We start from the raw sequence: 63428 nt of genomic DNA, 5'->3' as shown, positions 1-63428 counted from the left end.
CAGACAGTCTCTCATTATTACACTCGATAGAGACAGGAAATAGCCCTAGGCCCACAGAAATACACTCAATCATAAACACACTAGACATTTCACACGAACAAAAAATACCGATAAACTTAGAATACATACCTGCACATGTAGGCATACCTGGGAATTATATGGCAGATAAATTAGCAAAGAAATCTTTAGATAAAAACTTTGTAAAGCAGATCATTCAAAAGATGAAATGTTTATTCTATGAGAGTAGAAACAAAACCTACAAAAATCCTCAAACTTTTCGGATAAACACAAAAAGATGATAGAATTATAACAAGGCTCAGATTCATGCTAAATTAAATGCAAACGGAAAGACGTCTCACCAAAATGTTGTCACTGCAACAATTTAGGTACAATATACCATATCTCTCTCTGGTGAAACAAACATACAACAGCACGTCAAACATTTCTACAAGAGTTGGGGAAATTAAACGTATCCCCACACAACATTCATACAATACTACAAACCTAGCCCAAAAGAACATAAAATCCACAAATTAATACGAAAATACCTAACACTAACTAACTACATAGATCACATTTAAAGACAAGCATCACAAGGGAGATAACTCTAACAAACAAATAGACATCATATACCCACTACACAACTACAATCCCCAACGCCCAGTATAGGTTACACATTAACGGGAACCTCAGTATACAACTTTCATGGACTGATGATCAGTCGGATTCGGGTTTTGTACACTGGCTGGTAACTTCTGGAACCCGGATAGGTAGGGCAACGGGGATAAATTGCTCTCGATATGACTTTATACAAAGCAATTTATTCAACGCCGGACGAAGGGCAATATGACTAACCATAACCCAATAAACACACATACAAGCCAAAAACAAAACACACTACTCTATCCCCCATCCGCGCATTCACAGGACGAATAAGACAACAAACATGACAGTAATTAATGACACTGACATTGACGTAGAACCAACAAATAACACCAACCACAATCTAATGTATATGTCACACCATCAACTCGAATTCGTTGTGTGTTGAACGTTTTTTTTTATTAATACCCCTGATTTCGGATCTCAAGCACATCACTACACCGACCGTCGGGTCGTGTCAGTCACTTAACTGTACTATACGTGGCGCCTGGACTCCCGAGGACGTCCAGAGCGACGTGGCTAATATGTGATTCTGCCTCTGGATACCAAGCATCCCTCAAAAGACATCTGATCTCATACCGCCATACATTATAGCTAACATCACCCTTTAATTCCTGACCACTATGGCTAGAAATTTTGGGTATCCTCACCATACCACTGGTGCTTGTGTCCAACACATGCCCAGTCTGATTATTACCTCTAAAATTCCCCAGGTGACCAGAGTCATTAGCCAAGTTTGAGCAAACTTCATCTTTCACCCTCATCTTATCAGGCTTGAACCTCTCACTTCTAGTCTGATTTAGAAATCCGGCTTCACATCCCCTCCCCCTACCAAATAGGAACCTGGGTCTCGCCCCTGCAGTAGTACTAGCAAAGACCGGCTCCATAGGCAACCTCTGACTAGCTAGAGCTGTATATTCCGCCTCTGTAATAACCCTAAACTTGTGCTCTCTTAAAATATTTATCATTCTATTTACCTCCAACTGGGCCTCTGGTCCATCCATGGCTTTGGCCTGCTCCTCTGTCTCGGGTGCACTCATGCTTGCCCGATTCCTGTACAGCTGGTGATCTACTCTTAAGCTACAACGTAATGAAATTTTTATCTTCACAGCACTAACCAGAAACACGGCACATAACTGCAAATGACATCTAATTAACATATCTTGATTTCATAACATGAGGGTTAGTATCCAACAACATCTTATTTGCATATATTTAATATCTGTAGCTACTTAGTGCAATACAAATAGTATACGATGAACATATATATGGAAAACACAAAATCTACAACAGGATATATAACATGGAATATAGAACACAGAATATATAACACAGAATATATAACAAATATCTCACTGTCGCCCTCACAATCCTTTCACACAATTAACGCAATCCATGGACCCAACCCCTAGTTTCCTGTCCCGGCCCTACTTTTCCCATTCGTCGTATAACCGTAGTCAGTCAAGCAGTCAAATCAACCCTAACGATTATACATCAACGATACACAACTTACAACAATTATAGAAAGTGTCACGGGTCACTAAGCATTTAAATCACAATTCACATAATATAATTTTATGTCAGATTTATGTCCTTCACCACTTCCTCCCGTCAGGTCCCCGGTTTGTTTCGAAACAGAACAGTCTAGTCTTTCCACAGTCGTCCCACGCGTTTTGTCGTTTCCAGTTAACTCCAGGTTCCCAAGACGCTTGTTTCGGTCCTCGCCCGCGTTCGTTTCGCGACTACATGTAGTATCCAGCAACCGAAGATAGTCCTTAGAATGCGTTGTTATGGATATCCTTATACAAATCCAAATAGAATCATTTTTGTTTTGGCAAAAAACATGGCTCACACATAACACAATTAACACTGTGCGGACGATGAACAAGAAATATACATGTTGCGCGCAGTTCACCGTAAGATAAGGCTTCCCAGCCTCCTCAAGACGTTTCGTGACTGGTCCGTCGTTGAGATGCTTAGTAGGTCTTTCCGCTGTGATTCTCGTCGTTCATCTTGTTGGGGTCCCTACATGGGCGCCAAATGTCACACTATCAACTCTAATTCGTTGTGTGTTGAACGTTTTTTTTATTAATACCCCTGATTTCGGATCTCAATCACATCACTACACAAACCATGGGGTCGTGTCAGTCACTTAACTCTACTATATGTGGCGCCTGGACTCCCGAGGACGTCCAGAGCGACGTGGCTAGTCTGTGATTCTGCCCAGCACCCAGGGGTATCTCTAGTTTTATTACCCTACACACTCACTCTTGCACGACTTCCTCACCTGTCACACCTGGACATGTACACGTCTCAAGACAACACCATATAAGGACAGACACTGACACTACCTAACAGATAACACCAAATAAGGACATACACGTGAATGCACGGACAGTAACGAATACAGATTAAACAGGACGTTACAGACACTTACTCCAATTTACCTTGTGACATATAGAATGAACTACGACAGGAAATCATTTTAGAGCTGCCCCGTAATCCCCTTACCCCAAAAACCTAAATATAAGATAGTGTAGTTTCAAGTATAATTAGGACACCGTTTAAGGTATGGGGGTCCTAAAATGGCAGACATTAGTAATGTCGAGAGACTTAACCTCCCAGCTGATAGTACTACTTACGTAGTCCATCTTTTATCCCTCTAACATCTCTTTCTACATTAAATCTACAAAAAAATGTTACTAACATGTCACACCAGCTAAATGCATAAACTATCCTAATCCCCCACACACCCCACCCTGAGGAGAGAATCCTGCTATTCATACTGAATAACCTTACACTAACATACCACCTTTCACTCCAACCTAACATTTTCCGTCAAAAGGACTTCTAAATTTCCCGTAACTAAAATTAATAATCATAGTAAGACAGCCTGGATATTCGGCAGGAATTCCCGCCTAGATACTATTCTGATGACTGTCAGAAATGTATCCTCCTAAATATGTATCAGATAACTGTCCCCTAGATACTATCCAGATGACCTTCATAAATGTTTTCCCCCTGAATATTTATCAGATAATTGTCCCCTAGATACATTTCTGATGACTCTCAGAAATGTATCCCCATTACTATGTATAAGCTAATTGTTCAATAGACAATATTTACCTTGCTATCGCTGTAATTGTTATTACTGGTTTGTTTAGATGAATCAGACAATATTATTAGGTGTGCTCTAATTATTTACAAAAGCTGACTGAATTCATAATTAGTTCAGGTGGTAATGTTGTGTTTGACAAAGTTTATACAGCAATATATACCTTAGAATGTCAGTTTTTTAAAGACCTTGAATAAAGTTACATTTTTATAGTATACATATTCTTAAAGTTATTAAGAGATTGATACTAACAAGAACTCTCTCTCTGGCCATTTTCTTTCCATGGGATGACTTTGATAAAACTGGACATCTTCTGGCAGGTCCCTGCATATGACACCGAATGCTGATTGAAAATTTTTTCTATGTATATTTTCTGAATTCATTTCGTCAGTTTCTGCAACTCTTAATATATTCTGTCTGCCTCTCTGTCTTTATATTGTTAAAACAACATCATGTCATCTTACCTATTGTCAAGGATATGATGGCGAAGCAGGTTACACAAACTTACATGTAAATTATATAAGCTATTTATTACATTTAATCACAATAATTGTTTTGTATGGAACATATCAAATTCATATATAAAATTGATGAGAATTAAAGAAGAAATTTACAAAAATGTCATGTTAATTGGATTGGTTATCAAACATGGCATTGGAATTTACATTTAATTATATATATATAAGTGTACATATGTATATATATATGTAAAACATTGGGGAGTTTATACATGTATTTATCTGTAAAGTTGGTAACTCTGTGATATAAATAACATAAATTTAATTAATATGTACAGGGATATATAGTCATTGACAGTAAAGCAATATCGTAAAATAATAAAGTTCTTCTCCCTGTAATCACAAATATTATAACTTGCCTAGTTGATGATTTGAAGTCCTTTTCCACTTTTGAGTCAATTACACATTAGTATATAGTATATTTGATAACTTTAGTAATACATTCATTTCATATATATTCCACTCGTGAAAAGCATTTATTTTCAGCTCTTCTGTGAAATAGAATTTGAATTCAATAATATACACAGTGAATTGTAACTGCAAGTGCAGTCCATTTTCCAATATATACATTTATACATTTAACAGTGTGTGAACTAATCTGGAAATGACAAATATGCATCAAATAGTGAGGCTCAGTATGAATGGAGACAACTGTAATTAAATGTCTCCATATCTGGCCCGGATAGTCATCTAGGTGTGATCCCATTCTCCTGTTATGTAATATGCTGCTTGATCAGGTGTAATTAAATACTAAACAGTCACCTTAACACCTACATAGTGTATGGTCTATTTCCTGACCGTACTCCTTTATCTATCAATAGGAATTTGTGACTGAACAAAAGATATTGAGAGGGGATACATATACTATAGGGGATACTTTTATGATGTGAGATACAAATATCATATGACAACTGTTTTACCCATTATCTTATAATGTATTAATTAATCTGTGGTTACTGTTTGTAACACTCTCTATGTTTACTACTCAGTAGTTCAAAAGGTATTTATTGTCCTTTAATTAATTCACAAACACTCTATGTTAGTGACACGCTCGAACATTTAACGAAATTAAGTCAATATGTCCGACTTTTGAGATGCCTATATGTGTTACTATTGTATGTGGAATGCCCAAGGAAATTAACATCAAAAGTGACCTCCAGCTTTCATATATCGAAGATCCCACCTCGTTCGAACTGATTTCAAATCATGGGGTTAACGTTATATATGCCTACTCCTCAGTGACACACGTACGTATATGCACACGGATCTGCTGTCATAGATTCACATGTTTGTAAACACTCCCTATCCACTCGATGGCTTTTGCACACGGCCCCATCTTTTCATTCACGGTTATTTGGATTATTAGTTATTTTGCACACGGCCTCTAACTTTGCACACGAAATAAACATTACGCACGTGTCGTCGCACAAGACCTTAATATCACATGTTGTATTTATAGAGCATCACGATTTATATATTCATTTTCAAAACAAACATCGCCACCATTTCACGTCAATTTTTTGGAAGGGAGTGTGAAGTAATCTAGAAATGACAAATATGCATAAAATAATGGTGCTAAGTATGAATGGAAACAAATGTAATTAAATACATTCCGTCAAGGAAACACCAGGGTAAATTTGTCTCCATTTCTGGCCCGGATAGTCATCTAGGTGTGATCCCTTTCTCCTGTTATGTATTATGTTGCTTGATCAGGTGTAATTAAATACTAAGCAGTCACCTTAACACCTAAATAGTGTATGGTCCATTTTCTGACTGGATTCCTTTATCTATCATTAGAAATTTGTGAATAAACAAGAGATATTGAGGGGGATACAAATTATATAGGGGATACTTTTATGATGTGAGAGATACAAATATGATATGATGCCAGTTTTACCCATTATATAATAATGTATTAATTACTTTGATCTGTGGTTACTGTTTGTAACACTCTCTGTGTTTACTACTCAGTAGTTCAAAAGGTATTTATTGTCTATCAATTCACAAACACTCAATGTTAATGGCACGCTCTAACTGTTAACGAAATTAGGTCAATATGTCCGACTGCTCCAGTAGAATCCTACTAGATAATGTGAAAAGGTCATACGAGGATCCGTATTTTAATCGAAAAAGAGCGAGTTAATTTCGTGGAGTTCGATTTTGAGATGCGTATATATGTTACTATTGTATATGGAAAAACCAAGGAAATTAACATCTCAAGAGATCCCAAGCTTCCGTATAGCAAATATCCCACCTCGTTTGAACTGATTTCAAATCATGGGGTTAAAGTTATATATACCTATCCCTTGACACACGTACGTAGGGATCCAGGAATTATGTCCATTCCCTGTGAACGTTTCCGGGAGTATATATTTGCACACGGCTCTGCTGTCATAGATTCCCATTTTATGTAAACACGTCCTTTGCACTCGACGGCTTTGCACACGGCCCCATCTTTTCATTCACGGTTTATTGGAATGTGAGTTATTTTGCACACGGCCTCTAACTTTGCACACGTGTCGTCTGCACACGAATGTGATGTCCCATGTTGTATAAATAGAGCATCACGATTCAGATATCCATATTCAAAACAAACTTCGCCACCATTTTACGTCTATTTTTTGGAGGGGACTTTTATCTCGTGATTACAAGATGTCTGAAGGTAAGTTACGTCTTTAAAAAATAGAATACACCACATGCCTGACTGTGCCACACGATCTGGGTGTGTAGAGATTGTAAATATATTTCATTGCATCATTAATTTCCAAATCTATTTAATTTGAAGTAAACTTAAAACAAAACCTGACCAATAGTTTAATTTTTGCTATTATACAAGCTTTGACCGTCAATCAGAAATTTACGCATGTACGTGGGATCCCAGGTCTGGTAGGTCGTAGTAATGTGAGATAGATGGTAGTATTTTGTTAAGATCAAAAAGATGAAAAAAAAATCTGAAATCTCGGATACGATGATACCGGATATTCCAAATTAAACTGGTGTGTTCTGTCGAGGACCTGTTTGATTGATAAACATAAATATTGATATTAAATAAGACAATGTATGTTAATAACCGGATACTAGCTATCTGATGCTAGAGTGATAAAAGTTAAATGTATTAAAACGTCACACAAAATAATTATTGGACAGGCGGCATTAAAAAATCCCGTGTGGAAGATACAGATGATATGTAACTACTTAATGAAAATTGAGCGCGTTAATATAAAGTTCTATTGAAATGGACAGAGTAAGAAAGATTTGAAACGCCATTGAAGTTTTTCTTAGCCTGCTTCACTGAAAGAAATAATCAGACGTACTCTTAATTACACTTATTTACTATGTTCGTCCATGTTTATTTACTGTTAGGTGCCGCCATCTGTCAAATTGATGAATGCAGGATGTTGACTTGTTGCGATATTGGAGCAACTTGCAGTTGTGATGGTGAATGCCAGTGTCCCAAATGTGGAGTTCAATGCTCCTGCGTCGGTAAGTTTAATTCATTGTTGCATTTAGATGTTTTTTTGTTTTTTTTTGTTTCTTTTCCATGAATGACACGTTTATTTCCTAATGCCGCTCTTAACAATACCCTACTTTTAACTACTAAGTACATGTATCTGTCCACGTTATTACAGTTACTTTTGGTTCCGTATCTAAACAAAATCTATGATGCTTAATAACATAATATTATTGAATGCATATGGGATGAATAAGGAAAGGTTACTCCGTTGTCAGTATGTGACCAGGTTGTCGGAGTATTGTTATTAGATATGATATTTTAGTGGGATGACACTTAAAGATAATCCTTTAGTGACCTCCATTATCATTCTACACATCTTTATATGAAACTTAAACCTTAAATTTAACATTCGGAAATGCTTGGCATGGATTCCTTTCTTTAAAAGATCAGGGATAATTTTACCCCCGCCACACTTATTTCTACCCCAACCTGTATTTTGAACTTGTTACCTTTTGCATAACGTCTTTCAATATCTTATATCTTTTGCAATGTATTATTGTAGGTTCATGCAAATGTGGAGTAGGATGCAACGGACCATCATCGTGCAAATGTGACGTTGGCCCGTGCTCATGTAGACCGGCCAAATCTAACGAATAGTTGGAGAGCCGTCACCAATGGACGTTTTTTTGATTATCTTATTCCAGCGTTTGGGACTGAGTTCATTTCTTCATGTTATTGACTTTTGACATCACATTGATCACAATATAATACATCCATCTTTGAACCTCCAAAGCAAGAACTTGAAATCACGGACACACTCATCGAAATATGATGATTTTATATGATTCTCCAAAATCAAGAGCTGGTTTTCCCGAATACAGCAACTCGAATATCATATCAAGTCAATTTTTGAATGTTCAAAGCAAGAGCTTAGTCTCTCTGATAGCTGAAACTATGTTAATGAGAAAACACTGGAACAATTCCTAACACAATTGGTCATTTTGACGTTTTGTATACTTGTTGTAAATATGTGAAAAACATAGTTTTTATAAATATGTTATAAACATTGTTGTTGTTAATATGCAATAAACATTTTTTAATTGATGTGTTTTTGTGTGTTAGTAAGTCGGCCATAAGTTGGTCTGCTGGAGGAAGGATAGTGATCCTTGATCAGCGAACATATCATTAAAGGTTTTTTAAGGTTAACAACTGGTCCACAAGACTTCTCGTCTTCCATCCATTTACCAAACAATAGGAAATTAAATGTTAAACTGTTTTTATGGATTTTCTCTAGATTGGTCCTTTTAAATATAAATGAGGACAATATTATCCTTTTTTTGGTGACATCGAATACGTTTTTTGTTAGAAATTTTTTACAGACTTTGTTAGAAGTCGTTAATTCTTCAGAAAATATATATGAGAAATATTAAGCGTTTTTAAAAGTCATCTAAAACATGCATTTTTATAGAAATAGTTGAGAAAATTCGCCTAAGTTAGAAAACATGGTTTCGAAGTTTTGAATTAACTAACATACTTCATAATACTAGCGACAAACTAGTGGAAAAGGGGAACAAAACTGCGAAAGTTGGCGATAAAATGAGGAAGAAACCAACACTTCAGCATCAATTTTTTTATGTTAATAAAACAAATCGCCATCTTGAAAAAAGCGTCGTTTTTATTAAAAAAAAATGGTTTCGAAATTCGCTTTTAAGAAAATATAAGATTTTAAGCGATTGAAAAATAAACGTTAAGATGTATCGTAGAGAGTAGTTATTTCCGTTTTTTACGCTGAAATTGCTGACGTCAAGCCGACCACACCCACCTGGTGGTGAAGTATATGGGGTATGGTGACTTGTGAAAATTGAACCGACGTCTCCTTCAGCATCGTTTTAAAGACAAGGGCACGTGATATTGGATTACACAATTGATCAATAGGTAATAAGACTCAAATGAGACTATAATTTTGTCATTATTGTCAATCGAGACAACGTAAGTCACGCTTACTTTTCAGGCCTTGATCTGTTTATACATCAATTCGTTGTTCGTTTATATCGCATATCAGATCATTGTCCCTAGATACTATTCTTGTGACCATAAGAAATATATCCCTCCCCCACCTCCAGAAGATATTTCAGATAACTGTCCCCTAGATACTGTTCTGATCACCATCAGAAATATATACCCCCTCCAGATCTTTCAGATACTTGTCCCCTAGATACTATTATGATGAACATCAGACATCTATTCCCCCTAAATATGTATCAGATAACTGTCCCCTTTAAATGAATAAAGATGTATACCAAAGTGTTATTCTGAAAGAAATAATCAGACGTTCTCTTAATTACAATTATTTACTATATTCGTCCATGTTTATTTACTGTTAGGTGCCGCCATCTGTCAAATTGAAGAATGCAGGAACATGACTTGTTGCGATATTGGAACAACTTGCAGTTGATCATTGTCCCCTAGATACTATTCTTGTGACCATCAGAAATATATACCCCCTCCAGATATTTCAGATACTTGTGCCCTAGATACTTTTATGATGATCATCAGAAATTTATCCCCCCTAAATATGTATCAGATAACTGTCCCCTAGATAGCATTCTGATTACCCAATTAATTTTGTCTCCATATCTGGCCTAGACATTCATCCAGGTGTGATCCCATTCTCCTGTTATGTAATATGCTGCTTGACCAGGTGTAATTAAATACTAAACAGTCACCTTAACACCTATATGGTGTATTGTCCATTTCCTGACTGGACTCCTTTATCTATCATTAGAAATTTGTGACTCAACAAAAGATATTTAATATATATAATATATAATTAATTCAAAAACACTCAATGTTTGAACTGATTTCAAATAATGGGGTTAAAGTTATATATGCCTACCCCTTGACACACGTACGTACAGATCCTGGAATTATGTCAATTCCATGTGAACGTTTCCGGGAGTTTATATATGTACACGGATCTGCTGTCTTAGATTCACATGTTATGTAAACACGTCCTATGCACACGACGGCTTATGCACACGGTCCCATCTTTTCATTCACGGGTTATTGGGATGCGAGTTGTTTTGCACACGGCCTCTAAATTTGCACACGATGTGAACATTGCCTACGTATCGTCGCACATGACCTTAATATCACATGTTGTATTTATAGAGCATCACGATTTATATATTCATTTTCAAAACAAACTTCGCAACCATCTCACGATCAGGTGTAATTAAATACTAAACAGTCACCTTAACACCTACATAGTGTATGGTCCCTTCCCTGACTGGACTCATTTATTTATCATTAGAAAGTTGTGACTGAACAAAAGATGTTGAGGGGGGACACAGATACTATAGGGTGATACTTTTATGATGTGAGAGATACAAATATGATATGATGCCAGTTTTCCCCATTATCTTATAATGTATCAATTACTTTGATCTGTGGTTACTGTTTGTAACACTCTCTGTGTTTACTACTCAGTAGATCAAAAGGTATTTATTGTCTATCAATTCACAAACACTCAATGTTAATGGCACGCTCTAACTGTTAACGAAATTAGGTCAATATGTCCGACTGCTCCAGTAGAATCCTACTAGATAATGTGAAAAGGTCATACGAGGATCCGTATTTTAATCGAAAAAGAGCGAGTTAATTTCGTGGAGTTCGATTTTGAGATGCGTATATATGTTACTATTGTATATGGAAAAACCAAGGAAATTAACATCTCAAGAGATCCCAAGCTTCCGTATAGCAAATATCCCACCTCGTTTGAACTGATTTCAAATCATGGGGTTAAAGTTATATATACCTATCCCTTGACACACGTACGTAGGGATCCAGGAATTATGTCCATTCCCTGTGAACGTTTCCGGGAGTATATATTTGCACACGGCTCTGCTGTCATAGATTCCCATTTTATGTAAACACGTCCTTTGCACTCGACGGCTTTGCACACGGCCCCATCTTTTCATTCACGGTTTATTGGAATGTGAGTTATTTTGCACACGGCCTCTAACTTTGCACACGGCCTCTAACTTTGTACACGTGTCGTCTGCTCACGAATGTGATGTCCCATGTTGTATAAATAGAGCATCACGATTCAGATATCCATATTCAAAACAAACTTCGCCACCATTTTACGTCTATTTTTTGGAGGGGACTTTTATCTCGTGATTACAAGATGTCTGAAGGTAAGTTACGTCTTTAAAAAATAGAATACACCACATGCCTGACTGTGCCACACGATCTGGGTGTGTAGAGATTGTAAATATATTTCATTGCATCATTAATTTCCAAATCTATTTAATTTGAAGTAAACTTAAAACAAAACCTGACCAATAGTTTAATTTTTGCTATTATACAAGCTTTGACCGTCAATCAGAAATTTACGCATGTACGTGGGATCCCAGGTCTGGTAGGTCGTAGTAATGTGAGATAGATGGTAGTATTTTGTTAAGATCAAAAAGATGAAAAAAAAATCTGAAATCTCGGATACGATGATACCGGATATTCCAAATTAAACTGGTGTGTTCTGTCGAGGACCTGTTTGATTGATAAACATAAATATTGATATTAAATAAGACAATGTATGTTAATAACCGGATACTAGCTATCTGATGCTAGAGTGATAAAAGTTAAATGTATTAAAACGTCACACAAAATAATTATTGGACAGGCGGCATTAAAAAATCCCGTGTGGAAGATACAGATGATATGTAACTACTTAATGAAAATTGAGCGCGTTAATATAAAGTTCTATTGAAATGGACAGAGTAAGAAAGATTTGAAACGCCATTGAAGTTTTTCTTAGCCTGCTTCACTGAAAGAAATAATCAGACGTACTCTTAATTACACTTATTTACTATGTTCGTCCATGTTTATTTACTGTTAGGTGCCGCCATCTGTCAAATTGATGAATGCAGGATGTTGACTTGTTGCGATATTGGAGCAACTTGCAGTTGTGATGGTGAATGCCAGTGTCCCAAATGTGGAGTTCAATGCTCCTGCGTCGGTAAGTTTAATTCATTGTTGCATTTAGATGTTTTTTTTTTTTTTTTTTTGTTTCTTTTCCATGAATGACACGTTTATTTCCTAATGCCGCTCTTAACAATACCCTACTTTTAACTACTAAGTACATGTATCTGTCCACGTTATTACAGTTACTTTTGGTTCCGTATCTAAACAAAATCTATGATGCTTAATAACATAATATTATTGAATGCATATGGGATGAATAAGGAAAGGTTACTCCGTTGTCAGTATGTGACCAGGTTGTCGGAGTATTGTTATTAGATATGATATTTTAGTGGGATGACACTTAAAGATAATCCTTTAGTGACCTCCATTATCATTCTACACATCTTTATATGAAACTTAAACCTTAAATTTAACATTCGGAAATGCTTGGCATGGATTCCTTTCTTTAAAAGATCAGGGATAATTTTACCCCCGCCACACTCATTTCTACCCCAACCTGTATTTTGAACTTGTTACCTTTTGCATAACGTCTTTCAATATCTTATATCTTTTGCAATGTATTATTGTAGGTTCATGCAAATGTGGAGTAGGATGCAACGGACCATCATCGTGCAAATGTGACGTTGGCCCGTGCTCATGTAGACCAGCCAAATCTAACGAATAGTTGGAGAGCCGTCACCAATGGACGTTTTTTTGATTATCTTATTCCAGCGTTTGGGACTGAGTTCATTTCTTCATGTTATTGACTTTTGACATCACATTGATCACAATATAATACATCCATCTTTGAACCTCCAAAGCAAGAACTTGAAATCACGGACACACTCATCGAAATATGATGATTTTATATGATTCTCCAAAATCAAGAGCTGGTTTTCCCGAATACAGCAACTCGAATATCATATCAAGTCAATTTTTGAATGTTCAAAGCAAGAGCTTAGTCTCTCTGATAGCTGAAACTATGTTAATAAGAAAACACTGGAACAATCCCTAACACAATTGGTCATTTTGACGTTTTGTATACTTGTTGTAAATATGTGAAAAACATAGTTTTTATAAATATGTTATAAACATTGTTGTTGTTAATATGCAATAAACATTTTTTAATTGATGTGTTTTTGTGTGTTAGTAAGTCGGCCATAAGTTGGTCTGCTGGAGGAAGGATAGTGATCCTTGATCAGCGAACATATCATTAAAGGTTTTTTAAGGTTAACAACTGGTCCACAAGACTTCTCGTCTTCCATCCATTTACCAAACAATAGGAAATTAAATGTTAAACTGTTTTTATGGATTTTCTCTAGATTGGTCCTTTTAAATATAAATGAGGACAATATTATCCTTTTTTTGGTGACATCGAATACGTTTTTTGTTAGAAATTTTTTACAGACTTTGTTAGAAGTCGTTCATTCTTCAGAAAATATATATGAGAAATATTAAGCGTTTTTAAAAGTCATCTAAAACATGCATTTTTATAGAAATAGTTGAGAAAATTCGCCTAAGTTAGAAAACATGGTTTCGAAGTTTTGAATTAACTAACATACTTCATAATACTAGCGACAAACTAGTGGAAAAGGGGAACAAAACTGCGAAAGTTGGCGATAAAATGAGGAAGAAACCAACACTTCAGCATCAATTTTTTTATGTTAATAAAACAAATCGCCATCTTGAAAAAAGCGTCGTTTTTATTAAAAAAAAATGGTTTCGAAATTCGCTTTTAAGAAAATATAAGATTCTAAGCGATTGAAAAATAAACGTTAAGATGTATCGTAGAGAGTAGTTATTTCCGTTTTTTACGCTGAAATTGCTGACGTCAAGCCGACCACACCCACCTGGTGGTGAAGTATATGGGGTATGGTGACTTGTGAAAATTGAACCGACGTCTCCTTCAGCATCGTTTTAAAGACAAGGGCACGTGATATTGGATTACACAATTGATCAATAGGTAATAAGACTCAAATGAGACTATAATTTTGTCATTATTGTCAATCGAGACAACGTAAGTCACGCTTACTTTTCAGGCCTTGATCTGTTTATACATCAATTCGTTGTTCGTTTATATCGCATATCAGATCATTGTCCCTAGATACTATTCTTGTGATCATAAGAAATATATCCCTCCCCCACCTCCAGAAGATATTTCAGATAACTGTCCCCTAGATACTGTTCTGATCACCATCAGAAATATATACCCCCTCCAGATCTTTCAGATACTTGTCCCCTAGATACTATTATGATGAAAATCAGACATCTATTTCCCCTAAATATGTATCAGATAACTGTCCCCTTTAAATGAATAAAGATGTATACCAAAGTGTTATTCTGAAAGAAATAATCAGACGTTCTCTTAATTACATTTATTTACTATGTTCGTCCATGTTTATTTACTGTTAGGTTTCGCCATCTGTCAAATTGAAGAATGCAGGAACATGACTTGTTGCGATATTGGAACAACTTGCAGTTGATCATTGTCCCCTAGATACTATTCTTGTGACCATCAGAAATATATACCCCCTCCAGATATTTCAGATACTTGTGCCCTAGATACTATTATGATGATCATCAGAAATTTATCCCCCCTAAATATGTATCAGATAACTGTCCCCTAGATAGCATTCTGATTACCCAATTAATTTTGTCTCCATATCTGGCCTAGACATTCATCCAGGTGTGATCCCATTCTCCTGTTATGTAATATGCTGCTTGACCAGGTGTAATTAAATACTAAACAGTCACCTTAACACCTATATGGTGTATTGTCCATTTCCTGACTGGACTCCTTTATCTATCAATAGAAATTTGTGACTCAACAAAAGATATTTAATATATATAATATATAATTAATTCAAAAACACTCAATGTTTGAACTGATTTCAAATAATGGGGTTAAAGTTATATATGCCTACCCCTTGACACACGTACGTACAGATCCTGGAATTATGTCAATTCCATGTGAACGTTTCCGGGAGTTTATATATGTACACGGATCTGCTGTCTTAGATTCACATGTTATGTAAACACGTCCTATGCACACGACGGCTTATGCACACGGTCCCATCTTTTCATTCACGGGTTATTGGGATGCGAGTTGTTTTGCACACGGCCTCTAAATTTGCACACGATGTGAACATTGCCTACGTATCGTCGCACATGACCTTAATATCACATGTTGTATTTATAGAGCATCACGATTTATATATTCATTTTCAAAACAAACTTCGCAACCATCTCACGATCAGGTGTAATTAAATACTAAACAGTCACCTTAACACCTACATAGTGTATGGTCCCTTCCCTGACTGGACTCATTTATTTATCAATAGAAAGTTGTGACTGAACAAAAGATGTTGAGGGGGGATACAGATACTATAGGGTGATACTTTTATGATGAGAGATACAAATATGATATGACACCGGTTTTCCCCATTATCTTATAATGTATCAATTACTTTGATCTGTGGTTACTGTTTGTAACACTCTCTGTGTTTACTACTTAGTAGATCAAAAGGTATTTATTGTCTATCAATTCATAAACACTCAATGTTAATGGCACGCTCTAACTGTTGACGAAATTAGGTCAATATGTCCGACTACTCCAGTAGAATCCTACTAGATAATGTGAAAAGGTCATACGAGGATACGTATTTTAATCGAAAAAGAGCAAGTTATTTTCGGGGAGTTCGATTTTGAGATATCTGTATGTGTTACTATTGTATGTGGAATCACCTAGGAAATTAACATCACAAGTGATCTCCAGCTTCCCTATAGTAAAGATCCCACCTCGTTTGAACTTATTTCAAATCATGGGGTTAAAGTTATATATGCCTACCCCTTGACATACGTACGAACAAATCTTTAATTATGTCCATTCCCTGTGAATGTTTCCGTGAGTATATATTTGAACACGGGTCTGCTGTCATAGATTCACATTTTATGTAAACGCGTTCTATGCATTCAACGGCTTATGCGCACGGTCCCATCTTTTTGTATTCAGGGTTTTTTGGAATGTGAGTTATTTTGCACACGGCCTCTAACTTCCCACACGAAGTAAACATTGCGCACGCATCGTCTGCACACGAACTTACTATCCCATGTTGTATCAATAGAGCACGATTAAGATATTTATATTCAAAACAAACATAGTGTATGGTCCATTTCCTGGATTATTTTATCTATCACTAGAAAGTTGTGACTCAACAAAAGATATTGAGGGGTATACAAATACTATAGGGTGATACTTTTATGATCTGGATACAAATATGATATGACACCGGTTTTACCCATTATCTTATAATGTATTAATTACTTTTCATGTAGTTACTGTTTGTAAAACTCTCTGTGTTTACTACTCAGTATTTCAAAAGGTATTTATTGTCAAGTAATTAATTCACAAACACTCAACGTTAGTGACACGCTCTATCTCTTAACGAAATTAGGTCAATATGTCCGACTACTCCAATAGAATGCTACTAGATAATGTGTAAAGATCATACGAGGATCCGTATTTTGATCGAAAAAGAGCGAGTTAATTTCGGGGAGTTTGATTTCGAGATGCCTATATGTGTTTTTATTGTATGTGGAATAACCAAGGAAATTAACATCACAAGTGATCCCCAGCTTCCTTATTTCGAAGATCCCACCTCGTTTGAACTGATTTCAAATCATGGGGTTAAAGTTATATATGCCTACCCCTTGACACACGTACGTACAGATCCTGGAATTATGTCCATTCCCTGTGAACGTTTCCGGGAGTTTATATATGTACACGGATCTGGGGTTATAGATTCACATATGTAAACACGTCCTATACACACGACGGCTTTTGCACACGGCCCTATCTTTTCATTCACGGGTTATTGGGATGCGAGTTGTTTTGCACACGGCCTCTAAATTTGCACACGAAGTAAACATTACGCACGTGTCGTCGCACAAGACCTGAATATCACATGTTGTATTTATAGAGCATCACGATTTATATATTCATTTTCTAATCAAACTTCGTCACCATTTCACGTCAATTTTTTGGAAGGGAGTGTGAAGTAATTTGGAAATGACAAATATGCATAATAATGGTGCTAAGTATGAATGGAAACAAATGTAATTAAATGCCTTCCGTCAAGGAAACACCCAGGTAAATTTGTCTCCATATCTGGTCCGGATAGTCATCTAGGTGTGATCCCATTCTCCTGTTATGTAATATGCTGCTTAATCAGGTGTAATTAAATACTAAACAGTCACCTTAACACCTACATAGTGTATGACCCATTTCCTGACTGGACTCCTTTATCTATCATTAGAAATTTGTGACTCAACAAAAGATATTGAGGGGGGGGGGGTACAAATAATATAAGGGGGTACTTTTATGATAGTTGTATATGCCTACCCCCTTGACACATTTACGTACAGATCGTTGAATTTTGTCCATTCCCTGTGAACGTTTCCGGGAGTTTATATATGTACACGGATCTGCTGTCATAGATTCACATTTTATGTAAACATGTCCTATGGACACGACGGCTTTTGCACACGGCCCCATCTTTTCATTCACGGTTTATTGGGATGTGAGTTGTTTTGCACACGGCCTCTAAATTTGCACACGATGTAAACATTACCTACGTATCGTCTGCACACGAATTTAACATCCCATAATGTATAAATAGAGCATCACGATTTAAATATTTATTTTCAAAACAAACTTCGTCACCATTTCACGTCAGTTTTTCGGAGGGGACTTTTATCTCGTGTTTACAAAATGTCTGAAGGTAAGTTACGTCTTAGAAAATAGAATACACTACCTGCCTGTGTCACACGATAAGGGCCTGTACGAGAACAGGTGTATAGAGATTGTAAATATGTTTCATTGCACCATTAATTACTAAATCTATTTAATTTGAAGTAAACTTAAAAGAAACCCTGACCAGTAGTTTAATTTTCGCTATTATACAAGCTTTGACCGTCAATCAGAAATTTACGCATGTACGTGGGATCCGAGGTCTGGTAGGTCGTAGTAATGTGAGATAGATGGTAGTATTTTGTTAAGATAAAAAGACAAATGATACTGAATATTTCAAATTAAACTGATGTGTTCTGTCGAGGACCTGTCTGATTGATAAACATAAAAATTGATATTAAATAACACAGCGGACGTTAATAACCGGGTACTAGCTATCTGATGCTAGAGTGATAAAAGTTACAAGGATGTGTCAAACTTGCCTGCCGTCAGTGTCCGTCTAGTTTAGATGTTCGGTGACCGGCACATAATTAAAATGTCAATAATGAAGGGTTATAGGCTTCAAAGGTTGCGTATATTAAAACGTCACACAAAATAATTATTGGACAAACGGTATTAAAGACACTGAGGATATGTAACTACTTAATGAAAATTGAGCGCGTTAATATACAGTTCCATTGAAATGGACAGAGCAAGAAAGATTTGAAACGCCATTGAAGTTTTTCTTAGCCCATTTCACTGATTTTCACGATGGTGATAACGTGCTGGTTCCTGAAAAGATTACGGACTACATCATGAATAGTGTTGTCATGACATTTACGGTGGGAAATCGGTATGTGGTGACCGCAGTCCTTCAGTTGGTGTCGGTTTCAAAGCGATATCTTTGTGACAACTTAATACATTGTTTCGTTTAAATGAATAAAGATGGATACCAAAGTGTTATTCTGAAAGAAATACTCAGACGTACTCTTAACTACACTTATTTACTATGTTCGTCCATGTTTATTTACTGTTAGGTGCCGCCATCTGTCAAATTGAAGAATGTAGGAACATGACTTGTTGCGATAATGGAGCATGCAGTTGTGATGGTACATGCCAGTGCCCGAAATGTGGAATTCAATGCTCCTGCGTCGGTAAGTTTAATTCATTGTTGCATTTAGATGTGCTTTTTATGTTTCTTTTCCATGAATGACCCGTTTATTTCCTAATGCCACTCTTAACGATACCCCACTTTTAACTATTAAGTACATGTATCTGTCCACGTTATTACAGTTGCTTTTGGTTCCGTCTCTAAACATAATTTATGATGCTTTATAGCATACTGTTTTTGAATGCTGGTTATCCCGCTGTCAGTATGTGTCATGTGATATCTCATTGTGATGACATTTAAAGGTCATCCTTCAGTGACCTCCATTATCATTGGACGTGACCCCATTATCGTTAGACATATCTTTGTATGAAATTTGAAACAGTCTAGGATAAGATTAGACGGCATCATATCAAAAAGTTGTAATATTGTTATCAGCATTTGAAAGTTCCTATTCCAAAGTAGCATTGACGTTTTGTCATGGTATCGAACTATTACTTATAGGCTGAATTTTAAATTTAAAATTCGAAAATGCTTGGCATGGATTCCTTTCTTTACAAGATCATTGAATATTTACCACATTCTTTTTTACCTCGACATATATTTTGAACTTGTTACATTTTTCATTATGTCTTTCCATATCTAATATTTTTTGCAATGTAATATTGTAGGTTCATGCAAATGTGGAGTAGGATGCAACGGGCCATCATCATGTAAATGTGAGGTTGGCCCGTGCTCATGTAGACCGGCCAAATCTAACGAATAGTCGGAGAGCCGTCACCAATGGACGTTTTTGTGGTTATCTTATTCCAGCGTTTGGGACTGAGTTCATTTCTTCATGTTATTGATATTACATTGATCAGAATATAATACAAATATCCACCTTTAAACCTCCAAAGCAAGACCTTGATGTCGCGGACACACTCATCGAAATATAATGTCTTTATTTGATTCTTCAAAATCAAGAACTGGTTGTCCCGGATACAACGACTCAAATATCATATCAAGTCAATCTTTGAATGTCCAACGCAAGAGCTTAATCTCTCTGATAACTGAAATTAACTAAATAAGAAACACTGGAACAATCCCTGACAAAATTGGTTATTTTGACGTTTTGTATAGTTGTAAATATGTTATAAACATAGTTGTTGTAAATATGTTATAAACATAGTTGTTGAAAATATGTTATAAACATTGTTGTTGTTAATATGTAATAAACGTTTCTTAATTGATTTTTCTTTTTGTGTGTGTTAGTAAATCAATCATTAGTTGGTAAACTGGAAGAATGTCATTAAAGGGTTTTTTTAAGGTTAACAATTGGTCCACAAGAATTCTCGTGTTCCATCCATTTTCCAAACATTTGAAAATTAAGTGTTAAAGTTGAAGGATTTTCTCTAGATTGGTCCTTGTAAATATATCATCAGTTTTTAGTAACGTCGAAAAACGTTTTTCTGTTCGAAATTCGCCTTCGAAAGGAAAAAATAGTGTCTGAATGCGCCCCTTAAGAGACTTTGTTAAAAGTCGTTTATTCTTTCAGAAAATAAACATGAGGAATATCAAGGATTTTTAAAACAGTCGTCTAAAACATGCTTCTTTAGAAAACATGGTTCCAACATCCGGGTGTTTTTTTTTTTTTTTTTAAAGTGGTTAAACAAACGCCGTTGTAAGAATTAACCAAAATATATCATCATACTGGCGACAAACTAGCGAAAATGGGAACAAAATTGGCGATAAAATGAGGGAGAAACCAACACGTTGTATATGTCGATGTGAAAACGTCGTTAGGCAGTCTATCTGTTTTTTTACACCGGTATTTTATTTTTTCATGTTCGCCTGAACACGCTAATTTACTAATATTACTCTGGGAGTAGAGATACTACCAGGCAATTACAAACTGACTAATATTATAGGAGAGTTGATCCGTATTGATGTTTGGACGTTACAGGGTATGTTTACTTAAAAGAAATATCAAAACGTGTATAGAGGTTTGGAATGTATCCATTTAAAGGGGACTACCAAGGATGATATGCTTTTATGAAAAAGTTTTAGAAAGAACTTAAATAACAAAAACACCTTGTTAAATATAGCCATTATATCGCAAGTACATCGGCTTCAATCAGTTGCCATATTCAAGATAAAGTTAGCAAATGAAAACATTTATCGAGTTTGAACAGTTAAAGTAGTTTCAAACGACAATACCAGCAACACGGTATGTCTGCCTGAGATACAATGAAATGATTTTTCGTTCCTTTATATTCATTAATGAATGTCATTGTTAACCTTGCAACGTCCACAAGAAGTTTGATGCGCCAATCTGCATGAGCAATTCAAATAACACAGTAATATACTGGAATCGATGCGTTATAAGTTCTATATTGAATATCAGATACCATTATATACTGCTATTTACATATTCTTTTGTGGGGCGGTTAAAGTTTGAATGATAGTGAGAAAATTAAAACAAATTCATATCAGAAAAGATTTCAAAAATATATTAACGTAATCTATTTAGTATTCTTTGTTCTGCACAAAGATATTAATTAAGCTATATTTGTTTCGCTATTCTGTCCATCTTTTTAATTTCCAAATACCCCAATCAAGTTACCGCAATGGAGAGGAATTCATTAGAGGAAAGTATAACAACTTTCAATATAAATTAGAATTAGATACAGGATAGTCAAACTATATAGTAAACTGTATCATACAGCTGTGGGGCTTAGCTGTAATATAGTTGATTAAAACCATTAAGGAGGCGACAAAGGAAAACTGACCAAAATCAATGTCAAAAGATAATATAATCAAATCATTGTCAATGCTGGGTGAATTTAAAATTAATGGCCAAACATACCATGGCAAAAAAGAGTGCATCTTACTTTCCGATCCTAATTAGCTTTGAAACAAAACCTGATATGAGTTCATACCTGAAATAAAATACAATAAACATGCACTTATTCAGATTTCAAACTGCCCGAATAATTCTCGTCGCCTGCTGTACATTTTGATCAGTTTTTGAGAATGTGCGAATGTGGATCAATATTCTATCCGTATATGTTAATACAATAAATAAATATGCATATTTATAGATGAATGTTTCATTTTAGTCATGTGACCTCAATAGGTCTGTAAGCACTGCTTCAATTAGAGTGATGCGATTTGGAATACAAATAAAGTCAAGCAGAAATTAACTTTTACCTATCATTTTGGTAAATGACCAGATATTCAAACATAATCTTAAACACGTTTTCTAAAAATTACAAATTGTATAAAATGAAGTAATGAAATAAAGTTTTATAAAATGATTTTATCATTGTTTTGTAATATATTCATTATAAATGTCTAATACAAGAAATTATAATAAAAGGAATGTTTACACATCACATAAATCGTTCTATATAAATACACTTGTTTGAAAGTACAGAGAAATTAGACTATGACCCTCGGTTATATTAGTCTTTTTCAGTTTTAAGATCTTATGATGTATAGTGTGTACTTCAATTCCCACTTGAAAAGTAAACCGTGTGGTACAATAAACTTCATTAGTCTTGTGTAGGAATATTGCTACCAAGTGTGCTATTTACATTTGTATATAGAAGTCTTACTGGTGTATCAAATTAACTTGAACACAAGGTTAATATTTAGTGGAACACATTTGTCTGAACAGTGTGGGAACTGACCCATGTAGAACAATTGGCGTTACGGCTGTCTACCCTTTTTGTGTTAGTACACTACTCGGCGACATTAAGGACACACGATCAATGACTGACTTCAGAGACATAATTTCCTGTGAGTAATTCAACCTACCTTAGGATTTTTATATTAGGACATTAACGATTGGAAATTGTTTCTTGATTTCGTTATTCATACTTATGTATATATTTGTTGTTGAGTTACGTAATTTCAATGCCAATTATTCTTGTGTTACTTAAAAGCCCTGGCATGTTTGTTTACATTATGACTTCGCTTACAATATAGGTAAGTTAACAAATCGGCATATTAAATGTCAACAAAAGATATTTTAAAAACACACATACCATTTGGGCAAAACATTCTGGAGACGTTCTGTAAGACCGATTACGAAAAAGCTTTTGGATATTTCTAAATTCGTCTTTGAAATCCTAAAATAGAGTCTGCTTAAAACGTTACGATGGATATCAGCCTATTGGTTGTTTCACTTACTTTAGTTTTTCCAGTATTGCATTTTTTTTCTTTTTCCAGGGTAGCTTTTAAAGAAGAAAATAAAATGAAACTTTTGAAAGTGATGACAAGCTTATGCCTATTAACGGCATTAGTAATCATCTTTTGGATGAAGTTAGAGAACAATAATGCCGCGCATGCACGTCAGAACGAAGACTCCAACCGACACGATCATCACCAAAGTGTATCCAAAAATTGGCAGCAAACACAGCAAACATCGCATCTTGGTTTACAAACTCCGAAAAAGCATCAACAGCGCAGAGGCGATTTCTTCCATTCTTACACTCGAATGAATGTTACAGTGTACACTAAACAGTCACTCAATGGCAGTTGGACACTCGACCAGCCAATCTGCTGTAGCGTACCTGTATTCAGATCTGCCAAGTTAAGAACTAAAGCCGGTCCAGTTGATATCTATATTCATGATCCTAGGAAGGATACTTGGGTAAGTGCCGCTCTGACAAGGGTTGAAACATGGGAACAGAACACCACGGAACTGATCAGCAAAATTTTACAGGCAGAAGCAGATGCTGCTCTTCTGGATATTGGCGCCAACATCGGAGTGTATACACTAACTGCAGCAAAGCTTGGGTTCAAGGTCATAGCTGTCGAGCCTCTTAAAATAAACGTACAGAGGATATGTTCTTCTATTCATGCCGGGAACTTCACGAAAAATGTAACAATAGTACGAGGTGCACTATCAAATATTTTGCAGAAAGTCAATCTTGGAATCGTTGTTAACAATGTCGGCGGATCCTTTGTCCTACAGGGTAAAAACGCCAAGAAAGCCAAGTCAACTTTGGTGACGGGAAAATATCAAGATATCGTTTGGACTTCCAGGCTTGACGATATCTTACAACTTCCTGGAATCGATTTCAAAAAGATCATTATAAAAATGGATGTTGAAGGTTATGAGAACAAAGTTTTGAATGGCGGACAATGCTTTTTCGATCGAGTTAAGGTACCGGCAGTATTGATGGAATGGAATTATCATAAAAATTCTTTGAGTGGGAAAGACATATTAGACTTTTTCAAAAAAAGGAATTATACTGCGTATGATCCTATGAAAACTATGAAGTTAGACGTTACCTATTCGAACCAATGGCCAGCTGATATTATATGGATAAAAAATTGTAAAACATTCATGAGAGACGTTCGTGATCCAGTATCAGTGTAGTACTGAAGTTTGTTAACGTAGTACGATTTGAATACGTGCTTAGCTTGTCGATATAAATTTTGTTTACTGATTTGTTTATTTATATAAGTAGTTAAAATATATTGTTTTAAAATGAACGGACAACATTATGTCCAAATGTTACTGTGAAACGGTTTCTTCGGCTTGGTAGGTATATATTGAGAAGACAGTCATACATCACAACCAGGTAGAATATTAATGATAGATATTATACAATCACTTTTCTGATCGGAGTACCAGTCAAGAAAAGGTCACACATACACTTTCTAACTGATTTTGACACACAAACATCCTACAACGAAATCAACATGGACAGCTCTTCATCAAGCTGTATGAAAAACGTGATAATACCCTTGCATCTTCAACCTGTCGATTCCAAATTCAAGGTCCTATTTCCATTATCATATTGCAAGAAGTCGTCATCTGACTGACAAACTCGTAACACAAAGGTTCAAAAGATGCAGGTTGATGAATATTATTAGGATGTTTATTTGGTCGACAAAGTGATCCCGTTAATCATCATTTTAACAGTATTGCCAAATGTTAATTCTTAATGAGGCAATCATGCAGTTCTATTATTTCCCTTAAACTAATTACATCAGCAATTTCTCGATGTCATCATAGTCACTCTCTTGACCAAATATTACGAATGGGAAGCAACAGCCTGGCCATATCTTTTCTCTTTCATATCGATTTAACAGAAGTCGCCTGTCCTTAAACCTGATAATCTCTGCCTGTTTTCGGCCCTTCTTTGCTGTGGGAAGGAGATTAGCCCTGTCTGTGTCAGGAACCAAACTATATTCTAAAAATGTTTTGAGAATGGAAAACCTCCCAAGAAAGGCAGCAATGTCCCAAGTCATTGGTAAATTAGTGCAATTTCTTTGCAAAAATAGGACACGCCTTTTGCTCAAAAGAAGTGAAACTACAGAACAAGCGTCATCTATGCATGCATAATGGGCTACGTTGTAGGAATGGGTCGTGTTAATAATAACGTCAAGGTCATTCGGATCTGCAGCATCCATTTCCAGAATGCATTCTAGAGTTTTATAGTAATCATTGTTCCATAGAACACTGTTCTCGGCTGATATAGCCTTCATTATGTCCTGTGGTAATGGAGGTACAATGTTGCATCGTTCGTCATAGTCCAATGACTTCAACAACACCTGAAGGACAGAATCGTTATCTTTAGTCCTTTCTGTAATACAAAGGCCGTACTTGATAAGCTCGTGGAAAATTTGGTACTGACCGCCATGAGCAGCATAGTGTAATGCAGACAGATTCCGGGCATCCTTTGCCAACACAAACTCCACACCATGTGCCTTTATTTCACGAATTTTGTCGATATAGCCTCGCATTGCACAGTAGTGGATACATCGTCTTCCGGACGTGTCATTGAACGAAGAAGTACATATAATTTCGTTGCCGTATTCATTCCATAAGACGTCACATACTGGTCGGATACCTGTCCATATCGCAGTGTGTATCGGTAAAAGACCACATTTCGACCGATAGAGAACTTTTCTCTCTTTCTTAACAATACTTGATATTGTTTTGACGTGACCTTTCCTGATTGCTGTTGAGAGTATTTCCTCCCTGTAATACGTCATTGAAATATTTACCTTGTTGGTCGTGTTCGTGTTTGAACCGCAATAATCATCATCGAAGACATCACACAGCTGAAGAAGTTCGGACAGCAACTCGTGTTTTCCTTGCTCACTTGAACAAAGAAGCAATTTCATAATGACTTCGTTTAAATCAGTCGCATTCTTTAATTCGGTTTGAAGAGAATCGACAAAATTCTTGGTGAAGCCACTGTCCTCAAACACCTGTAACTGCATACACTGTTGATAGTTGTTTTTGCGAAGAACTTCGTCAATGAGTCTATAGGAAAGTGTGGTGAAGCAGCGTTCCTGAATCGTTACGACTACTTCGCCCTTTTTCCGTTCATATGTCCTACTCCTTAAGAAGTCCTTGATGAACTGAAGTTTGCAGCTCTGAAAAATCTTGTCAGGGAAATGCACGCTGAACGATATAAATACCGCTTCGTTGACCGTCTGATGACGAAATGTAACTGTGTTTTGGTCATGTACTCGTAGTAAACTTCGCACTGTGTCATCCTCCACGCAGTCAAGAAGCTCGCTATACGTGGCAGATTTCAGGTCGAGGTCAATAGTAATTTGTTGGAAGTTTGGACACTCGGCCACTGAAGTGAGATCCATAGTTTCGTCGACCAACATCATATACACAAGGACGGCGTACTGTAATCGGCAATGCTTATCTCCAGACTTTCTCAATTTGTCAACTTTTGAAATAAGCGATTTGTCAGGCCGTCTGAAGAACTCTTGTCCTAGTTTAAAAAAGTTTTCATTGGAGAAAAAAAGAAAGCAACTTTGGGGAAAACCTGTCAGTGGCTCAGTGATACAAATTTGATTGAAAGTTTTCTTATCCAGGCATCTTGAGGAATTCTTTGTAGAATCGTCCACATTTCCATAATGTATTGACACTCCATTTTCACAGCAATATTTCTCCAGCATTGCTTCCTTCTCCAGCAGCGACATACATGAAACATTTACAAGGTGGTCGTCACTAAACAGCATGTTGTGAAACACGTCCATGTCTTGGCGAAAATCTTCGTAGACGTTCTCGCGAAAAGCCAGTACAAAACGTGATCTACTTTGCCGAGATAATGTATGCATAGTTTTGAACATAGAGTACCATTTCAGTGCGTTTTCACGGGAGTATGCAGACCGGCCTAAAATGTCATCGAGAAAGATCAATACTTTATCTGAAGGACTGACGAATTTCAGCTGATCAGGGTTTGAAAGTATGATTGGTGTATATTCTTCGCGCCTGTGATACATAACTTCATACGCAATGGTTGTCTTTCCACTTCCGGCTATCCCACATAGCACAAGCACATGTTTTGTGTAAAAAACGTGAAAGGAATCCTGTAATTGTTGAGTTGCATGGAAGACGTTTTCTGGAGAAACGTGCTGTTCCAATGTCATATTGGTAAATTCTGAAAGGAAAAGCAAAAGGTTCAAAATCACTAAGAATCACTAAAAATAGATATTTTTATATAGCGTTATATTGTACCCGACCTGTATGTGTATTAAGTGATGAAAAATTGTTTTAAAAGCTAAATACGATAAACTTTAATTGATAAATTGAATTATAGTATATGTATATAAAAGATAAACAAATGTAGAAAACAGATACAAACCTATTTCCGACCGCAAACCAGATGTCAAGGTTGGCGATATAACTATTTCTGTAACATAAAACATGGGTTGATACCGTACAAAATCACTTTCTACAGACTTCAAAATCTTCTTGCTTATATTCAGAATATATATTAGTTCTTGCAAAAACCCAAGAATAAATACAATGATAAATTGACGATATATATATTTTTTTTGTAAAAGTCATAGTAAAATCTACGATATTGAAGCAACGGGGTCATTCTTCCGCCTTTTAACAGTGTGAAACGATGTTCTTAATATCATGAGTCAATCACAATTACAGTGGTGTCGGATACTGCATGTAATGGATGTAAAATCTATCACATTTACAAGTTATTATATTTAGTATGTCATAAAGTACTACTGAATATTTCTTGTCAAACAATATTAAATAGTTCCTAAGTTTTATCAACAGAAATATATCGTCGTTGTCGTCGTTGTCGTCGTCGTCTATAGGGTACAATTTGTATGTAAACTGACCTTTTCGTGTAAGCGCCTCTTGTGTTGGGTCTACCTGATGCAGGATACCTAAAGTAAAGTCAACACAGTGATATCGTATAGTTTTCGTTTAAAGGCATAATAATAAGTTTTGTAATCGTTTCATTTAGATTTTTTTACATGGGATTTCTTATAACTGTACTACAAATAGCTGTGTTGACACCCAATGAATTCTCTTAAATTGTTCATCTGCATACCTTTCAATTTTTTCCGTACTTGGTCTGGAAATTCTCGTAGATCTTCTAAGTTGATATTTCTCAGGTACTCATGGAGCTCGACATTCCTGGTCTCTCTCGTTTCTTTTGTGCATGCAAGCAAAACAAGAGATACTTCATGAAATAAAAAAATAAGTAAATAGATCATTAATCCTAATCTCGCTCCTTTCTCCCTTCTCATCATACAGTTCTTTCTCCCTTCTCATCATACAGTTCTTTCTCACCTCTCGTCATACATTCCTTTCTCTCCTCTCGACATACACTCCTTTCTATCCTCTCGTCATACATTCCTTTCTATCCTCTCGTTATACATTTCTTTCACTCCTTTCGTTATACATTCCTTTCTATCCTCTCGTCATACATTCCTTTCACTCATCTCGTCAACATTTCTTTCTCTCCTCTTGTCATACATTCCTTTCTCTCCTCTCGTCATACATTCCTTTCACTCTTCTCGTCATACATTCCTCTCTCTCCTCTCGTCATACATTCCTTTCTCTCCTCTCGTCATACATTCCTTTCTATCCTCTCGTCATACATTCCTTTCTCTCCTCTCGTCATACATTCCTTTCTCTCCTCTCGTCATACATTCCTTTCTATCCTCTCGTCATACATTCCTTTCTCTCCTCTCGTCATACATTCCTTTCTCTCCTCTCGTCATTCATTCCTTTCTATCCTCTCGTCATACATTCCTTTCTATCCTCTCGTCATACATTTCTTTCTCTCCTCTCGTTATACACTCCTTTCTCTCCTCTCGTCATACATTCCTTTCTCTCCTCTCGTCATACACTCCTTTCTATCCTCTCGTCATACATTCCTTTCTTCCTCTCTCCATTTCTTTCTCTCCTCTCGTCATACATTCCTTTCTCTCCTCTCGTCATTCATTCCTTTCTATCCTCTCGTCATACATTCCTTTCTATCCTCTCGTTATACACTCCTTTCTCTCCTCTCGTCATACATTCCTTTCTCTCCTCTCGTCATACATTTCTTTCACTCCTTTCGTTATACATTCCTTTCTATCCTCTCGTCATACATTCCTTTCTCAACATCCTCTCGTCATACATTTCTTTCTCTCCTTTCTCATACACTCCTTTCTTCATACATTCCTCTCTCTCCTCTCGTCATACATTCCTTTCTCTCCTCTCATCATACGTTCCTTTCTTTCTCGTCATACACTCCTCTCTCTCCTCTCGTCATACATTCCTTTCTCTCCTCTCGTCATACATTCCTTTCTCTCCTCTCGTCATACATTCCTTTCTCTCCTCTCGTCATACGTTCCTTTCTTCCTCTCGTCATACACTCCTCTCTCCTCTCGTCATACATTCCTCTCTCTCCTCTCGTCATACATTCCTCTCTCTCCTCTCTCCTCTCGTCATACATTCCTTTCTTCCTCTCGTCATACATCCTCTCTCCTCTCGTTATACACTCCTTTCTCTCCTCTCGTCATACATTCCTTTCTCTCCTCTCGTCATACATTCCTTTCTATCCTCTCGTTATACACTCCTTTCTCTCCTCTCGTCATACATTCCTTTCTCTCCTCTCGTCATACATTCCTTTCTCTCCTCTCGTCATACATTCCTTTCTCTCCTCTCGACATACACTCCTTTCTATCCTCTCGTCATACATTCCTTTCTATCCTCTCGTTATACATTTCTTTCTCTCCTCTCGTCATACATTCCTTTCTCTCCTCTCGACATACACTCCTTTCTATCCTCTCGTCATACATTCCTTTCTATCCTCTCGTCATACATTCCTTTCTATCCTCTCGTTATACATTTCTTTCACTCCTTTCGTTATACATTCCTTTCTATCCTCTCGTCATACATTCCTTTCTCTCCTCTCATCTCTTTACATCCTCTACGTCATACATTCCTTTCAAACAATACATTTCTTAACTCCTTTCGTTATACATTCTCTTACACAAATACATACATTCAATCCTCTCGTCATAAAAATCTCTCCTCTCGACATACAGGTTCCTTTCTCTCCTTCAGATACAGTTTCACCTCTCGTTATACATTTCTTTCAGCCTTTCGTTAAACCTTTGACGTCATACACCTTTCACTCATCTCTCTCTTTCCTCTTGTCATACATTCCTTTCTCTCCTCTCGTCATACATTCCTTTCACTCTCTCGTCATACATCCTCTCTCTCCTCTCGATCTTCCTTTCTCTCCTCTCATCATACGTTCCTTTCTTTTCGTTTCCTCTCTCTCCTGTCCTCTCTCTCCTCTCGTCATACCTTCATCTATCTATCTCTCTCCTCTCGTCATACATTCCTTTCACTCTTCTCGTCATACATTCCTCTCTCTCCTCTCGTCATACATTCCTTTCTCTCCTCTCATCATACGTTCCTTTCTTTCTCGTCATACACTCCTCTCTCTCCTCTCGTCATTCATTCAGATTTTTCTGTATGTGGAATAGTAGCTGCTCTCACTTAATTGGCAACTCGTTGAAATGTCCAGCTCAATGGGATTTTTGTTCTGCGTATAATTTGGAGCAGTTGATTAGAGTATGGTATGCAAATTGTCTGTTTCAAATACAAATGTCTTTATACGTGTTTAGAAATGTGAAATACCTGTGCTGGTCTGTGCATCTCGCGCATGCCAACTCTTTACATCCTATACGAGAAGAAAGCAAACAAAATGTAATAACACATATAGATAAACTCTTACACAAATACATACACAATAGAAAAAAAATAATTCTAGACTAAGGTTCTAGATATGTGAAATTTCAGAACAGTCACGCAGAATCCAGCTGGAAACTTTGACGATGAACGAACAACAAGGTGCTATAGATGTGTACAGCCTAAATCATGGGCCATTTACTACTATATTTGAACATCACGCGAAGCTATTATTGAGGGGAATCAAAGTGGCCCTATTTCGTTTTTGTAAAATGTAAATAGTAACTGCAAACTATTGAAGCCATCATATATGATATCATACTTACCAATTCCTTCGCGGTTGGTAAGCGTTGTAGTGACCATTTTGAACTTCCAAGCTCCAGCATCTGATGCCAAAGTGTTTCGAATAACTCTTTGTCAAACCTTTTCGCAATTTCATTGATGATATGTGTGATTTTCTGAAATCTTCTCTCAAACTCTTCTGTCGGCAACGTTGTCAGATTTCCATGAAGCACGCCATTTCTTTCGTCTCTCAACTTCTCAACCAGTATTTTATCGGTTTCATCCAGTTTTATAATATTAATAAGAAAACATGAAAGTAATGTTATATCCAAATCTAGTACAGCTATATCTGATTTCCTCTTGAAAACACAAATGCAGAACTGGTCTCTGTCTTCGTTCGGTCTTGTACAGGTCTGGTTTCTGTCTTCCAGGAAAAGCATCATTAGTTGTTTGTAGGTGAAAACAGATTTTCGTCTGGTAGGGTAAGAAGTGCATGCACAACAGTGTTTAAGTTTGTAAAGATGTATCAAGTCATGGCAGTAAACGTTCAACATATCCTGAAATGTTGTCGTAAGTTTTGAAAGCTCATTTTCCAGTTTCTTTCTTAGTACTTTAGTACCAAATTCCATCAGAAGAAAGAAAATTTTGAAAGAATGATCAAGTTCCTTTGTGTAATTCATTCTGAAACAGAAACACGTTGATATCAACTCTGTATGGTATACATAATTTGTCTTTCACATACGGTGTATTGAGAAAGAGAAGGTGTTCATTTTAGATTGTTATTTGTTGTGCAGTCAAAGAGTAAAGCAATATTCTTAGTCAAAAATTGCTTTACGGTGGTTTGTAGTTCAGTCAGCCATTAATTGTGGGAAATAACACTTGTCATACAGTAATACGGCTACTACAGCCTATAACGAGTGGTTGCACTACAAACACTGTGTCAGAAAAATAAGTTTAATATTAATCATTGATTTTTGTGAAATTATCAGCAAGTCTCCTACGACAAGTAGGAACGGATTCTTCTATAATTGAACAGATTAAGTAATAACATACCGTTATCTGTCTGTCTCGTGTAAACAGACGTCATATTTCTGTCTCGTGTAAACAGACGTTATCTGTCTGTCTCGTGTAAACAGACGTCATATTTCTGTCTCGTGTAAACAGACGTTATCTGTCTGTCTCGTGTAAACAGACGTCATATTTCTGTCTCGTGTAAACAGACGTTTTCTGTCTGTCTCGTTTAAAAAGACATTATATGTCCGTCGTGTGTAAACGGAGACGTCATATGTCTGTCCCGTGTAAACAGACGTCATATGTCTGTCTCATATAAACAGAGACGTTATCTGTCTGCCTTGTGTAAACATAGACGTTATATGTCTGTCTCGTGTAAACAGAGATATCATATGACTGCCGCGTGTAAACGGAGACGTCATATGTCTGTCGCGTGTAAACGGACGTTATTTGTCTGTCTCGTGTAAACAGACATTATCTGTCTGTCTCGTGTAAACCGAGACGTAATATATATGTCTAGTGTAAACAGAGACGTTACATGTCTGTCGTGTGTAAACGGAGACGTCATATGTCTGTCTCGTGTAAACAGAGACGTTATATGTCTGTCTCGTGTGAACAGACGTTATATGTCTGTCTCGTGTAAACAGACGTTATCTATCTGTCTCCTGTAAACAGACGTTATCTGTATGTCTCGTATAAACCGAGACGTAATATATCTGACTAGTGTAAACAGAGACGTTACATCTCTGTCGTGTGTAAACGGAGACGTTATATGTCTGTCTTAAGTAAACAGACGTCTCGTGTAAACAGACGTTATCCGTCTGTCTCGTGTAAACAGACGTTATATGTCTGCCTCGTGTAAACAGAGACGTTATATGTCTGTCTTAAGTAAACAGACGTCTCGTGTAAACAGACGTTATCCGTCTGTCTCGTGTAAACAGAGACATTATATGTCCGTCGCATGTACACGGAGACGTCATTTATCTGTCTCGTGTAAACAGACGTCATATGTCTGTCTCATGTAAACAGACACGTTATCTGTCTGCCTTGTGTAAATAGAGACGTTATATGTCTGTCTCGTGTAAACAAATATATTATATGTCTGTCGCGTATAAACCGAGACGTAATATGTTTGTCTCGTGTAAACAGAGACGTTATATGTTTGTCTCGTGTAAACAGAGACGTAATATGTCTGTCTCGTGTAAACAGAGACGTGAGATATCATTCTAGTGTAAACAGAGGCGTGAGATATCATTCTAGTGTAAACAGAGACACATGCTTACTACTGATCGATTGATACAAACCTGTTTCATTGTATAGATTTCCCCTAATTTCTATCTATACTCAAAAGCAATAAAAATCTGTCATCAAAGTTACCAAGTCTATGATGTAATGATAGATTCCGAGAGGTAGCCATTTTGATTCTGCGTGGTTATTATTGTGTGTGTGTGTGTGTGTTTGTGTTGGGGTATAGGTTGTGGGTAATTAGACCTTGGCAATGTAATGCGCGCGCAGTCAAGCTGAACTCTGGCAGTCCTCAAAACTATAAATACATATGTTATTGAAACCAGATAACCACAATCACACTTTCTTCCGCATGACTGTGGGTGCATATCGGTCAGTTGTTAAACTATTTCACAATGGTTACAATAGAGATAAGGAATGAAGCGACACGTAAAAACATATTTTTTCATTGCCGACCTAATTAATGAGCTAGATTGAACTGTTAATTGTAATATGTATATATACCACGTTTACTACCACACCAACAATAATGTATCTATTTACCGATATAATTGTTGACAGATCACTTTAAAAACTGTACTATGTTATAACCGAAAATCACGGATACGAACGAGCCACATTGTATTGCCTTGGTATCGGTATTGTGTTTGGACTGTATTCCCTTTTTATGATTTGTGTTTAGACGGTATGACCTTGGTTTTGTGTTTTGTGTTTGGACTGTATCTCTTTGGTTTTAGGTTTGATGTTTGGACTGCATTGCCTTTGTTTGGGTTTTTTTTGTGTTTGGACTGTATTACCTTGGTTTCCAATGCCTCCTCCGGGATTCCAACCCGGGTCCCCTGGCTTACTAGTTTGACGCCCAACCGACAAATCTAAAGAGAAGTTCTCCCTAGCCGAGCGGTACATTTAGGTGAGTTACATCCTCTGGTTTTCAGGGGTTATAGCGATGCTGGTGTGGCGTCGCTATGTGGCCTCCAATGTGGCAGAGTGTTATTGTATTGTGATGACAACAGGTCAGTTTTGTTTCCCCTTTCATCTTTTTTAAATCCTCAGATGAAATAATGTAATAGTCGTGTTTCCGGCCCGATCAACCACACAACTCAGGGTTCTCAATCATGTGTTTATTTATTGAAGGGATGAAATAAAACCCTAAAACAAGAAACATATTACATAGGATTAAAATAAAACTCCATAATTAACGCTTACACGTTCTGCCGTATAAACTATTACAAAATATTTTAAAAAGGTTAATTTTAACTGTTATCATAATTCTAATAATTCAAAAGAATTTAACAGTTCCACATCTGACAATGGATCAAATGAAATTTACAATCTACAATAAAACTACCTATCTCTTCTGTAAGAAGAGGGTTTCCACACCCAAGTGTTACGTACGACAAATATATAGTGGTACATATACTTGTCTTTCAACACTGTGTCCTTTCGAATACAAATAGAAATAGCCAATCACGTGACTCTTACACACGACACTCACTAGCATACACACTCACATGCGCGGGATAAACTTCAAACGGATCGACGCGGCAAACGGACGCGTATAACAATAGATGAAATATAAACATTATTGTGAATATAATAAAATACACGATAAAATCAACACTATCACAATAAAACGAATTAACAATGTAACAAATAGATAAAACATGCCACAAGTGTTTTCTAAAATACATCCATACACATATAGTCATTTAATCAAATTAACAATGTAAGGGAGACAACTCCTACAGAAATATAGGTAAAACTACCCGTACTTAACGATTCGATTACACAAATTGTCACAAATTGATATCACTTTGGAGAATTTATCATTTGATAAATAACCTTTATCGAAATCCCTTTATCAAATTTAATAACTTTACAAAAATACATATATCACAATAAGACGCCAGTACACATATTATACCATACCTATGTTTGGCAACAAGCCATTAATGAATCTTTTATACTAATTACTATTCTGACTTTCTGACGATTCGTCTGAAATTCAAACAATTGTAAAAGTTACTTAATTACAGTTTCTCACATCTCATGTTTGATCATAGCATTTCCCCGGTAAAATAAACAGTTCAACCTATTCAAAACTTTCCAAAAGGATGAAGATATTTGATATAATGAATTGTAATACAAAATCTAGCAAAACACTTACATTCACAAGGTACGTCCATCAGCTGTAGGACCACAAATGGTACTGACAAAACACCACCCGAGGCACAAAGTAACACAAGCGAAACTGACCAATGGAGCCAGTCAATCAAACCATATAGTCAACAGAGCTAGACTACGGGAACAGATAAATAACAACCACACCTTAGGACTCCATAATCATAAAACATGCCTTACGAGCACAAACACACATCTGTAGGAGTGGTATCACAACATGGTACATAATACAAGGGCGCGGCTGTTTTTACATGAACAAATGAATATATTAAGGCAAAATAAATTGTATAGTTTTACCCTGCTACATTTGTGTTTTGTGTTGGGACTGTATGACCTTGGTTTTGTGTTTTGTTGTGTGCGGACTGTATTGTCATGGTTTTGTGTTTTGTGTTGGGACTGTATTGTCACGGTTTTGTGTTTTGTGTTGGGACTGTATTGTCACGGTTTTGTGTTTTGTGTTTGGACTGTATTGTCACGGTTTTGTGTTTTGTGTTTTGTATTTGGACTGTATTGTCACGGTTTTGTGTTTTCTGTTTTGTGTTGGGACTGTATTGTCACGGTTTTGTGTTTTGTGTTGGGACTGTATTGTCACGGTTTTGTGTCTTGTGTTTGGACTGTATTGTCACGGTTTTGTGTTTTGTGTGTGGACTGTATTGTCACGGTTTTGTGTTTTGTGTTGGGACTGTATTGTCACGGTTTTGTGTTTTGTGTGTGGACTGTATTGTCACGGTTTTGTGTTTTGTGTGTGGACTGCATTGTCACGGTTTTGTGTTTTGTGTTTGGACTGTATTGTCACGGTTTTGTGTTTTGTATTTGGACTGTATTGTCACGGTTTTGTGTTTTGTGTGTGGACTGTATTGTCACGGTTTTGTGTTTTGTGTTGGGACTGTATTGTCACGGTTTTGTGTTTTGTGTTGGGACTGTATTGTCACGGTTTTGTGTTTTGTGTTGGGACTATATTGTCACGGTGTTGTGTTTTGTGTGTGGACTGTATTGTCACGGTTTTGTGTTTTGTGTTGGGACTGTATTGTCACGGTTTTGTGTTTTGTGTTGGGACTATATTGTCACGGTTTTGTGTTTTGTGTGTGGACTGTATTGTCACGGTTTTGTGTTTTGTGTATGGACTGTATTGTCACGGTTTTGTGTTTTGTGTGTGGACTGTATTGTCACGGTTTTGTGTTTTGTATTTGGACTGTATTGTCACGGTTTTGTGTTTTGTGTGTGGACTGTATTGTCACGGTTTTGTGTTTTGTGTTGGGACTATATTGTCACGGTGTTGTGTTTTGTGTGTGGACTGTATTGTCACGGTTTTGTGTTTTGTGTTGGGACTATATTGTCACGGTGTTGTGTTTTGTGTGTGGACTGTATTGTCATGGTTTTGTGTTTTGTGTTTGGACTGTATTGTCACGGTTTTGTGTTTTGTGTGTGGACTATATTGTCACGGTTTTGTGTTTTGTGTGTGGACTGTATTGTCACGGTTTTGTGTTTTGTGTGTGGACTGTATTGTCATGGTTTTGTGTTTTGTATTTGGACTGTATTGTCACGGTTTTGTGTTTTGTGTTGGGACTGTATTGTCACGGTTTTGTGTTTTGTGTTGGGACTGTATTGTCACGGTTTTGTGTTTTGTGTTGGGACTATATTGTCACGGTGTTGTGTTTTGTGTGTGGACTGTATTGTCACGGTATTGTGTTTTGTGTGTGGACTGTATTGTCACGGTTTTGTGTTTTGTGTTGGGACTGTATTGTCACGGTTTTGTGTTTTGTGTTGGGACTATATTGTCACGGTGTTGTGTTTTGTGTGTGGACTGTATTGTCACGGTATTGTGTTTTGTGTGTGGACTGTATTGTCACGGTTTTGTGTTTTGTGTTGGGACTGTATTGTCACGGTTTTGTGTTTTGTGTTGGGACTATATTGTCACGGTGTTGTGTTTTGTGTGTGGACTGTATTGTCACGGTATTGTGTTTTGTGTGTGGACTGTATTGTCACGGTTTTGTGTTTTGTGTGTGGACTGTATTGTCACGGTTTTGTGTTTTGTGTTGGGACTATATTGTCACGGTGTTGTGTTTTGTGTGTGGACTGTATTGTCACGGTATTGTGTTTTGTGTGTGGACTATATTGTCACGGTATTGTGTTTTGTGTATGGACTGTATTGTCATGGCTTTGTGTTTTGTGTTGGGACTGTAATGCCATGGTTTTAGTTATTATGTTTGGACTGTAATGCTTTAGGTTTGATTTTTTGGGTGAAGTATTTTTTCCCTAAATCCCGAAGACATGGGTGCCAATATAATAAAGGTAATCATTAATTGCAATGCCTTAATTAATTGTCAAATTTCAAAACTTTCGAATTGAAATAAACGAGAGTCCATTTGGTAAGTCCGTTCATGTAGCAACTTACCATTGTATTACTGATCAGTGAGAATAGTGTCCGTAGTAAATATACAGGATATAAGACATCTTAACTTTCCAAAGTCTTGAAATGTGTTGAATGTTTGTTCCGTTTTTCCTATGCCCTCTATGAACTATGAACTATGACCTATAAACATGCATAGACGAAATGACATTGGATAGCTACTAAACAAATAACACCCTCCACGCTCATGTACTCCATTTTTCGCTATAGAACGGCCAATAATAAATTTATTCATTTTCTCACATTTATGTTCACTAAATGCTAATGGATTGTCTATAATGACACCAACATCTTGTTCAATGTTCACGAAATGTTTTATTATGTTACTGCTGCACTTTTCTAGAGGGTGTAATTAATTTGATCAATGTGACCTCCGCGCATTATTTTCCATTTATCTGGACGAAAACGTAGTCACCAGAATGCTGACTATCTTTGAAGATAAAATACGACTTGCTGTAAAATTCAAGTCTTCCTCATTTCATATTTTTTATCCTAAATGCTTCCGTATCGTCCGCGAACAGGTAAGTATTCGTTCCAGGACTTGTGACCTCGGGCATATCATGATTAATGCAACGGTTTGATAAGAGGATACCAGAAATGATAAACCAGCGTAACAGCCATATAAATATATAATTATGTGAGATTTTCAAGAACAATGTCGGCGCATTCGTCTTTGTCAGTTTTTTGTATTGAAGACAATATAGGTGTAACCGAACGCACCTTTAAGCGATATGATCATGTGACCATTCAAAATGGCGGACGTAAACATATCGTTGTTGCTATTTGTGATATTTGTCATGTGCCTTACAGTCGTTTCTTGTAACATTTCGAAAGAACACACGCCGCATGTGAAACGTAAGAACACAATTGTAAGAACGTTTGTTGCTAATGGGATGCTATCGAAGCAGAACAAATTAAATGAGTCTGCTAGTAAATCAAAGCTTCGCAATCGTCCATTAAACACGAGCTCGTGGTCAGCAACATTAGGAAAGGAGAACTTAGTTTATTATAATTCCAACTCGAGACATTTAGGAGAGCAAAAAACCGCATTGACAGACGGAGAAATCGTCAACTATAAACCCGATTCCCCAACTCCTCCTTTCATCATATGGGGACTCGACGGAAAGGTCGTTTATCCTAGCCAATCTTTTGCGAATTCTTCAATTATTATTCATGTATTTGATCCTCAGTCAGGATTTCTTGAATGTATGTGGACATCAGACGAAGGATTGCAACCGATAGTTAAAACTTCACTTTTGAATTCAACGCATTTCATTTTCATCCCCAAATCAGCAGAGATGCAGGAAGTTTATGGTGCTTTATGGATGAGTGACCGCATTCATCATACGCTATTGAGGCATTTTGTTAAAGATACCAACATGTGAGTTGTACTTGGATTACACTGTAACTATTGCTTTAAAGTGCTGCCTTATTGTAAAAAAAAAAACCAATAAAATGAAAGAAAGAAACAAGAACATAACCAAACAAACAAACACACATAAAAAACCAAAGTGAAAAATACCAACAAAACAAAATGTCAGAATTTATTATCATGCATCTTAATTAAAATCACTTGATTCAATAGGGTTTCTGGAGTATACTGTTGTCATTTTTCAGTGTATTGCAAAATATCTACTTTTTGGTTGTTTCCTTTGTTTTTAAAGGAGTGGGACACTTGGTTCTTTGATAATGGAGAGAATCCATTTCTCTGTTGTTCCACTGGACAAGCTTGGAAACTGGATCCCAGATGCATTAAGCCAGTGGCATTGTGTTGACCATCTTTGTGGCTATGATCAAGTAGTTGTTCAATCTACTGGTGAGGGTACTGTAGTGTACAGAATGCTTCAATCTGTTTATATGTTGTACAAAATTTATTGAAGTCATGATAGAGGATATGACATTTACTGTACTTGTATATTGTATTAACCCCAAATCATCATGCAAAGAGTAAGTTCATATTGTTTGAATAAACAGATTTACTACTAGAAACATGTGTAACACACAAGATTTTGAAGATTTATCAGATTTACTGGATATTGAAATCCAGAGACTTATGAATGGATCACAATTTACGTTAGATTTAAATTTAGTATTCTGAATATGTTATCAATTTTGTTCGTTTTGAGAGTTGTAATGAAAAATTCTGTACCTTAAGCTGTTAGTAAGAATAAATTGTTGAATGTAACTTTTACTTGAAGTCTTTGAGAAAGATATGTGTATAAATATTACTGTACTCTAGCATCACAGTTTCCTGTTGTGGCTAAGAGACTGGATGCAAGGTATGACTGGTTGCCGAGTCCACCAAGCGTTTTTGGGAACAAGACACTGCCTATGATTAGAGCTGATACAGGATGCAAAAGTGTGGGCTCTCTAAAGGGATCCATCGCTCTTGTTTCTTCAGGAAACTGTTCCTTCTTTCAAAAGGTATTACTATATCACTAATGAGTCTCTTGTCCTTCAAGTTTAAATTCTGCCTCAACTTCAGAAAAACCCTCTTAAAATTTACATTACAATATCACTTTCATAAAACATAAATGTCCTCTTTTTTTTAATGAAACAAAATATTTCAATTAATTTCTTCATATTTTCCCTCCTAATTTAAGGTTCAAACAATGCAAAAGTCAGGAGCAATTGGTGTTGTTGTATATTCTGATAAAGCTGGATATATACAAGAGTTGAACTGTGAAGGTAGCCAGTGTAACACACCTCTGTCTATACCAGCAACAATGGTAGAGTATAGCAGTATATACACTGGGTAAGTATACAACCATGTTCACTTGAAGTACACACAGCATTTTAAAATACTGTGTATTTATGGAAGATTCAATTACATGTTTCACTGTGAAATGGATCGGCAGTATTTATAGCACCATAATGTTTGACTCAGAATTAGAAAGTCGGGATAATGCTGCAATTTCATGACCTATGTGTTTTCTTAAAGCACAACAAGCATTGTTGAAATTCAGCTTAATGTAGAAGAAAACACTGGTAAACTGTAATATTGACATATAATACATCAATATCTCAGTGATTAAAACAAATTTTTCTTTGGAAACAAATCAGTGTCTGTAGTTTCTTTAGTTTTTTTATCATTTTTTACTTTTCTGTTCCTATACTTTTGAGAGATCAAATTGCTCAGTATGTACATTCATATTTTTTTTCCGTAGAAATGAGAAACTTGAGATAAGTTTCCAGAATACTCCATCTGAGAACTTTTTCTTGGCTGTAAACCAGGCAGGGGACCTGGCAGAGGTTGGCTGGTTCCTGTATCCATCTATGGACTTCCTGGTGTGGCAAGGACAGTGGTAATGATGTATTTATTGACAGGAGAGAAAGATAACAGACTGTACTGTTATAAATATCGGCTCGTCTTTGTTGGAATTAATTTTCCTGATGAAGTTGTACTTATATAATATGTGCTTCAAACTTTGATGAAATAGAAGAAAGGAATCTTATTCTGTACATCATTGCTGAGGTTTATATCTCTGGCTTGAAGTTTGTTTATTGATTAATTTCTACTTACTGAACTCTTGTAATAATGGTATTGATATTTAGTCTTCTCTTTACAATTTCTCTTTTACACAAAAATTTGTTGAGAAGTGTGTCATGAATTTTTGTTTTCCTGAAATGTATTCACAGACTAATATACCATATAGTATAGACATGTGTCTGTTAGATTGATTCATGTTGCCTTTTGAATGACGAGAGCAAATTACAGCACAGATGTGTATGTTGTAGGTTTAAATATAGAGATGAGCTGGACAAAAGACTAGCAGCACCAGCTAACATCATCACGATCTTCTCAGAGAAAACGATGCAAGGGAAAGAGGGTGTTGTTGTCAATGTTACACTGCCTGATCTAAGAGGTGGGTAATACACTGCCTGATCTAAGAGGTGGGTAATACACTGCCTGATCTAAGAAGTGGATAATACACTGCCTGATCTAAGGGGTGGGTAATACACTGCCTGATCTAAGAGATGGGTAATACACTGCATGATCTAAGAGATGGGTAATACACTGCCTGATCTAAGAGGTGGGTAATACACTGCCTGATCTAAGAGGTGGGTAATACACTGCCTGATCTAAGAGGTGATTAATACACTGCCTGATCTAAGAGGTGGGTAATGCACTCCCTGATCTAAGAGCTGGGTAATACACTGCCTGATCTAAGAGGTGATTAATACACTGCCTGATCTAAGAGGTGGGTAATACACTGCTTGATCTAAGAGGTGGGTAATACACCGCCTGATCTAAGAGGTGGGTAATACACTGCCTGATCTAAGAGGTGGGTAATACACTCCCTGATCTAAGAGCTGGGTAATACACTGCCTGATCTAAGAGGTGGTTAATACACTGCCTGATCTAAGAGGTGGGTAATACACTGCCTGATCTAAGAGGTGATTAATACACTGCCTGATCTAAGAGGTGGGTAATACACTGCTTGATCTAAGAGGTGGGTAATACACCGCCTGATCTAAGAGGTGGGTAATACACTGCCTTATCTAAGAGGTGGGTAATACACTCCCTGATCTAAGAGCTGGGTAATACACTGCCTGATCTAAGAGGTGGTTAATACACTGCCTGATCTAAGAGGTGGGTAATACACTGCTTGATCAAAGAGGTGGGTAATACACCGCCTGATCTAAGAGGTGGGTAATACACTGCCTGATCTAAGAGGTGGGTAATACACTGCCTGATCTAAGCGGTGGGTAATACACTGCCTGATCTAAGAGGTGGGTAATGCACTGCCTGATCTAAGAGCTGGGTAATACACTGCCTGATCTAAGAGGTGGGTAATGCACTGCCTGATCTAAGAGGTGGGTAATACACTGCCTGATCTGATTTCATACAATTGCATGTGACCTCGTCACAAATCCCCTTGACTTTTATTATATTTAGAAAACCCTTATTGCTTATATTTACATAATCAGCACTATTTTAGGCAAATTGATTAATCATACAGTTACATTAAGTGAAATCCTCTTATTAATCAATAGAGTAAATTCAGCACAGCCAAAACATGAAATGGTCAGCAAGAGTATTGTGACCTCCCATTACAGTGGAACCAGTCACATCGCTACAGTGGCTGTCTAGTGCTGTTGTTATGGGATAGCAGGGGGAAAATATTAATCTAAAATTTGATGGAATAAAGATGTTTTTCCGATATGTTTGCTTAAGTTATAGATAAAACTTGGAAAATATTTGTTTGTTCTGTAATATCTATCACGTAGTTGTCTTGATAGTTTAGATTGATTGCGCAAATTAATTTGAACTGATTATCACATCATTTTGGATTTGCTGCTTTCCAAAGAAAGATCTATTGTATAACAATTTTTTACTGTCATACTCAAAGTTATCATAATAATGAAATTAGATCTAGAATACTTTTGCTTGACATGGGTAAATTTGTTGAATTGATCAGAATTGTGATGTTGATCTTTTTTACAGATTTACAAAAGTTTTCTAAGATGGAGTTGGACATGTCCCTGTCATGTCCAGGAACCATGGATACAGAATGCCCTCACTGGGATCACACCATTAATCTGTATGTCTGTTGTGACCAGGGGTCACCTCTCTGTGGTATGGAGTTGGGACGTTGGATTAGTGCTTTCCGACGGTAAAACTATTCCCCTACCGATTCATGTCTCCCTGTTGATTGTTGAATCATGATGTGTCGTCTTAAATGTCTCTCACCCTCTCTGGGCTTCTATATCCAAACTACATGTAAAAACTGGTTGTGGAGATAAACTTCTCAAAGTTGTCTTATTTGAAGTCAGCAGGTCAAAGGTTACCTGATTTTTTTATAAATTGAATTACGGTTTCTAGACAACAACTTGTTTGAGGTTTGTGTATCTTGCTGTCTTTGAATATATGGTATGTTTTGTTCCTTTGTATTTTCACTTCCTAATATTATTTTGTGTTTAACAGAAGGATTGGTCGCTGGACAACAGATGTCTCCCCTCTTCTGCCTCTCTTCACAAAGTCTACTTGTGTGTTCAACATGAAAACAGTTGAATGGGCAATGCCTTGGAAGCCGTCACTGAACTTAAGGTTTTCCCAGCCTCGTGTGTCAGGTATGGTGACAAAACTTGGTTTTCCCAGGTCATGTAACTTAAACATCAAAACTTCACTACTTGATAAAACTACTGGGAATGGTGTCAAAACTCCCCTGTTGGGTATTCTGCCTCATCCCCTTGTACCGAGGGACCACAGATAAGGTCTGGGGTGTCCTTGGGTGAAGTAACCAGAAGTTGTTGGGTCTGATTTTGTTATTATGACATTTTGCATAAAAGTATTATCGTTTGATATTTGGTACCATGGAGTATCAACATCCTTGATTGAAACACCATTGGAAGTGTTGACCTTGTTAATGATACTGAAAAGAAATGTAACTTATAGTGACCAGTTTTGGCGTCAGCAGTTCTGTATATTTTTAAGTCTTTATTACATATTTAAAAACTGTTGTTATTTGAACAATCTACAAATCTGTTGTTTTGAACCCTGTACATGTGTACTTAGCAAATACTGTTCTATTTTGTCAATAAATTTCACCTGTTTTAATATCTGCTACAGTATTAAAGGTGCGAGTTTGATCAATTTATCCCATATCTGACTTGTGAAATTGTGATAATGTAGAATGTGTTTTCCATTGCTTGCTAGACCTTGTAAATGGAAGTGGGCCACCACAAGTGTAATACGAAAACTAGAAGAGTTAATATATATTTTATTGTAGCCTCTTCTTTTATAATCAGCCAAGACAGGTAACAGAATAGTGGACATCAATATATATATAAATATATCTATAAAATACTTGACTTTTATTCCACAAGAAAAGTGTTTGTTTTTATCAACATGAAAAGTCTGTACCCATCAGATGTCACCGTGCTGTACTGTGTTATTTGTAGGTGACATGTACCCATCAGATGTCACCGTGCTGTACTGTGTTATTTGTAGGTGACATGTACCCATCAGATGTCACAGTGCTGTACTGTGTTGTTTGTAGGTGACATCAGATGTCACAGTGATGTACTGTGTTGTTTGTAGGTGACATCAGATGTCACAGTGATGTACTGTGTTGTTTGTAGGTGACAGATGTCACAGTGCTGTACTGTGTTGTTTGTAGGTGACATCAGATGTCACCGTGCTGTACTGTGTTGTTTGAAGGTGACATGTACCCATCAGATGTCACAGTGCTGTACTGTGTTGTTTGTAGGTGACATCAGATGTCACAGTGCTGTACTGTGTTGTTTGTAGGTGACATCAGATGTCACAGTGCTGCACTGTGTTGTTTGTAGGTGACATCAGATGTCACAGTGCTGCACTGTGGTGTTTGTAGGTGACATCAGATGTCACAGTGCTGTACTGTGTTGTTTGTAGGTGATATGTACCCATCAGATGTCACAGTGCTGTACTTTGTTGTTTGTAGGTGACATGTACCCATCAGATGTCACAATGCTGTACTGTGTTGTTTGTGGGTGACATCAGATGTGACAGTGCTGTACTGTGTTGTTTGTAGGTGACATGTACCCATCAGATGTCACAGTGCTGTACTGTGTTGTTTGTAGGTGACATCAGATGTCACCGTGTTGTACTGTGTTGTTTGTAGGTGACATCAGATGTCACAGTGCTGTACTGTGTTGTTTGTAGGTGACATGTACCCATCAGATGTCACAGTGCTGTATTGTGTTGTTTGTAGGTGACATCAGATGTCACAGTACTATACTGTGTTGTTTGTAGGTGACATCAGATGTCACAGTGCTGCACTGTGTTGTTTGTAGGTGACATCAGATGTCACAGTGCTGTACTGTGTTGTTTGAAGGTGACATGTACCCATCAGATGTCACAGTGCTGTACTGTGTTGTTTGTAGGTGACATCAGATGTCACAGTGCTGTACTGTGTTGTTTGTAGGTGACATCAGATGTCACAGTGCTGCACTGTGTTGTTTGTAGGTGACATCAGATGTCACAGTGCTGCACTGTGTTGTTTGTAGGTGACATCAGATGTCACAGTGCTGCACTGTGGTGTTTGTAGGTGATACAGATGTCACAGTGCTGCACTGTGGTGTTTGTAGGTGATACAGATGTCACAGTGCTGTACTTTGTTGTTTGTAGGTGACATGTACCCAGCAGATGTCACAGTGCTGTATGAACCTGGAGCAACATTTGATAAAACATACAACTCGCACTTCAAACCGTACTCGTTTACTGTGCCAAGTGATATCAAAAAGGTAACTATATCATTTTAACCTGCTATGGCACTGCCATTGTCAGAATACACCTGCAGAATATATTTTTGCTGTATTTAGGTAGTGATGGAAAACAGCTGTATTATAGCACATAAGTGAATTCGACAGAATTAATTTCTGAATTTACATGAAAATTACATTTAACAATGTAAATAAATGTTGAAATAAATGATTTTATATATAGTAATGAACAAGTTTATTTACGGAAATTCATAAAATCGCTGTTTTATCTGTTGAAGTTTGGAACAATACTTCTGCACAGAACAATTGTTTTGGCGTACATCGCCAGGCAACATTCAGTGTAATGTCAACATCATGTAAACAAAGAATAAATGAAACAAATTTAAGTTTTGATTGTCTGATGTTCCATCAACGTTGCAGGATAAATAGAATACATTGTCAGTGTCTTAAAATATATAAGCTGCACTGTGGCTCGGGACAGGTAGACCAAGGTGGCTGACCAAAGGCTTGCCACTCTAGCTTTCTTCACTCACGCCAAAATACATGTGATATTTTAAGAAACCTGCCATGTATTCGGGACAGGTAGACCAAGGTGGCTGACCAAAGGCTTGCCACTCTAGCTTTCTTCACTCACGCCAAATTACATGTTATATTTTAAGAAACCTACCATGTATTCTCTATAATGGTTATGAAGGAATGTTTGCTACTAGATGCAGTAGTGTTGTTAATAGAACGGTCTGATTTGTTCTGACATGATAACCTCCTGTAATCATGACAAATTTTATCATTAAATGTCAAAGGATTTTAATTCATAGCATATTTTCTTGCATTAAAAGTATATCATATAACTTAAAAATATATCTCTGTGTCAGTAATATATTGAGAAATACCTGTGTTGTTTTGATGTGTATTTTAAGGTAGAGATAGTGGCTGTGATCACTGGACATGGAAGCGATGAGAATGGATGTGGAGAATTTTGTGTGACTTCTCATCATTTTAAAGTTAATGATCACATAAACAACATCACATTTAGTGATGCAGGTAAGATGGTCTTACATCATTTCTCTTTAGTAAATGCTGATATTCCAACTGTGGACATTTGTTTTTGTGTGTAAGACATATTCTAACAGCTGAGATGTGTTTATGTGTATATATTCCATCTGTTGACACACATTTTTGTATATATATACTTTAATTTTAGACACGTGTTTATTTGAAAACATTCCATCTGTTGACACACATTTTTGTATATATATACTTTAATTGTAGACACGTGTTTATTTGAAAACATTCCATCTGTTGACACACATTTTTGTATATATATACTTTAATTGTAGACACGTGTTTATTTGAAAACATTCCATCTGTTGACACATATTTTTGTGTATATATATACTGAAGTTGTAGACACGTGTTTATTCTGACTTTTCTTACATGTTACCTTCAAACATTTAGGTACTCCATTGGGCTGTGCAGATCAAGTGCCGTATGGAGTGGAGCCAAATGAACACGGTACCTGGCTTTATGGTAGGAACGGCTGGTGTGACGGACAGAATGTGTCACCTTGGGTGATAGATATCACTGCACAGCTAGGAACATCGGGAACACAGAACTCTCTGTCGTATTTTGGATGGTTTAATGGGACAGACCCAAACCCTAAACAAAGCCCAGGAATCATTATTATGTATTCCTATCTGGTGTACTATAGGGAATTCACACTGTAAACATCATCATTGCTTTTGTTAACTTTTTTTTTCATGGAAAGATCTTTTCTGAAATATTGCAGGATTGATTTAAGTCATGCCTGTATTTTACAGAAAAATATTACATTTTTCAGTAAAATTTTTCATAATTGCCAAAAACTTCCCTTAATTGGATAATATTTTAATATTGTACCCTACGGTAAGAAATTGCTAAAACACTTTCAGATGTGCTGCTTTTATGCCAATAGAAGTATGTACTACGAATTTTCAATATACACTTTCAACTCCATATTCATGACATTCAGTACATTTCATACAAATTTAGGTATCATTGGTGTCCGTAGTGATTACAGAGACTACATCTTGAGGTAATATATATTGTGAGATATGACGACAGTTTAATACTTTGATGTGTTGTCCTTAGTCGAATCTTAAAAACGCTAGTTTATCCAATACACCTGTACGAAAATTAATTTATTAAGTTTTCAAACCAAAGTCGTCATACAATATGGCTGGCAATATCAAGCTAGCTAAATCCAATGATAGACCATTTCATCGCCATCTTGAAGAGACGTTTGAACAAGTGCATTTAATTTTTTCAAAAACTTATTGATATATTTTTTTTTTGTTAAAATGATGATATCAAATGTCTGTATAAGGCTCTAGTTTAGTATGGAATTCATTCTACACAAATGTTCAGATACACTTTGTTTCAGATGTGTGTTGTTACCAAAACCCTCATTTCTGACTGACTGTATTCACAGAAGTATAAACAGTATTGTTAGATACACTGTTCATGCATATCCTGATAATTTATCATAGAAGACATTTTTTTGGTGAGTTACCCTTACAAATTGTATTTATGGAATAAATCTGATTTTTTTTTTTATTGATTTGTCGTGCCTATAGTGACAATGGTTTGATGATAGTGTACTTTGTATATCTACATTATTTTTTTGTGTGTATTTATTTATACATTCCTTTGTTTTGTATAAATGACTCTTTACACTTTTTGCGGATCTGTCTTTTTTCACATTAATTCCTCAATAAAAATTTGTAAAATAATTTTCTCAGCGTTTCTTGTGTGTCGCCCCTGTATGTTGATTACATAAAGATTAAAACAATAATTATATATATATTTTTTTTTTTCGCTGAAAAAATGTTTGTGTCACGAGAAACAGTAACTCTCCAGTACCCGACCTTGTTGCCATAATTTTCATCACAGCTGAGTTTTGGTAAATCCCCAAAAGTACTTGCATCAAGTACTGATATACTTGTACCCAGTACTAGTGTTTTCTGAAGACTATATAATGACTCTATCAATTCTATAATCTTGTTTATTGTAAGTCTTAAACTTAGGAACACAGATGACGAAGACCGTGCGGATTTTGACTGATCGCCTTTAACACCTTTCCTGTTACTTAACATTCCGCAACCAAACGGGACAACACTGATAGACCAATAAAGGAAAGTCCAGTCATATTTAGATCACGTGACACTCTGGTGGAGTCAGCATGCCCGTTTAGTTAAGTTTATGATAAGAGGAAGTCTGTATTTATAAAGTTTAAATCTTGTTTCGCAATTGTTGGAAAATAAATAAAGTTGATTTATTTATAACTAGACCTGAGAATTAGTATCAGTGATACTATTTAATTATAATTATAATAATTAATTAATTTCACCGGGGACATTAGATCTACGTCCCTGATTACACATTAAATATGAATGAAGTATAAAAAAAGTGCCCTTGTTATCATAATGTCGATCAGAATATTATTGTCTCGTATTTCCACTCCTGTCAACTATCTGCACGACTACAAATATTAATAATAATTAATAATTAATATACAATTGTTTTTGCTAGACCTGAAATGTCACATTTATATAACGCTTATGGTGTGTACAGTACATTATCTTGATGAAATGTTCAAGTGTTTATCAAAGAACACCAGAACAAGAAGAAAGATTGCTGATCTCTTTAATCTCAAATCCCTTTCGAATTTGATGCATCACCCAATAATGTTGTTTTCTATCCCAGCGTCCAGTCTGAAACATAAGGCATGCGTAAGTGGTACCCATACGGCGATATGTTTGGATATTCCTGAAGACTTCAATACAAATTTAGAATTAGATAAAACACATGTAACCGCATTCTAGGAATCGTCAGTGAAGCTGTGGGCCTAATTTTTGAAGCCTGGTAGACGACCAAGGAAAACCAAGGTGATGGGAAAATGCTGTTTTATTGTTTATTGATAACAGGATTCAATATAAATTTAAATATCGTGAATGACTGCTTATATGTATTACCGTGATGTGCTTATCGTGTCTTTTATCGTGATTAAGCTCATTGTACGTCTCATTGTGATAAAGTCCTCTGTATGGAAAAGTGCATGTGTTACAATGATAACCAAAAATCGTTTAAAATCGAAGATAATCACCTTATTTTGCAAATGAAATGTCTCTCAGAATGACAAGGTACATCTATCCAGTGATAATGTGTACTTGTACGTAAACAAACACAATTCTCTCCCGCCCCGGCGTTCTGTGGTTCTCCCGATGCCCAGTCCGTGTATTCAACAAAACTGTCCGTGGTTGTCCAACGCCACTGTCCCTCTACTTCCACATCAGTGGCACTCATGTAGTAACATCCTAAACACATAACATCATATACATTAATTCGTTTTTATAATATATTTATTAATAGAGGTTTTTATTTTCCTGATTTCGCGGATAATTTCAACACACGAATATTCTTTTGAAAAACACGGCATCTACAGGTAAGCACCGCGAAAATACATGCTTTCAAAGAGCATGTGTACAAACTGATGTATCCGCAAAATTTTTTACATTTTCCACAAATTTCTAACTTGATAGTGAATGATTATTTTAAATATTAAATCAATGACAAAGTTGTTATTTGAGATAAAAAAAAATACAACGATAAAGAACCTGGGGCATGCATGTGTGTAAGTTCGGATTTAACAAACGTATTCTCGTGCTCATCCAAGATGTCCAGTAAATAGCCACGGAATACACTACAGTAAGTCTGAAACACGAATTTTTAATTACTTGTATGTATGTTAATAATTGGTAATAGACGTTGTTATAGATCTCGTGTCAATGACATGTGTCAAGACACATGTTGTTATAGATCTCGTGTCAATGACAGGTGTCACGACACATGATTTTATAGATCTCGTGTCAATGACATGTGTCTCGACACATGTTGTTATAGATCTCGTGTCAATGACAGGTGTCACGACACATAATTTTATTGATCTCGTGTCAATGACAGGTGTCAAGACACATTGTTATAGATCTTATGTCAATGACAGGTGTCACGACACATGTTATAAATCCATGTCAATGACAGGTGTCATGTACGTTTATGTTTTATAACACACATATTGTTATAGATATCTCGTCATTTACAGGTGTCACGAATGTTTATAATTTGTATCACACACGTGTACACGAATGTTTATATTTAACATGATATATTGGCAATCCTACATATCATAATACATATCTTACCATTGCCTGGATCCAATTCTCAGTCTCGTTGGTGACAAACAAGTAACACGAATCCTCATAGTTTAACCAGCCGTTCCTGCACTCGTATGATGACACTCGGTGAACCCAAAAACATATCGTAAACTTATAATCAGCATTTAAACAATGGAATTTAGACATATACTTTCTTATGTATATATAACTTGTTATATGTTAACTACTTTAGAATGAAAAAAAAATACTCAGTTCAATTTGTCCTCGCGTTTGCTTGGAATAATTCTGGTCGCCAATTAATGATAGGGATGCGAACCTTTAATTTCTTGGGTAAACAGTAAGACTGTAACAGAGATTTTATAGTACTAAAGACGTTAGTAAACAGCTTTGACAAAGGTTCGATTGAGCAACTAGACGAGCCAGTAATATAACGCTGTTTTTACGGATTCTTGTGAAGTTATGAAATCCAATATAAACGGAGGAGGTCTGTATCCTTATCATTGATAGAAAATCTGAATGAATAATACAATACCGATACATGAGTTGCCAGTATTTCTTCTTTGGAATGATTGGGTAATGTATAGGTGGGGCTTCCTTTGTTATTAAGCAAGTCTAGTTCTTTTTGTATACAGGAAATGTAATAATATTTTGCAGACAGGTTAAAGTTATTTGACGCTTTATCTACAGACATAATTACTTACCTGTCATATAAATTTTGAAGTGTTTATTTAACATGAAGATAAAGGAATACAGACTTTATTTTCATTTTCCTATTTTCAAGCTTCTTTAAAGAATGATAGACTGAATGGATTAACCACTCTGAAACCGAATCCATTTTATATTTATCCGTCAGTTTAGGATACACTTCAGAAAAACACAGAGAATCTATAATCAGCTTTTTTTCTGAACTAGTAAGAAAACTATGAATACCAGAAGGTACCTAACAAAGATCTGTATTTATATAATATATGATGGTCAACTTCGTCGAAGTGAGTTGACAATAAGATACCTTCTGTTCCAACAATAGTTAAGATCCACAGAGCAAGAATCCAGAGTTCCATATCGAAATGTTGGCAAAGTACTGCTTATCTGTGAAAGGTTATATTATCAATGTTTTGGCCACTGATACGAAGTGTATTTGTAATCGTAAACAAGGGAACTGACCGACTTAAAAGGGACTTTTACCACATTAAGTGTGTACACACGTATCCTCTGACTGGTATCCTCTTAAAACACTCTCTGTTTATATATAATGTAATATCAATATGTAAAATAACACGAAAAAACACAAAATATACGTTATACACGGAATGGAGATTGGAACGGGAAATATAAAAATTGTTAATGTGACAGACCGTGTGACTTTTAGAGTCTGGTCTGTGACAAGTGTGAGTTTTTTAGTCAGGTCTGTGACCAGTGTGACTTTTGGAGTCAGGTCTGTGACCAGTGTGACTTTTGGAGTCAGGTCTGTGGTCAGTGTGACTTTTGGAGTCAGGTCTGTGACCAGTGTGACTTTTGGAGTCAAGTCTGTGACCAGAGTGATTTTTAGAGTCAGGTCTATGGTCAGTGTGACCTTTGGAGTCAGGTCTGTGTTCAGTGTGATTTTTTGAGTCAGGTCTGTGTTCAGTGTGATTTTTTGAGTCAGGTCTGTGTTCAGTGTGATTTTTGGAGTCAAGTCTGTGGTCAGTGTGACTTTTGGAGTCAGGTCAGTGTTCAGTGTGACTTTTGGAGTCAGATCTGTGGTCATTGTGACTTTTTGAGTCAGGTTTGTGACCAGTGTGACTTTTGGAGTCAAGTCTGTGGTCAGTGTGACCTTTGGAGTCAGGTCTGTGGTCAGTGTGACCTTTGGAGTCAGGTCTGTCTTCAGTGTGATTTTTTGAGTCAGGTCTGTGTTCAGTGTGATTTTTGGAGTCAGGTCTGTGTTCGGTGTGATTTTTGGAGTCAAGTCTGTGGTCAGTGTGACCTTTGGAGTCAGGTCTGTGTTCAGTTCGATTTTTGGAAACAGGTCTGTGTTCGGTGTGATTTTTGGAATCAAGTCTGTGGTCAGTGTGACTTTTGGAGTCAGTTCAGTGTTCAGTGTGACTTTTGGAGTCAAGTCTGTGACCAGTGTGACTTTTGGAGTCAGGTCAGTGTTTAGTGTGACTTTTGGAGTCAAGTCTGTGATCAGTGTGATTTTGGAGTCAGGTCTGTGACAAGTGTGACTTTTGGAGTCAAGTCTGTGGTCAGTGTGACCTTTGGAGTCAGGTCTGTGGTCAGTGTGACCTTTGGAGTCAGGTCTGTGTTCAGTGTGATTTTTTGAGTCAGGTCTGTGTTAAGTGTGACTTTTGGAGTCAGGTCTGTGACCAGAGTGACTTTTGGAGTCAGGTCTGTGACCAGAGTGACTTTTGGAGTCAGGTCTGTGTTCAGTGTGATTTTTTGAGTCAGATCTGTGGTCAGTGTGACCTTTGGAGTCAGGTCTGTGGTCAGTGTGACTTTTGGAGTCAGGTCTATGGTCAGTGTGAATTTTGGAGTCAGGTCTGTGTTCAGTGTGACTTTTGGAGTCAATTCTGTGACCAGTGTGAATTTTGCAGTTTTCTGTATCCAATCCATGCCGTCTGGAGTTATCTGTCTCCAATCCATACCGCCTGGAGTTATCTGTCTTCAATCCATGCCGTCTGGAGTTATCTGTCTCCAATCTATGCCGCCTGGGGTTATCTGTCTCCAATCCATGCCGTCTGGAGTTATCTGTCTCCAATCCATGCCGTCTGGAGTTATCTGTCTCCAATCCATGCCGCCTGGAGTTATCTGTCTCCAATCCATGCCGTCTGGAGTTATCTGTCTCCAATCCATGCCGTCTGGAGTTATCTGTCTCCAATCCATGCCGTCTGGAGTTATCTTTCTCCAATCCATGCCGTCTGGAGTTATCTGTCTCCAATCCATGCCGTCTGGAGTTATCTGTCTCCAATAAACCCTTCGTTTATATTGTAAACATTAAATTACTGATGGTGAGTTCAGTTTGATAAAAATCAATATTGCCAGAATATACAATTGATCACGTAAATAGACAATTACATCATTCCTCTTATGTAACATGGGCCTTGGTCATTGAATGATTAGTGTAAGTAATGTGAGTATCCTCCTGATTCATTAACATAATGTTCTGATAATTTTCCTAAGATAGACATTTAAGTAACAGTAATATATTAAAGACTTATTAACGGCTAGCTTGTAACACGTAGAGAAATACCATCATACACATATTATAATTGATATTATCATATTTTTTTTTACAATTTTGAAACAAATCCTTCCCAGACTGACTGGGTGGAAAAGCATATAGATCTTGTGGAAGGATGGATCTGAAATGTCCGGTAGAATATTCACGACAGTGTATAATTTTCTTATCAGTTTGAACAAATAGTCTCAAAATTTGAACGACACAATTTGAACAAGAGGCCCATATGGCTTGTATCAGTGATTTTAAAAACAAATCGTTCTCTAAGATAAATGAAAAAGTATTTTTAAGATCTATATATACTTTTATAATTTACTATTAGGCCCCGCCCCTTTGCCCCATAGGGATCAGCTTCACGAAAGCGTTCGTTCTCCTATTTGTAATAATGCTTTCTACATATTTTATCAGGTCTCGAATTTTCACCTGATTTAGCGGGTCATGCGAACTGTGTACAGAAAATGTTTACCAGAATTTAGCGTGCGCTTCTGGGATTTTATTATCTAAAATCTAAATTCCTTATCTACTAATGTTAACCTGATCTGCATTCCGTATTAGATGTTTATCGTTGCAAATAAATGAAATTCAATGTTTACGTTTTGGTTTATTTTTCCTTTTTTTATATTTGTATTGGTTTTTGTTTTTGTTTTGTAGTTTTTGTTTTTTTTCTGTTTTTTTCTTTATATGTTTTATTTTTTTCGCAACAAACGTTTATCAACCAAGACATGTATAACATTACAAGACTTGTTCTTATTCTAAGGGGACGTAACCCATGGTATCCCGTAGAAATATCTGCATATGATCCACATTTATAAATCACACACTGCCAATGATCTAAAATGAAGCGTGAACAAATCACTTAATACCCGCCTCTTGCCTCTCACACTAACTACACTAATATCCCAGCGTAATAAGAAATCTGATTTGATCCACGCCGTACCAACAGTGTAACGATTTATTTCAGTACCATATACCAGAATGTAAACCCTCAAAACTTCCATAGAATTGGAAATGTTATTTAATTTACTAGATCTACGTTCGTGCACTAATCAAGTGCGCCGTATTTCAGGTTCTCCTGTTTCGTTTACTATTTATGGAATTTGTCTATATTTAAGTTGAGATCATAAATTATTTTTGTGGATATTTACGGTAGTTACCATATAACTTATGGGGCAGTTTTCTATCTTATTTCTTCTCGATGGTGATTAGAAATGACATTTTCAAATTGAATTAAGGTGATTAAAAATATTTTTCAAGACGAACAGAACTGTGGAGGCATTAAATATACCATCGTTCTAGCAGTCGGACCACGCCCATTTCACGTCTGTTTAATATATCATTTCTAAGTAAACTTTCATTCCGAGTTTTCAATGTGTATCTTGGGAGTGTCGAGTAACGCCAGATGCACACAGGTTAGTCCTTGCAGGAGCGGGTGGTCAAAATGGAAAGGCGATAGTAAGCATTGAATAAAATGGGTAATAATAGTATTTTCATTAATGTATTTGATAATGAATCAACTTATCGAATGAATAAGTCCGCCATATAAGGAATTAATGTCACGTTCTCATATCAGAACCAGGTAGATAACAACAGAGCCACCAGTTTGTTGACGATTATTAAACAATCCCAACTTTATAACGAATAAAAACTAGGTTATTTCTCATTGAGAAACACCATTATGTCAACCGTAATACCTCCCCGTAATCATCATCAACCTAAATTATAACAATTTCATAAAGTTATCTTGTTAAATGTGTAATGACCCGTCCTTTTCGTTGTGACGTCAAAATTCATTGCGTCATTATGCTTATGCGTTCTGACGTCACCAAAGAATGATACACAGAATGAAACTGTCGCCCGTAAAGATTTTGTATCAGCCCGATTAAATGCTGTTTTCACGCGTGATAAACAGAATCTTACATTAGTTTCTAACTCATTTGAGATTTACGAAAATCATCAAGAATTTTTCAGTTTACCACACCTGATGGTCGTTAAAATGAAAAATTCTCGGCCTCATTTTATCAATCTCAAATGAATAGAAACTTACGTGAGATCCTCTACAGGAGTTTTGTGTTGTACTCTGTAGGCATAGAATCTCATCACCGATAATCAGAATCATTTTTGTGATCATGTATACAGTACTCAGTTATATGGACGGTGGGTTAAGCTGATCACTGACACCTTTCCTGCCAGCATTGTTTGAGGTGACTAAAGTGGGAATCTTCATACATACATTTTCTTTCGTTTCTTTCTTATGTGTCCCTTCACTGCCTCACTTTTCGCCTTTAATTGCGTGCCGCCCGTGTGAGGAAGACTCCAGGTTCTGTTTTTCCGGCTCGAAACATACTGGTGTAATAAATGACCATTGACTGGCTCTGCTGGAAGCAGTATGCTCCACTGTGATAGCAATAAGTCAGTTTCAGTTTCACAGTATCAACGACCACATAAACCCAACACCTCCCCTAGGCTCGCATATACCTTTAGGCCGACTTTAAACCCCAGCTGTTGATAGGACGTTAAACGATACAAACTGAACTAACACTGGTAGTCCTGTAGAATAAATGGTACAGAGATAACATGGATATACTGCCTTGGTCACTTCTAAGGTTTACCTTGACTCTGCATGCTACGTTTGAATTAGCACACATAAAGTTTCACCTGAATTTAAAAGTCCGAAAAAACTGACATTTTTGCTAAGTCATAAATCGCCACCTTTGCATGGTCTGAAAATTAGAATTTCGGTAATTTTAAATAAATGCTGCAGATATACGATGGTTAATTTTGAAAACTTACATTTCCATCTCACTTAGACAGGTTTTGAGCTTGTCAGTTTTAATCTCTACGTTCGAGTGATATTTTTTTCCTGAAGATTCCACGCTCACTAAAATGTTCAGATTAAAATTGATAAAATTTCGGTTTAGCTTAGGAGGCAGTGATCACATTAACGGCACCGAAACTAATACTTGTCATGTCTGTTATGTTTCGTTCTATTGTGAGTAAAGACGGTACACCACAGACATTACACTATTCATATTAATAGCATTATGTCTTGTGAATAAGAAATTTTATCAGCAATATAAGGCAAAGGTTGCGTGTCCGTGTAACACTATAGATATCAAAATGGTCTTGCCTGCCTTGTTTGATATGAAGCTCTTGTTTTTTTCTCTTGGAGTTTTAGCTATAGCTGAATTCGTAGGTATGTGTTGACAGAATACATTTGCTTCAAATTATTTGTATTTTATTAATAGTTATCAAAACATTCGCATGTTATCCAGTCAATTTGCTTATGTAAATCTTTTTGCGTATAAATAAGTAGTGTAATATATACTAGACCGTTTTTCATTGACTGCACCACTCAGAAATTGATCGTGATGTCATTATATAGAAGATGACGTCACGTCATGAATCAAAAATGGCGCGCGCTACAAAATAGCTGCCTTTGTCTGATTTGGTACTCTACATTTTTTATTTTTAAAACCTGTCAAAGTTGCTGAGTTTTTGTAAAAAAAAATGTGTGGACTTGTTTATATTTTATATGAGATTAATATAACACGTCTTTTACTAAACCCTCAGAGACTCGTTTCGTAAAATGTCACATGAATAACAAGCTGTTTGAAGATACTGTATCTATTGTCGGATAAGATTAAGATAGAAGTGGTCAAATGACTGCTACAATCAAAGGGCATATCCGAACTCTTGTCCGATTTAGCTGATGGAAGTTTGTAGTGGTATATGCTGCATGGTCACATCAACAATGTGTATTAATATACCGGTATTCTCATCAAACATTCTTGTGTCTGTGTGTCTGTCTGTGTGACTAGCTGTCTTTCTGTCTGTCTCTAAGGCTGTCTGTCTGTCTCTCGCTCTCACTTTCTGTCTTCCCCTCATTCCCCCCTTCTCTTTGTTTCTCTGTCTCTCTTTGTCTCTCTGTCTCTCTCTCTCTTTCTGTCTTCTCTCTCCACCTCTCTCTCTCTCTCTCTCTCTCTCTCTCTCTCTCTCTCTCTCTCTCTCTCTCTCTCTCTCTCTCTCTCTCTCTCTCTCTCTCTCTCTCTCTCTCTCTCTATCTCTCTCTCTCTCTCTCTCTCTCTCTCTCTCTCTCTCTCTCTCTCTCTCTCTCTCTCTCTCTCTCTCTCTCTCTCTCTCTCTCTCTCTCTCTCTCTCTCTCTCTCTCTCTCTCTCTCTCTCTCTCTCTCTCTCTCTCTCTCTCTCTCTCTCTCTCTCTCTCTCTCTCTCTCTCTCTCTCTCTCTCTCTCTCTCTCTCTCTCTCTCTCTCTCTCTCTCTCTCTCTCTCTCTCTCTCTCTCTCTCTCTCTCTCTCTCTCTCTCTCTCTCTCTCTCTCTCTCTCTCTCTCTCTCTCTCTCTCTCTCTCTCTCTCTCTCTCTCTCTCTCTCTCTCTCTCTCTCTCTCTCTCTCTCTCTCTCCCATGGTATGTATATATATGTGTATCTACATCTATAGAAAACGTCGTAAATCAAATTCTTGTAACTTGTGTCCAATCCTTCATCTTATTTCGATCATAAAACATATTCGCAATTAGTAGTGAAATATGATAACGCGATTGTTGGTATGTGTTATAGAAAGCTTGCCAGCTAATTCATCATTAGCTAGTTCCTGCAGGAACGGCTGGTCCTACTATGGCGGTGCATGTTACCTGTTTGTCACTAGTGAGAAAGATACCTGGATCGAGGCAGTAGTAAGTAACAACAAAATAACTTCAGGGTATATGGTACCCTTCTGATAAAACATAAAATATGTCAAACATTGATACGATCTACTGTCTGTTATCTTTCATAATTTTTTTTAGTTATATCGGTATGTGTAGATTGTCAACACAGACTATAGATATAGTGGTATGTGTTGATCACTAACACAGACTATAGATATAGTGGTATGTGTTGATCACTAACACAGACTCGAGTTATAGTGGTATGTGTTGATCGTTAACACAGACTATAGATATAGTGGTATGTGTAGATTGTCAACACTGACTTTAGTTATAGTGGTATGTGTTGATCACTAACACAGACTCGAGTTATAGTGGTATGTGTAGATCGTCAACACAGACATTTGATATAGTGGTATGTGTAGATTGTCAACACTGACTCGAGTTATAGTGGTATGTGTAGATCGTCAACACTGACTCGAGTTATAGTGGTATGTGTAGATCGTCAACACAGACTTTTAATATAGTGGTATGTGTAGATTGTCAACACTGACTCGAGTTATAGTGGTATGTGTAGATCGTCAACACAGACCGTCAACAATGACTTGAGTTATAGTGGTATGTGTTGATCGTCAACAATGACTTGAGTTATAGTGGTATGTGTTTATCGTTAACACTGACTCGAGTTATAGTGGTTTGTGATAATCGTTAACACAGACTCGAGTTATAGTGGTATGTGTAGATCGTCAACAATGACTTTAGTTATAGTGGTATGTGTTGATCGTCAACAATGACTTGAGTTATAGTGGTATGTGTTTATCGTTAACACTGACTCGAGTTATAGTGGTTTGTGATAATCGTTAACACAGACTCGAGTTATAGTGGTTTGTGTTGATCACTGACACAGACTTGAGTTATAGTGGTATGTGTTGATCACTAACACAGACTCGAGTTATAGTAGTATGTGTAGATCGTTAACACAAACTCGAGTTATAGTGGTATGTGTAGATCGTTAACACAAACTCGAGTTATAGTGGTATGTGTTGATCACTAACACAGACTCGAGTTATAGTGGTATGTGTTGATCACTAACACAGACTCGAGTTATAGTGGTATGTGTTGATCGTTAACACAGACTCGAGTTATAGTGGTATGTGTAGATCGTTAACACAGACTCGAGTTATAGTGGTATGTGTAGATCGTTAACACAGACTCGAGTTATAGTGGTATGTGTAGATCGTTAACACAAACTCGAGTTATAGTGGTATGTGTAGATCGTTAACACAAACTCGAGTTATAGTGGTATGTGTAGATCGTTAACACAAACTCGAGTTATAGTGGTATGTGTAGATCGTTAACACAAACTCGAGTTATAGTGGTATGTGTAGATCGTTAACACAAACTCGAGTTATAGTGGTATGTGTAGATCGTTAACACAAACTCGAGTTATAGTGGTATGTGTAGATCGTTAACACAAACTCGAGTTATAGTGGTATGTGTAGATCGTTAACACAAACTCGAGTTATAGTGGTATGTGTAGATCGTTAACACAAACTCGAGTTATAGTGGTATGTGTAGATCGTCAACACAAACTCGAGTTATAGTGGTATGTGTAGATCGTCAACACAAACTCGAGTTATAGTGGTATGTGTAGATCGTTAACACAAACTCGAGTTATAGTGGTAATGTCGTTCCAGGTTCACTGTAAAATTTTACGCGGTTACTTGGTTGACATCTTGGATGACCAGGAGGATGCGTTTATAAAGTCTGAGTTACAGCGATTGAATGTACCAGGTAAATTATATACAAATATTCTAATTTTCTACATAAAAAGCATAGAAATATCATTATGATCATCAGTTTTAAATCAAGGACCTTTCACTTTCGATATATTTAACAATTGCTTTTCGTATCGAATAAGCGTTTTTGAATTTTTCTATTTGACCAATATAGACAGCTAAAACAAACATTCTAATTCTTAAACAATTTACGAGTAGTACGTAAGATGTTTTAACTTTCGTAGGGTGTTATTTATGTAGGGTGTTATTTATGTAAGGTGTTACTTATGTGGGGTGTTACTTATGTAGGTTGTTACTTATGTAGAGTGTTATTTATGTAGGGTGTTTTTTATGTCGGGTTTTATTTATGTAGGGTGTTATTTATGTAGGGTGTTATATATGTAGGGTGTTATTTATGTAGGGTGTTACTTATGTAGGGTGTTATTTATGTAGGGTGTTATTTATGTAGGGTGTTACTTATGTAGAGTGTTACTTATGTAGGGTGATATTTATGTAGGGTGTTACTTATGTGGGGTGTTATTTATGTGGGGTGTTATTTATGTAGGGTGTTACTTATGTAAAGTTTTACTTATGTAGGGTGTTTCTTATGTAGGGTGTTACTTATGTAGGGTGTTATTTATGTAGGGTGTTACTTATGTAGGGTGTTATTTATATAGTGTGTTACTTATATAGGGTGTTATTTATGTCGGATGTTACTTATGTAGGGTGTTACTTATATAGGGTGTTACTTATACAGGGTGTTACTTATATGTGGTGTGACTTATGTAGGGTGTTACTTATGTAGGGTTATATTTATGTAGGGTGTTACTTATATAGGGTGTTACTTATATTTGGTGTTACTTATGTAGGGTGTTATTTATGTAGGGTGTTATTTATGTAGGGTGTTACTTATGTAGGGTGGTGTTACTTATGTGGGGTTTTATTTATGTTGGGTGTTATTCATGTAATGTTTTATTTATGTAAGGTGTTATTTATGTAGGGTGTTTTTTATGTAGGGTGTTACTTATGTAGGGTGTTACTTATGTAGGGTGTTTCTTATGTAGGGTGTCACTTATGTAGGGTGTTACTTATGTAGGGTGTTACTTATGTAGGGTGTTATTTATGTAGGATGTTACTTATGTAGGGTGTTATTTATGTAGGTTGTTATTTATTTAGGGTGTTATATATGTAGGGTGTTATATATGTAGGGTGTTACTTATGTAGGGTTTTATTTATGTAGGGTGTTATATATGTAGGGTGTTACTTATGTAGGGTGTTATTTATGTAGGGTGTTACTTATGTGGGGTTTTATTTATGTAGGGTGGTTTTTATGTCGGGTGTTATTTATGTAAGGTGTTACATATATAGGGTGTTACTTATATAGGGTGTTACTTATATGTGGTGTTACTTATGTAGGGTGTTACTTATGTAGGGTGTTACTTATGTAATGTTTTACTTATGTAGGATGTTATTTATGTAGGGTGTTATTTATGTAGGGTGTTTTTTATGTCGGGTGTTATTTATGTAGGGTGTTATTTATGTAGGGTGTTACTTATGTAGGGTGGTACTTATATAGGGTGTTACTTATATTTGGTGTTACTTATGTAGGGTGTTATTTATGTAGGGTGTTATTTATGTAGGGTGTTACTTATGTAGGGTGTTACTTATGTAGGGTGTTTCTTATGTCGGGTGTTATTTATGTAGGGTGTT

General features: G+C 36.5%; 5 protein-coding genes across 7 annotated transcripts; 4 read left to right on the top strand and 1 right to left on the bottom strand.

The window, feature by feature from the left end:
* The first annotated feature begins 6895 nt into the window (after window positions 1-6895).
* Window positions 6896-8674, top strand: LOC132550232 (metallothionein 20-I isoforms A and B-like). Its single transcript, XM_060214275.1, has 3 exons — window positions 6896-6958; window positions 7660-7779; window positions 8313-8674. Exons 1-3 carry the CDS (start codon window positions 6949-6951, stop codon window positions 8405-8407), a joined length of 225 nt encoding a protein of 74 aa, XP_060070258.1. The 5' UTR covers window positions 6896-6948; the 3' UTR covers window positions 8408-8674.
* A 9751-nt stretch (window positions 8675-18425) lies between these two features.
* LOC132550169 (metallothionein 20-I isoforms A and B-like) lies at window positions 18426-20783 on the top strand. The gene is made up of 3 exons (XM_060214191.1): window positions 18426-18495; window positions 19481-19597; window positions 20223-20783. Exons 1-3 carry the CDS (start codon window positions 18486-18488, stop codon window positions 20315-20317), a joined length of 222 nt encoding a protein of 73 aa, XP_060070174.1. The 5' UTR covers window positions 18426-18485; the 3' UTR covers window positions 20318-20783.
* A 3008-nt stretch (window positions 20784-23791) lies between these two features.
* LOC132550149 (uncharacterized) lies at window positions 23792-24922 on the top strand. The gene has a single exon (XM_060214167.1). The coding sequence runs from the start codon at window positions 23792-23794 to the stop codon at window positions 24920-24922; it is 1131 nt and encodes a 376-aa protein (XP_060070150.1).
* Window positions 23970-34213, bottom strand: LOC132549793 (uncharacterized). Of its 2 annotated transcripts, XM_060213763.1 has the most exons (7): window positions 34117-34213; window positions 31846-32482; window positions 31469-31511; window positions 28878-28979; window positions 28663-28710; window positions 28164-28211; window positions 23970-27959 (listed from the first exon to the last, which is right to left on the bottom strand). In XM_060213763.1, the coding sequence occupies exons 2-7, from the start codon at window positions 32479-32481 to the stop codon at window positions 25534-25536; spliced, it is 3303 nt and encodes a 1100-aa protein (XP_060069746.1). In that variant the 5' UTR covers window position 32482; window positions 34117-34213; the 3' UTR covers window positions 23970-25533. The 2 variants fall into 2 exon arrangements, with proteins under 2 accessions (XP_060069746.1, XP_060069754.1); XM_060213771.1 differs by lacking the exon at window positions 28663-28710.
* A 5206-nt stretch (window positions 34214-39419) lies between these two features.
* LOC132549769 (uncharacterized) lies at window positions 39420-49571 on the top strand. 2 transcript variants are annotated; one of them, XM_060213739.1, is made up of 11 exons: window positions 39420-40029; window positions 40313-40464; window positions 40888-41072; window positions 41252-41403; window positions 41816-41953; window positions 42387-42514; window positions 44098-44266; window positions 44578-44723; window positions 46762-46877; window positions 47774-47897; window positions 48312-49571. In XM_060213739.1, exons 1-11 carry the CDS (start codon window positions 39446-39448, stop codon window positions 48578-48580), a joined length of 2163 nt encoding a protein of 720 aa, XP_060069722.1. In that variant the 5' UTR covers window positions 39420-39445; the 3' UTR covers window positions 48581-49571. The 2 variants fall into 2 exon arrangements, with proteins under 2 accessions (XP_060069722.1, XP_060069714.1); XM_060213731.1 differs by having other exon boundaries at window positions 40313-40470.
* Window positions 49572-63428: the final 13857 nt, after the last annotated feature.

This window comes from Ylistrum balloti, unplaced genomic scaffold (genome assembly GCF_031769215.1).
Source record: "Ylistrum balloti isolate Yb309-2 unplaced genomic scaffold, AGI_CSIRO_Ybal_v1 Utg369622, whole genome shotgun sequence".
Classification (NCBI taxonomy): domain Eukaryota; kingdom Metazoa; phylum Mollusca; class Bivalvia; order Pectinida; family Pectinidae; genus Ylistrum; species Ylistrum balloti.
This window is presented reverse-complemented; position numbering and strand designations above follow the sequence as displayed.

Excerpts from the sequence above, each read along its gene's own strand:
- LOC132550232 (XM_060214275.1), top strand. Across the intron at positions 7,780-8,312 it reads AGTTCAATGCTCCTGCGTCG|GTTCATGCAAATGTGGAGTA; the intron begins GTAAGTTTAATT and ends GTATTATTGTAG.
- LOC132550169 (XM_060214191.1), top strand. Across the intron at positions 19,598-20,222 it reads AATTCAATGCTCCTGCGTCG|GTTCATGCAAATGTGGAGTA; the intron begins GTAAGTTTAATT and ends GTAATATTGTAG.
- LOC132550149 (XM_060214167.1), top strand. The coding sequence starts at position 23,792 with ATGAAACTTTTGAAAGTGATGACAAGCTTATGCCTATTAACGGCATTA.
- LOC132549793 (XM_060213763.1), bottom strand. The coding sequence starts at position 32,481 with ATGAATTACACAAAGGAACTTGATCATTCTTTCAAAATTTTCTTTCTT. Across the intron at positions 31,512-31,845 it reads TACCAACCGCGAAGGAATTG|GATGTAAAGAGTTGGCATGC; the intron begins GTAAGTATGATA and ends CTTCTCGTATAG. Across the intron at positions 28,711-28,877 it reads AGTACGGAAAAAATTGAAAG|GTATCCTGCATCAGGTAGAC; the intron begins GTATGCAGATGA and ends ACTTTACTTTAG.
- LOC132549769 (XM_060213731.1), top strand. The coding sequence starts at position 39,446 with ATGTGCCTTACAGTCGTTTCTTGTAACATTTCGAAAGAACACACGCCG. Across the intron at positions 40,030-40,312 it reads TTTGTTAAAGATACCAACAT|GAGTGGGACACTTGGTTCTT; the intron begins GTGAGTTGTACT and ends TTGTTTTTAAAG. Across the intron at positions 44,724-46,761 it reads TTCCCAGCCTCGTGTGTCAG|GTGACATGTACCCAGCAGAT; the intron begins GTATGGTGACAA and ends TGTTGTTTGTAG.